This window comes from Phodopus roborovskii, unplaced genomic scaffold, assembly GCF_943737965.1.
Source record: "Phodopus roborovskii unplaced genomic scaffold, PHOROB, whole genome shotgun sequence".
In the NCBI taxonomy this organism is placed as follows: Eukaryota; Metazoa; Chordata; class Mammalia; order Rodentia; family Cricetidae; genus Phodopus; species Phodopus roborovskii.
The window spans coordinates 1,491,116-1,563,204 of record NW_026126549.1 but is presented as its reverse complement, the minus strand read 5'-3'; the positions used below and the strand labels follow the sequence as shown (position 1 = coordinate 1,563,204).

The 72,089-nt window shown below is 45.1% G+C and overlaps 1 long non-coding RNA gene across 1 annotated transcript; it reads right to left on the bottom strand.

Moving 5' to 3' along the window:
- Positions 1-11,531: 11,531 nt before the first annotated feature.
- LOC127234134 (uncharacterized) lies at positions 11,532-50,313 on the bottom strand. Its single transcript, XR_007835553.1, has 3 exons — positions 50,239-50,313; positions 15,663-15,820; positions 11,532-11,620 (listed from the first exon to the last, which is right to left on the bottom strand). It is a non-coding gene; the product is annotated as an uncharacterized LOC127234134 (long non-coding RNA).
- Positions 50,314-72,089: the final 21,776 nt, after the last annotated feature.

Below are 72,089 nucleotides of genomic sequence, written 5' to 3'. Positions count from 1 at the left end.
GCAGTGCTTTGGGGTATACTTTCCAACTTCAGCTCTTCCCTTTTAAGAAGTGGGGGTAAGCCATAGAGAAAAATGAGTCAATAAGACAAGAGAGATGAAAGGACCACAGTTAAGAAGGAAGTCAAACTCCTATTGCACACAGCGTGCTCATATACTTAAAAGAATCTGGAAGATGCCACCAAAAATCCACCCAACCCAGTAAGTGCTTTCAGCAAAGGAGCAGGATACAAAGTCAACACACAAAATCCCTATACCAATAAGGACATTGACAAGAACAAATTAAAGAAGGGATCCCTTTCACAAAAGCTTCATAAAGAGAAAATACCTGGGAATATAATTAACCAAGCAGCTTAAAAACCTCTGCTGTAAGACCTTTAAGACACTGATGAAAAAAATTAAAGGTGACACTGGAAGACAGAAAGATCCCCAGTGCCCATGAAGTGCCAAAATTAATGCTGTGAAAGAATGGCCATATTGCCACAAATGCATTTCCCATCCAAAGTCAAATGACGTTCTTCAGAAAAGTAAAAAATAAAAGTAAAAAACCAAACTAGAATTCATATGGAGGCACAACAGGCCCCAAGTAGCCAAAGTAACGTGACATAGAAAAATCTGCTAGAGGCATCACAGTGCCTGACCTCCGACACTACAGGGTCACAGCACGAGACTGGCACAGAAAGGCCTGCAGAGCAATGGGACAAACTGGAGGGGTGTGTGTGTGTGTGTGTGTGTGTGTAAGCCTGCAAGAGGTTTTGTGAATTACATGTATGCAAGAGTCTTCGAAGCCAGTGGAGAGTGTTGGATCCCCTGGGACTAGCATTACAGAGGTTGTGAACCAAAACGTGTGTTTTGAGGACCAAATCCTGGTCCTCTGCAGGAGCAGCAAGTGGTCTTTACTGCTGAGCCATCTCTCCAGCACCGGGTCAAAGATCTTCACATAAGACCTGAAGTTCTGAGGATGCAAGGGGATGTTTTAAGAAAAAACATAAAACAGACTTTCTAAAAACGATGACAAGAGCACAGGAAATAATGCCAAGAACTGACCAACGGGGTTCCATGAGATTAAAAAACTTCTGCACAGCAAAGGAAGCATTGAGCAGAGTGAAAAAACTGCCTGCAGTGCCAGGGAAAGCTTCACCATGAGATGCGTGAACACAAACACGGCTCTCACCTCAAAGGGAAGAAGGGATGGAGCATTTGAGAACCACATATGAGCAGCCATGGCCCAGGAACCCTGATTCAGGCTACACCAAATCCATGTTCCAATCTGGGCTCACCAAGTTTTATAGGAGCAGCACAAAGAAAATTATAAATCCAGGCACTTTCCAAATACACTGATGTATTGGTATCATCGTAAGGAGACGATGATAAAATAGAGACGCATCTGTTACAGACCTCAGCTGCTGTCTGATGCGCAGGGTGTATTTGCACATCCCAAAAGGATTTACCTCACGGTCACAAGGATGTTGAGTCACACACAGAAGTGTTCAGTAAATGGCAATTTAGGGAGCTAAAGATAGTCCAAGGTAATTTGGCTTCCAACATATAACATCCAACTCTCCACAATCACGGGTTTTAATCTATTGATAGCCTTAAAGAATTTGGCCCCAGTTTTTCTCCCCCCCCCCCCTTGGGAACTTTAGCTCACAACAGGTAATTAACATCTAGAATATATCAAGATCTGGAAAAATTAAATAACAACAACAAAAAAAAACTTTCAAATAACCCAATCCAAAGTGGCCTGGTGCATGCGCTAAGTAGTTCTCAAAAGAAGAAATGCAAATGGCCAATAAATACTTGAAAAATGTTTTTCACCAGCTTCAGCCATCAGGGTCATACCATAAGAAACTACTTTGAGATTCCCTCTTAGCCCTGCTGCAGTGGCTATTATCAGGAACAGAAAGGACAGCTGCTGGGTATGGTCAATCAGGGCCTTATTTATTCTCTGGAGGCAGAGGCAGAAGGATCACTAAAGAGCCAGTCTGAGCTACACAGAGAATTTCAGGCCAGCCAGGACTATGTAGTGGGAACCTATCTTAAACAAAATACAACAACCAAATAACAAATGCTGATGAGGAAAGAGAAACTCTTACACACAAATGGACTGGTCAGAATGTGAATTGCCATGGTCTGTACAGAAGTCAGTATGGAAGTTTCATTAAAAAAAAAAACCCACAAAACCAAACAAACCCCCAAATTATTTGATCCAGCTATACCACTCCTAAAAGACCACAAGTAAACACATCACTAGCATATCTATGTTACATCATTCACAATAGCTGAGAAATGGAACCGGCCTAGATACCCACCAACAGATGAATGGATAAAGAAAATGTGGTTCACAGGAACAGCAGAATTTTATTCTGTAAAAAATGAAGTCATGACATTTGATAAGAGGAGTAGAGCTACAGGGAAATGTAAACCAAGGTAGCTGCCATCCGTAGACAGAGACTGGACTGGGTGATGTCTGTTCTAGCAGATGCCACCTGACAGATGCCCCCTGGGGACTCAATATAATCACACTAGATAGCTACTGCCTAGGGTTGAAATGTGAGCTGAACCAGGGACAGGCTAGTTTACAGATAACTCCTGACTTAAAGACATATGTGGTGGTTTGAATAGGAATGGCCCCCATAGGCTCAAATGTTTGAAAATGCTTGATGGTTAAAGATTGGTGCTACCTGACTGGGATTGGGAGGTGTGGCCTTGTTGGAGGGAGTATGTCACTGGGGGTGAGTTTTGAGGTTTCAAGGGCCCAAGTGTCTCCATCTCTTCCTGCCATCTACTCATCACTAGAACTCTTAGCTTCTCTCCAGCACCATGTCTACCTGCATCACCATGGTGATGATGAACCAAATCTCTGAAACTGCAAGCCAACCCAATGAAAGGTTTTCCTTTATAAGAATTGCCATGGTCATGGTGTCTCAGCGCAGCAAAAGAACACTAAGACAGTACATTAACCTAATTTTCTTTTCAACTTTACAATTGTACAAAAGCAACACACATTCAATATTTAAATTAGAACCTCTTCCAAAGTCCTCTTCCCAATACTCTCGTGATACCTGGCAGTGGCTGTATGGCACAAGGGTACTTGTCCACTACAAGACTGACCAAACTCTACCATGTTCTATATCGCTATAGGCCGTTACGGCCAGTATTAGGTACACGGTGGCACTGGGAGTGCAGTTGAAACAGGGTCTCTCTTTGTAGCCTTACCAGCCCTGGAACTTGTTATATAGGCCAGGCTGATCCTGAGCTAACAGAGCTCTGTTTGTCTCTGCCTCTCAAGGGCTGGGATTAAAGCTGTGTGCCATCACACTTGGCTCACAAAGGCATTTTGATTTATGACACTTTTAACACTTTTCTAAAAGATAGATTTTTTTTCTTTATTGTGCATTGAGGTTTTGCTTGCACGTATGTCTGTATGAGGGTGTCAGATGCCCTGGAACTGGAGTTACAGACAGTTGTGAACTGCCATGTGGGTGCTGGGAATTGAACCAGAGTTCTATGGAAGAGCAGCCAGTGCTCTTAACCATTGAGCCATTTCTCCAGCCCCAATTTATGATATTTTTGATTTATGATGGGCTTATCAGGACATGAACCCACTGTAAATAGAAGGACTCAAACAGAAATGGTATTAAGGAAAATTAAATTGAGCTAGGCCCATTGGGATACATTCAGAGTAACATTCAGGCACTGGGGAGGCTGAGGCAAGAGGATTGCTTGAGCCTGGGAGTTTGAAAAGAGAGAGGAAAAAGGAGAGAGGAGAGAGAGGGGCTTTTAAAAATTGTATTTGTGATACTGAGAGTGGAGTGACCTTTCCTATCCACGGACAGAGAGCCAATAGCACAGGGAGCCATAGGAGGCTTTGGGGGGCAAGGGCGGCTAAGAGGTAAGCAGGGATCTCTAACTGGGCAAAGTTCTGAGCAGTAAAGACAGGAACTAGTAAGACCAGAGGCAAAGTGAACAAGCAGAACCAGGGAAGCTTTGTGTAAATCAACAGCGTGTGGCTGGCAGTGTGGCTCAGTGGCAGCATCCTACCAAATATGTGCTTCATCTCCAGTACCACAGCCTTAAAGGACATCAACTAATGGTGGCTCACCTGGTTTGCCCATCCATCAGGAGCTGTGCAGGTGAGGACACTAGATCATGCAAAAGGACTGAAGGCAGGTGGAGGAATCTAGCTACCACATGGTTAGGTAACAGGGTCACTAAAGATAACTCAGTGTCATGAGAAGCATGTACTGTGCCTTCAGAGCTGTCAAGGCTAAGGTGGGGGAAAGAGAATGAATGAGAGGCCAGCAACCCAGACACAGGAGAGACTGAAAACGTAGCAAGAGTCACAGGGATGCTACAAACAGATGGTAGGGGGGTTGGGCATGAACACACAGCAACAGCTGATGTGGGGGAGGCAAGGAAGGCATCAGGACAGATGCCAGAGAGGCTCCCAGGCCCCAACAGGCCCAAGCTGGGGTGGACTGTGTAGTCTAGGAATACAGAGTTAGACCTTGGGAAGAGAGAAAGAAATACCCACTTAGCATTTGTCGTAAGAGCTAGAAGGTGTTTGAATGAGCCCCCAAACATTAGGTTTGCCTCTCAACCCTTGAGAGAACATAGGTGAACTGCAGGTAGTAGCATACTCCTATAGTCCTAGCACTCAAGAGGCTGAGGCCGGAGGATGGCAAATTTGAGGCCAACCTGTGCAACACAGAGAGATGTTATTTCAAACTCCTCTGCAAAAACACACAAAAAAGTGAATGTTACCTCAATAAAAACAATAAATGCCCTCTAAAAAGTATATTACTCAACAGAAATTCTTTTGTAAATGAAGATTCTGAGCTAGAGAGATGGCTCAGCCATTGAGAGCTTGCTGCTTGTACAGAGGATCAGATCCCAGCACCCATGTCAGAGTTCCCAGAAGTCTATAGGTATCTTTTTCTGATCTCCATGGGCATCTGCATACCATAAGCACACACCCACACGAAGACATACACATACACATAAGAATAAAATAAAAACATTTTGAAACTGCAGATTTTGATCCAGGTGGTCTCACTGGGGCATGAGATTCCAACAAAGCCCTCAGGGATGATGATGATGGTGGTGGTGGTCAGGCAATCACAATTGGAGCAGCAAATGACTAGGCCAGGAATGATGTGTCTGTGTCTAATAGAACATACAAGGATTTTGTGTAACTTGTAATCATGTCATTTTTAAGACTTACATGATTTTCGCTTGTAGTTAAGATGATCCAGCAGTTAAGAGCACTGGCTGCTCTTCCAGAGGACCTAGGTTCAATTCTAAGCACCCACATGGCAGCTCACAACCATCTGTAACTCCAGTTCCAGGGTAGCCAGCATCCTCTTCTGGTCTCCATGGAAAGCATGCACATGTTACACATACATGCATGCAGGCAAACACCCATACCAGAAAATAAAATGAAAATTGAGGCAATTTTTTCTTTTCTGTTTACTTTAATTATTTCTGAGATAAAGTCTCACTATGGCCTCAAATCCATGATCCTCCTGCCTCAGCAACCCAGGCTCCAGGATTACAGATATTTATCATGAGTGGCTGTGAAGTTTTGTTTTGTTTTTATTTTTTAATGCACTGAAGTATTAAAAAGTAATCTGAAGGAATAATAATAAATAACAATAGAGGAGGCTGGCAGAAACTGGACAGATGGCCTGGAATTACTAAAGAATATATGCCTGTGGGAAGTGGCTTGAGCTACTACTTAGGAAAAATTCCAGGTTAGAATAGGTATTATGGTTGTAAGGGGAGAAATGTTGCATGATGGGTACAGCACCTCCCTCACCTTGATGAGGTCATTTACTCCCCAGACAACTTGACAGGAAGGTATAAATGTTCTCCTCTGTGACTCAGAGAGGTTGCCTAGGGCCACACAGTTTAGGCTTGTATAAGTAATACCAGAGCCCCAGTGAACTCGGGTCTTCATGGCCAGCGAGCAGCTCATCTGGGCTCTGTCCTCTCAAGGCTGCCTCTGCCACCATTTTTTTCTTTGTTTTTCCTCACGGAGCTTGTAGGGCCCTGCATGGACCCCAGAAGCACCTTGAGCAAGCCTAAAGCTGTTGGCCAGAACTCCTTGCCCCAGAGCTGTTATTGGTACTCTTCCTGTTTCTATAACACACACCTCGTGGGGAGGAGCTAAGTCTGAAAACCCTGTTATTTTCCACCGTGCTGTGAGTCAGCATTTAAATCCATTCCAACCCCTCAATAAATGGCATTCGGCATTCCAACATTGCCATTGAATGAATGACCTGCCGTCTTGTCTCTTTATTTCAATCTCTAGGCCTTCGCCCAATTCGTGGAACAGATCATAGCGCGGGCACTATAGGAGCTCAGTGCCATATCCTTGCCAGTAGTATGTGAATTCCAATTCACTCAATTCTGTTTTATAAATCTGTTGGGTGCATACCCATTTCCAAGAGGGCAAACTGAGGTTTACCAGAACTACATAGTCTGGATTCAGTGTTCACATTTCCCTCACTCCAGATTCAAGCCTGTCTGCCCCTGCTTCTCACTGAGGACTCCTGCTAATACTCAGACTTTGCTCCAAGGCTGAGTAACAGCTCACCATTTGCCAAATGCATGCCCCTCCCAACCCCCCACTCTGCTCTCAGTCTGGTGGACACATGCTACAGTTTAAACCAATTCAGAGTTTAACCTGTAATCTTGGTGTCAGTTGGTGGCTAATAGCTGCCGTGTAATTGTGGGAGGTGCACCAGACCTCTGGCAGGTGCAGACAAGCCACCGAGAACCACGTTCTACGTCCTGGTCTACGTCCCTAGACCATATACCAAACTGCAGAATGCTGCAGAGCCTTCTCAAGACCAACCTTTGTTTCAGATGCCATAGCAAGAAAGATACCATAAATAACTCACAGCAGCTAATCAATTGTGTTGTTTTGTTCTACAGCATTACAACCAATGCCTAAAATACTGTTATTTTGCAAGGAGAGCATTTCAGAAACAAGGAATTATGTGTCAAACAAATAGCACTCCAGATTCCAGCCTCCATCCCCTTTAATTTATGCTAAACACAGTATTTTAAATCATCACTACTTTTATGCTTCACCAGACACCAGATTCTCTGACCTCTCTATCTTGTCAATTCCCACTCTCTCCTCCTCCTCTTCCTGGTTTCCTGGGTAATTTTTATGCATTCTTTTGCCTGTGTCCCTCTTTTCTCTGCTTAGTACAACATAACAGGAGATCGAGATGCTCCTATCGCCTTCAACGGGGACTCTGGATCTGTTCCCTTAACAAAACCTGCCCATCTCACACAGGCATTCATTCCAAAGAAGAGTTACAAGGCATTGACAAGGGACTGCCAGAATACAGAAAAAACCTCAAGCTCGTCTATACTTCCACCACCCCCTTCAGGAACCCCAAGGGAAGGGAAGAGGACACACAGAAAGAGCCACATTTTATGTGTAGGTGGGTTTAGCTCTCAGTTTTGAGCAGAACTCCAACACCAGTGTTGGGCTTGGATTTCCCCATTGGTGGAGGCAGGGGATTGCTGGGGGCTCAATGAACCAGTAGTGCCCAAGTGGCTGTCCCTGAAAGTCCATTCCCAGGTCCAATTAGTGCCTCCAGCAAGGGCCAGGCACCATCAGGACACACCAGTGGAGAATAAGCCAGAGAAATGAGGAACACCAGGATACCTCCCAAACTATCTCTAAGCAAGAATGGAAAGGGGGCCACTTGAAGGAGTGAGTGAATGAATGAATGGCTCCCAAATAAATGGCACTCAGTAAGTGTGTCCAGCTCTCAGCTCAAATGACTCCCTCACCGATGACACAGCAAGAATGACCATGTCTCTTAACCCCCAAGAGCAAAAAGTTTGGAGAGAAAGGTAGAGAGAAGGTCCCCTAAGGCAATAGGTTCTGGCCCCATAAACAGATTAAGAGAGGTCCATCCAAGGCTGTGAGGACTTTATAGTGGCTTGAAATCTGCACTCGCATCCCCTCATGATTCCACACACATCATATGAGGTGAGGGTCCTGAGGAGAAGCCACACTCCTTTCTCCCATACCTAGAAGGATCCTGGGGGAGACGAAAGAGCAGAGCCATCCCAACTCAGGACAACACAAGCCTCTGAGTCTGTAAACTTTAAACCCTTGGGTTGATTCTTTTATAGCTTTGTGGGGTCTTCGTCGAAAAACTGTAACTATATATTTACAGAGTCCTCCAAGGTGATGTTTTGATGTATGTACAGGCATTGCGAAATGAGAACCACCAATGAGTCAACGAACACAGTCATCACCCTACATGCTTTGCTCTCAGGGTCCATTCACGCAGCCACCTTCATCATAAGGACCTTCAACAACAACCCCCCATCTCTCACCCCTACTCTGTACTCCCAACAACCACATTCCACTGTTTCTGGGTTCTCCCTGCCCCCACCTTTGGTGAGGTCTCATTTAGCCCAGGCTGGCCTCAAACGATATGCAGCCCAGGATTATCTTGAACTCCTGATCCTCTGGTCTCTACCTCCTTAGTACTGACACTGCAGGCTTATACCAGCACGCCTGGTTTATGTGCCATGTGCCGCTGAGAATGGAACTTAGTTACGTCCACGACACTTTGAATTTTCTCTAAGTTTTAAGTTTTGATTCCAGCTTTGCCCAAAGGGCTGATGCCCAAAGAACTTAAAGAAAACTCAGGCCTCCTCTGCCTTCCTTCTTCCAGGATATTTCAGTCAAGCAAAACCTGCCTTAGATGCTGAGATTGGTGAAGTTCCTCTCTCTGCCCCTCACCCCAAGGCTGTCAGCCCTGGTCTATCAAAATAAATTCCAAATCCTTGTCACATCCAAACAGACTCTCGGAATAGCACATGTGGGGTGAGGCTGAAGGACAGGCAGCAGGGGCAGAGCCACCTCAAAGGCAACAGACTGCTGAGGCACCCGTGGTTGTTTTCATGGAAGGACATGACCCCAGAGTCCCTGACATGCCACTCAACCCAAAACTCCAAGTCACCTCCCTCCTTCCCTGCCTACCCCACTGTGATAGTTTTCCCCAAGGGAGACACTGCCTCTGCTAAGCCACTTTCTAGTTTACGTCCTCACATTCCTACCTCCAAAGAACACTCTGGTAGTTGCCACTCTGTCTGATGAAATGCTGCATACAGGAATTTTTGAAAATAGTCACCAAATAGAAATGTATACCTTGAACAAATCATTCCAACAGATGCAACTTACGGCATTTATTATCCTCCTCTGGTCTGGGACTTTTCAAGTACTATGCTTCCAGGCTGGGAACTGTTTGATGGTACCTCTCTGACCAATTACATGCTAATTAAAAGACCTTGGTGCGCTGGAGGTAGCAGCTTTGCATATGGATTTTAATTACTGGGATGTAGTTTTGCCAAGAAAACACAAAAGGCTTTTCTGGCTGGATGCTGAGGTGTAGAGGGAACACAAGACTTCCATGGGAGGGGAGGGGAGGGGTGTAATCCAGAGCAGGAAGCCCAGCAGACACCCCCCCACCCTCAACCCCCCCCCCACCTCTGTAATCTCTTTCCAGCCCTGTGTACCTACCCTATCCCTCAATCCTTCATTCAATGTCTCTGGAACAAAGGACATTCTCAACAGTCATCCTGGATTGCACATATCTGAATTGGCCATTTTTTCACCCCTGTGGCCTCCCCTTGATTTGGGACCAAAATCTTTTGTCTCTTCCCCTACTCATAGGTCTCATAGAGCCTGGGGTGGGGGGTAGGAGCCCAGAATTAATTTTTGGCTACCCAGAACCCATTCCTCCGTCTCTCTCCTAGTTACGCCATCCTTGCCATTGTGCAAGGACTGTACCTGCAAAGCAGGAAGATGTGACCCAGGCATGGTCAAATTTAACCCCTCCTGGCCTGGTGTTAGTTTCAAGGCTGGGTACTTCATCCACTGCACACTTAGGAAGACATGTTATTTATCCAAGTCAGAGTGAAAAGCACTGTTCACAGTTGTTGTGGAGAAGAAGAGATCTGAAAAGAGGTGTCCCAGGGAAGGCAGAGCTGAGAAAAGGAAGAAGGAAGCTACACCCCTGGGCAGTTGTTCTGGTGAATAAAGCCATTCTGGAATGAATCCACTCGGAACTTTTTAAGGGACTATAAGTTAATAAGTTATTTTTGTGTTTGCACTGGCTGGCTCCAGTTGGGCTTTCTATCAAGTTACAAATAAAATCATCCTGTCTGGCAAAAATAAGATTGAAAGCAAGACCTTAAAACTGCACAGCCCTACAAAGAACACACTTGAGGGGCCCTAGAGACCTTGGCCATGGCTAAAGAACTCAGAGCTGGAAGAGCTGCTGGAGACAACGTGTCAGCTTCAATGGCCTTTGCCAACTGTTCCCACACAGGTGTGCAGGCAAAGGCTGCTAAAGGAAAGAGGTCCCCCAGCAGCCAAGTGGCAAATTCTTTCCTTTTGCTGTCTCAGAGTCCCACGTGTAGCTGGAGTTCCATAAAGTCTTAACTGAACACTGAACACCTCTAAAATATTCAGCTAATGAAAGCATCTTCCCCCTCTTTTTATATGGCGGACACCTTTTCCAATCCCTTCCCACACGGATGACCTCCACCTCCTTCAACAGTCTCCTTCAGTGCCTTTGTTTGATTGACACTAGCCGCATCCCAGTTCCTCCTGCTCACGAATCTGCCCTTCCAGCTGCTCACAATCTTTTCTTCTTGAGTCTGTGCTGCCTACAGACACTGAAAAACTCTACACCCCTGCATCCTTTCATTTGGTGCCATCAGTTACCTGCCCAACCTTCTCCATTCTTTTCCTATTTTCACAATTACCCAAAATACATTAAAAACACCTGTAGTTTTTTTTTTTTTAACACTCTGCCTACAAGTAATCTCTCCCTCTCTTCCCTCCTCCCCCCTTCTCTAAAATCAATTTCTCATAATTTAGTAATCTTTATCTGGTTAAACAGATGTTTCTTCCTATGGTTAGATCTCAGCTACCTGAAATATTTTTATGTGTTTTTCAGAGATGGGGTTCTCAGGCCGACCTCCAACTCCTAGGTATAAGCAATCATGCTTCAGCCTCCCAAATGGCTGGAATGCACCACCAAACCTGAGGTACCTGACACATTTCCAAACAGCTCAGGGTAGTGTAGAAAGTACATCTAATTGTCTATTTCCTGCCGACTCCTTAGGTTACACGATCAGTTATTTTCACTTCCTGTGACTAAATTCCCCTATTTCTATGACAGATTAATGCCATTTGCCAGCATTTAATGTTAGCCAAGATTGGCAATGCACAGATGGAAAGCTTCATGCAAACGTGAAACAAGGGTACAGCTCTCTGGAGCCCAGCATGCAATTGGAAGCCCTCAAGAATGGCAATAATTATTTTTATATTCCTGTCAGAGTGCCTTGTGAATTTACAGGTTGTCGGAAAAAGAGCTGCAGGAATCTGGATGGGATTCACAAACTCATTTGTTTTCTGGTCCAGGTGAGACCATTTATTAGAATGTTGAGCTGGGAAAGGGGCAGGGGGGGGGGCAGATACTTTCATCGTCTGAAGACCCCCTTTGCAGAAATCTACAGTTTCTCATAAGTATCATTTGATTGGCAGTGTCTTCTATTACCAGAAGTTATTCTGGGGTGAGAAGCAGGAATTTAAAAAAAAAGGTATTTATGATGGTTCAGATTCTAGGCTTCTTCTCTTAATACCATGATTAACTAGATTATTTTTTTCTACAACTCTCTCTTCCAAATATTCAGTTTCAGAATGACAATCCATTATGGACAGAACAATGTACCTTTCCCAGCCTGGCTTCTTTCCTCCACAGGGGACCAATTGCATACACACACACACACACACACACACACACACACACACACACACACCTCCACTACTCCCTTCTTTTTCTCTCTGGCCAGCATTGCATCTGCACACTGAAATTCTACCAGAGATAAGATCCATTGAGCCTTGGAGGAGACAGAACCAGGCTGTGCTGGAATGATCTCCCTCATTCATTCCATTTAATTCTCACTTCTCACACTAAGGCTACAACCACATCAACACAACATGGCCAGTGAATCCCACAAGAGCAGTGTGGGCTGCCTGTCTCCATGCAAACCCTGCTTAATGACAGTAAGAAGGCTGCTGACACACAGGCTGACAGAGACGTCAGACTCACTCCCTTCTTTTTTTCTTTTCCAGCCATCCCACGACCTTGCTGCTCAGGTTAATCCCCTTACTTGATTAACACCTGCACTACCATTTAAGAGCTTCCTGCTCTCTGTTCTGGTTGACTCTCACCAAAATCCACTTGATTACACTGTTGTTATTTGGTTTCTCTTTTGTGTCTTTTTTTTTTTTTTTTTTTTTTTTTTTCTGACTAAAAAAGTGGGAAATGTCCTCCTCACTGATCATAAGAGCTGAGACCTGACAGTTAGAACTGAACTTACAAGCACTTCCCGTGAACTACAAAATCTCTATCCAGGTATGTCTTCATTCAGTCCTCTTCTTCTTTCTCGTTAATGTTATTAACTTAATCTCATGCATACGAGTAATTAGCCTGTACCTATATCTGTGTATCACAGCTATGCCATATATCTGTGGAGTTCAGAAAAAGGTCCCAGACAGTTGTGAGCTGCCATGGATATGCTGGGAATTGAACTTGGGTCCTCTGAAAGAGCAGCTAGTACTCTTAACCTCAGAATCATCTCTTCAGCCCCTCAACTAGTCCCCTTGAAGGGAAATAGTCCCACAACCACACAGGTATGGTGCTCACATCCCTGATGTAAAATGATGTGGTATTTGTGAATAACCCGTATCCTTTTGTGCTCTAAATTTCTGATAATGCCCGACTTGAGGGAAATGCTATTAAATTATTATGCTGTCTTGTTTAAGGAGTTTTCAGTCTAGATTTAATTTTTTTTTCTGAATATTCTCCACCCACAGTCGGCTGAATCTTTGATCATGGGAGCCATGGATACTGAGGGCTGACTGTACTATTTTTATTACCTACAGAAAAGTGCTGAAGGCTAATCACAGGTCTAGAATCAAAACCTCTGGTATCCCATCTCTCTGCTGCTGATGGTGATTGTTCCCACTGTGGCTATCTGGTACCACACAAGCAACTGTCCCTAACTCCAATCTCACAGCTGATCTAAGTCAGCCCACAAGGAAAGTAGGAGTGTGGTCAGTCTCACCACCCTAGGCTCCCCTTCCCTCAACTAACCCTCTGCTTTTTGCAGGCTTAGCTCAGCAGGCCCCTTGCCACATGGTTCCCTGTATCTAGCCAACACTTCATTTCAGAATAATGCATGCCGCCTTCATGTCTAGTTTTCTTACGAGCATCCTTGCCACATCAAGCCAGGAGCTCATTTTCCCCAACATCGCCTCCACAAACGTCATCCATGTCATCTACCCTAAAGCCTGCTTCACACTCTTTTCATCCTGGCGTCTGACATGTGTCTGAGAACATCCCAGGAGACTCACAGTCCCCACCACAGAATCTCCATGTGGGCCTTTCACAGTTGTTCCTTTGAAGCCCTCAGATCGCCCAGTGAACACTTGTCTCTCCTTAGTAACTCTGCGTGAACGCTATTTCCTTCCATCTTTGACATGTGCTTTTCAAGCCAACCGAGATCTGGGTCAAGGGACAAGGTTCACTAATTGGCTTCAGCATGGCTCTTGTTTCATCATGACAGGTGTCAAACTCCCCATTTTATCAGGCTAGAGCCATTCCATCATGGTAGTATCCCCATCCTAGATCCTTTGGTGCTGGTAACTTGCCCCCACCCCAAGCTTAGCTGAACTTTTAAAGTTAAGTTGGCTTTTCCAGCTGTCTCACTCTCCAGGCCTGCACATCTGGAACCATTCACAACGTGGTGGTTGAAATTTCCACTCATTCAAATGGAATGCTGGGGATGGAGGCCCTCGGCATCCCTCAAGTCCAGGCAAGTCACTCTACTGTAAGAAATGCATGTGTCAACAAACATCCTAGAGAGGGCTCAGCAGAGTAGAGCCCTGAACTCAGGACAATGGAGAATGGAGAAGTTCAGCTCTGAGTGTGGTGGCCCTGACAGAAGGCTTGAGCTAAATGTTGTCCCTTCAAAATTTACCTCATAAGAACAGGAATTTGCAGCTGGAAAGGTGGCTCAGCCCTTCAGAGCACCCATTCTTCCAGAGGATCAAAATGTGGTCCCCATAACCTATGTCAAGCAGCTCACAAGTACCACTTCAAGAAGAAATATGAGTTAGTTCCTGTTTACCCCTGGATGGAATAAGCCTCTAGAGCCTCATAAGGTAGGAGTGATATTCTGGTACTGGGTAGTCATGAAATTAACAAATATCTGTAGTAATTGAACCAGAAGGATTGGAATAAGGACTAGTAACGATGGCTCCCACTTACAGTGTATGAGGCACAATTATAAATACTCTGCCTGTTCTACAGTATTTATATGACACCAAAAACATGACAAGGTTGTAGGAGAAAGCCAAGAGGAAAGGGCATGCTCCTAGGGTGCCAACAGCCTTAGTCTGACCATGACTGATGAGTTTCCCAGTCAACACGACTAACTCAGGAAATCTTTAGGAAACCAGAGTAGCTGGTTGGTCAGCTTAGGCTGGTCACATCAACTTGGGCCAAGAATTTCCCTGGTCCAACTAGGAAAAGTGATAATGTCTTTGAATTCTAGTTTCCCCATTAATAAAACAGGCTTTCCAGCAGCACCTCCCTCCTAAGAGTGTGATGGGAGATCAGAGGTAGAAATCCTTGACACATCCCAGGCCCATATCAGGAGATCAAAAAATGTCAGAAATCATTCACCCCAGGAAACTTGCATTCTCCAAAATCATAGAAAGCGGTACAATGGAGATTATGGTCCAGACCTGGACAATTCTAAAGCATATTTGAAGTCCCTAAGCATTCACTACATGTCTACCCAGATGGTGGCTGCAACTGTGGGAAGACAGAAGAGAAGCCACAAAGCAAAGAGTTCAATAACCTGGGCTAGTCACAGACGGATCAGGAGTTTGAGGCCAGCCTCAATTTTATGATGAGTTTAAGGAGGCTTGGGCCCCATGGCACTCTCTCAAACAACAACATAAGTTATGTCAGCTTTCAGCCATAAAAAGGCACCATAGAATTTATAAAACAATTTTTTTCAGACACTACGCAAGTTTTTAGAAAAAGCTCAGGACATGGGTTCCCTGAGACAGGAGATAAAAATAATAATAATAATAATATGAATCCAGGAGCACCCAGCACCCTGTCTAGAGAGGGGGTCCAGTGTCGCTGCAGGGAGGAATGAGTAGACAGGTCAATCTAGGTGCTTGCTCAGGGAAACAATGGCTCAGATACCACCCAGCCAGATTAGAATGATCTCCTAAGACAACACTGGGTACAGTCCCTCAGAGCAGATCTTTCCCTACTGAGCCCAAATTAGCTCTGCTGAAATATTGGCAAACTTCTCCTTTAATACTAAGTATTTCCGGCTGTGGGTCACAGGGTCACTGCTGCAATGCCCTAGAGCTCTGTTGCCAGAGCATTAAAGCAGTTACAGACAAGATGTCAACAGATAGCCATAGTGTGTCCCAATAAAACTTTATTTCCCAATACAAGCAGCTGGACTGTGGGGCATAGTGCAGCAACCTCTGGTTTAGATAAACACTATTCTAGACTTACCCTAACTGTGTTGAAAAGCAGGCTCACCGGGATCAAACTGGTTCCAAGGAACTCGCTACATCCCAGACCAACAAAGTTCAACCAGTAACTAGAGAGATGCAAAACCCCAGCATGCTCCAATAGAGGTCTCACGACATCCAAGTCCAGAGCTGTCAGATCTGCCAGGAAGCAGGAAAACACCACCCACAGTGAGAGACAAGGCAGTCAAAGGGAGCAGACCCAGAAGGGCCACAGGCAATAGAGTGGGCACACAGACGCCAAAGCAAGAGAATGATGCTATGCTCCACACAGAGAAAGGAGAGCATGATGGGGATAGGGTGGGAAGTGGGAAAGGTCACATATGCAAAGAAAACGAAAATCAACTGGGTAAGCTCAGAGTCAGCAGAGAAAAGGGGTTCGTGAATTTAAAATCACATCAGTGGAGCTAGCAAGATGGCTTAGGAGGTAAAGGCCTTGCTGCCAAGTCCAGTGGCCTGAGTTTGATCCCCCAGGACCCACACGATAAAAGTAAAGAACTGACTCTCCTGCAAGTTGTCTTCTGGATTATACACACACACACACACACACACACACACATTTTTTTTTTTTTTTTTTGCACTTACTGCTTTGACTATGAAGTAATTTACTTAGAGGCCTCGTTGGGTGAAATAGTGCGCGAGCCTACCTTCAAATTCCTGACCTGTTTTCCCTCAATGATGGACTGGAATAGCCTGGACTTAAAAGATGGAATAAACCCTTTCTTTCCCTAAATTGCTTTTGGTTATGATGTTTTATGAAAGTACTAGAAATTAAACTAGGACACCACAAAAATGAATTTTATAACATCAAGCTGTAATCCTTAGGGGAAAAAAAAATAAGCTTTTTGGGGTGGGTTTTGTTTTGTTTGTTTTAAGGCAGAGCCTGGTATGGTGGTGTTTGCCTTTAATCCCAGCACTCAGGAGGCAGAGGCAGGTGGATCTCTCTGAGTTCAAAGCCAGTCTGGTCTACAGAGAGTTCCAGGATATCCAAGGCTACACAGAGAAACCCTGTCTTGAGAAACTTTAAAAAAATAAAAAAAGTCTCATCAACAAGCAGCTACAGAAACAGCTCAGTGGTTCAGAGAACCAGAGTTCAAGTCCCAGCACCTAAGTCTAGCCTCCCATAACCACTTATAAGTCCAGCTCCCTGGGGATCTGACAGTCTCTTCTGGTCTCCATGAAAACCACACACACACACACACACACACACACACACACACACAAATAACACAATTTCTACAGATTATTTTTATTTTACATATATGGGTGGTTTTCATGCATATATGTCTGTACACCATGGCATCCCCAGTACCCACAGAATTCATAAAATGGTGTTGGATCTTCTGTAGCTGGAATTACAGACAGTTGTGAGCTGCCATTTGGGTACTGGGAAACAAACCTGGTCCTCTGCAACAAGTGCTCTTAATTCTTGAACCATCTCTCCAACCACAGTAATAAATCATTTCTAAAGGAGGAGCAGCAACTGAGCACGGTGACTATGTCTGAAATCCCACTTCTTGGGACACTGAGGCAGGAGGATCACCATCAATGTGACGTCAGGTCAGCCAAGTCTACAAGTTCAGGCCAGATATGAGCTATGTAATAAAAATCCTCCCTCAAAAACTAACACGGGCTGGTAAGATGTCTCAGTGTGTACAAGCACTTGCTGTATCAGCCCACAAAATGAAATGGCGTTCAAGATATCTGGAATTCACATATGTGCATCTACAAACCCAGCACTCCTACAATGAGATGAAAACAGGAGAATTAGCTGGAAACTCAAGAGGGGCACGGAGCCCAGAAAAGCTGACTTCTGACCTTTACAGGTACTCTAGTGACATACACATGAGTATATGTGCATGTACACACACATGTGTGTGCACGCACGCACGTGCACACACACACACACACACACACAGTGTTACTTCAGAGTTCTACAACTGAGATACACTCAAATCTGAGGTGTGACTTCTCCCCCTTGAATAGTTAAACAAACAAACAAACAAAATAACCTCTAATAAGTCTAAGTTTTGACAAGGATATGGAGTGAGTGGAACATTGCTGATAAGGATACACATAGTGGCAGAGACTAGCAAAACAGATTAGCAGCTTGTCTGCTTATTTGTTGTTTAGTTTTTCTTGAGACATTCTCACATAGTCCAGGCTAGCCTTAAACTCCATATCCTGCCCCCACTTCCCAAATGCTGAGATTCTATGCATACAACATCACACTGATTTACTGACAACTTACCATATGACCCAGAATTCCCAGGAAATAAATAATAAGAAATAAAGCATCTCTCTAGATAGCCTCATGTGTCAATGCTCATGGCCACTTCAGTCACAAAAGCCTATCATTGAAAACCATTTATATGTCTCTCAGTGGGTAAATACATATTATGGTACATTCACACAATGGATTCACAAAACAAATAAAGAATTGCAACAAATGAACTACACATACAGCAACATGGATGAATACTAAGAAGTATCTAGGGGAAAAAAATCAAGCCCAAAAGCTTGATGGGGAGAAATAACAATTAAGATCAGGGCAAAATTTAATAAAACAGAAACAAATAGGCTGGGCAATGGTGGTGCACACCTTTTTTTTTTAATAATTTATTTACCTTTATTTTATGTGCAATGGTGTGGAAGTGTCAGATCCCTTAGAACCAGAGACACAGACAGTTGTGAACTGCCATATGGATGCTGGGAATGGAACCTGGGTCCTCTGGAAGAGCAGTCAGTACTCTCAACCACTGAGCCATCCCTCCAGCCCCTAGTGGTGCACACCTTTAATCCTGGTATTCAGGAGGCAGAGGCTGATGGATCTCTGTGAGTTTGAGGCCAGTCTGGTCTACAAAGCATTTGCACGCATGTGATATACGTGTATATGCTTAGATGTATTTATATGGGTGTGTAGGTGCACTTGTGTGCTTGTGAATGCAGAGGCCTGAAGTTGATATTCTTCAAATCAATCTCCACCTCTGTGGGTATCCACTCACACATACATACATCCATAACATACATATAATTTTAAAAAACAAAATAAAATAGACTGAAATCAGCAATAAGATCAAAGAAGAAAGCAGGAGACTCCCCTAGGGAAAAATATTCCAACTTCTATATTTAACCCATCTCTTAAAGTATTTATTTTGGTTTACATTTTCTAGTATGCATAATATGCTCATACATTAACATATGTATATAATTTATAAGTGAGTATTCAGACACTGAGATCTGTACTTTTTCCCCCTGCTGATAGAGACCCATTTAAAGTCCTTGGAGACTTTCAGACTCCCCAAGGGAAGCCTTTGGTGTGGTAGAAGCAGAAGCCGGATGGTAACAGTTACTGAGGTGTGACTAACAGGCCCATTCCTTCAAGATAGAGAGGAGAGGCGGAGCTTCAGGCTAGGAAAAGGCAAAGGAAGGTGATTGGTTTTAAGGTGGGTCATTTTAGTAAATGTTGAAAGAGTCAGAAACAAGAGTTGAGAGAGAAGAAATAATGTTTTTGCAGCAAGAGATGGTCTGAGAGTCCCTAAGACTCTGTGTGTGTGTGTGTTTATAAATGTATGTGTAGGTGCATTTGTGTGCTGTACATGTATAGGTGCATTTATGTGCTTGTACATGTGGAGGCTCAAAGTTGGCACCAAGTGTCTTCCTCTACATCTGACTCACATGCCTATACACATATACATGTAATTAAAAAAAATAAATTATATCAAAATCAACAATGCCTCTGCCTCCTTTGCATTGAAGTTACAAGTGGGCCACATATCTGCAAAGTGCAGCTTTCTTAGGTTCTGACCACTGGCTCCCCGTCCTGGCAACTGCTTCCAAATTACCACACAGACTTAGTATTATTTATAAATGCATGGCCAATAGCTCAGGCTTGTTACTAGTTAACTCTTACACTTACATTAATCCATAATTCTTATCTATGTTCAGCCACGTGGCTTGGTAGCATTTGTCAGTAGGACATTCTCACCTTGCTTCTCTGCCTTTGCTGGTGACTGATTCCACCCTTCCTCTTCTCAGAATTCTCCTACTCTGGTTTTTGTGCTCAATCTCTTTCTGCCCAGCTATCGGCCAGTCAGCTTTTCATTGGCCAATGAGAGTAACACATATTCACAGTGTACAAAAAGATTATTCCACAGCACACACCTACTCAGCCTTCTCATGGGCTCTAATCTCAATCATTGGCCCTCGAATGTAAGCAGCAAATGGTTTAACCACTGAGCCATATCCCTTGCCCCAAGACCAGGTTTTGCTTTGTAGCCCAAGTTGATCTAAAATTCGCAATCCTCTTGCCTGAACTTTCAGAGTGTTGGGATGACAGGTATGTGCCATCACACCTGAGTGATGGTCTCATTTTTCAATGCCAACATCATGAAAGTGTGGAAGGTGAGAAAGTGTTGGATCACCTGGGACACTGCTTCAGGGGGTCTTGCTTGATCAAACCATGTTAGTTTGAAAGGAATCCACAGCTTTTATTTTCTGTGGAAACAAAAACAGAAATCCTTTCCCCCAGTAACCTGTCCTTGAACTTAAATTTCGGAGTCAAAGCATTTTTAAAATATATAAATTGGATTAATTCAGCAGCATTTATTTTAACAGTTGTTGCTATTTCCTCAGAAGTCAAACAATACAAAGATAACAGAACAGCATATAGTATCCATATAGTATCCAGACTCTTTTGTGCTTTCCATCTTTACGTGGCTTTTTTATTACACTATTTCTTCTACTTCTGTTTTTCCATTTTTTGAGACAGGGTTTCTCTGGGTAACTTTTATCTGTCCTGGAATTAACACTGTATACCAGGTTCACTTTGAAATCACAGAGATCTGCTTGCCTCTGCCTCCCAAGTGCCACCACACTCAGCTACTCTTTTTCTTTTTATTATTCTTTTTAAAATAATTTTATCCTGTTTCTCTTTCAAGCCTACGTATATCTTAGAACACACTGTAAACCTTTAGAGGTTTTTCTTAATCTGAATCTTTCTTTACTGTAAATCTTTATCTTTTATCTGCTAAGCAAGATTGGTCAAATGAACATCATAGCTGTATTAGCCACCGTTTATCAAGGATGGCGGCGGATACTTTCACCACCAGAACTGAGAACTGTGCTCACTGCCTTGGTCTACGCTGCCATCCAGCAACATGTTGCCGGCTTGGAGATGCTGCGGTCACTGCCATTGCCAGCTCTCATACACACCATTCAGTTGTTAGCACCTCTCTTTAAGAGCCTTGCTCTTTTTTGCCACTTATGCTGAAACAGGAAACCTCTCTTAAAGGAGCCACGCAAGTCTTTGCTTGTCTCTAGCAAAGCAGAGTCCTACCCAGAAAAATGCTGTTACCAAGAAGCCTTGCTTGTCTCTGTCCTTTTGTTTCTAAAACCCCTTTTCAAGCTTTGGTTAAATTTTAAGTGGAAGTTCTTATTAGCCACGTTGCGGCGCCATTTTGTTATGAACATGTTTTCCTGCTTGCCTGGTGCCAGTGCCTCGTCAGCCCCAAATAACACAGAGACGCTGTATTAGATATAAAGCTGTTGGTCTGTTACTAGCATTTCTTATTGGCTAGCTCTGTCTTAAATATTAACCCATTTCTGTAAGGAGTAGGTTTTTCCACCCACCACTGGTCTTACCCCACCGCCGTGCCAGCCCCCAACTAACACAGAGACTCTGTATTTGATATAATGCTGTTGGCCAATTGCTTGTTTCTTATTGGCTAGCTCTATCTTAACTATTAACCCATTTCTATGTATTTCCATGTGTTCTTACCCGAGAGTGGGGACTGGTGGTTCTATTCTCTCCCTTCTCTCCAGGCTGACCCCTCCTTGCTACTTCCTCTTTCCTCCTCCTCTTCTAGTCCTGCCTATCTAGCGTTCCTATTGGCCAACAGTGCTTTATTCATTAACCAGTATGAGAAACATATTTACAGAATGAGATCTCCCATCATCTCCTCTTTTCTGTCTAAAAATAAAAAGAAGTGTTTTAACCTTAACAAAGCAAAATATATCACACAACATTTATCAAATAAGAATCACAGTTAACAATATTTAGTCCATTAGCATTTAGCAAGATTTGAAGAAAATATTCCATCATCTATTCTATCTTTGTGAGTCTAAAGTCCTATATGTAACTTGTCTTTAAGCTTAACTAAGGAAAACTATAACCATAACTATCTGTCTTCAACTTCTTCAAAGACCACAGAAGGATAGTATATAAACTCTAGAAATGACAGAGACATCTTGCCTTGTCAGCCACCTGAAGTTTTTCTGTAATCTTCCATCTTCAGCCCATAGGCCATAGTGTGTCTGGCAGACTCTTCAGCAAAGCAGGAAACTTTAAACTGTCTTCTTGTATTGGCAGTTTGTCAGTCACTTTTCTCTGTGTATTGCACACTGTCTGACAGACTCTTCCATGAAGCAGGAACTCTGTAGCAATGTCCATCTTGAATCAGCAGTCACTTTTCTGTGGGTCCTGCATGTCCAGTTTATACAGCATAAAGTCAAACAGTCCAGACAAGAGCAGTATCTTGTCCAAATGGCTAGTCTTGCCATATTGGAAGTAAACTCCATAATGAGTTTCTTCAATGTCCATCTACTTTTCTAACACAGGTGGTGTTGCCAGGAGCAATTATGTCTCACTGTCAAGAAAAACCCTAAACCATTTTAAATGCCATATTCTGTAGGTCTTTGAAAGATTTGAAGAATTCCTATGTATCTCAAATACATCTCTGTGTATCTTGAAAAACCTAACTAACTTAACTCTAAGCTTTGACTATCATAGGTAATTATCTATAATCTGTACTACATTATACATTACATTTCTAACTGAGCTATATAAACACAATACCTAAACAAGAGGAGAAATATACATACCACAAAATTGACCTTAAATAGTATCAATAAATGAAAATCCATTCCAAAACAAAGTATTCGTATCTATACCATAATCCCCTTTTTAACCTTTAAAAAGAGATTTGTTGTGGTCATTAACCATTTATAACTAACCCCATTCAAATGAAAACAACCATTTATAAACAATATTTGGGAATTTGGGCGTCATTCTTTCCAAACTGCTTCCTGCTGGTAGGGGGCGCTGTCACTGGGGATCCTAAGAAGACTCAGATATCTTGGCTGTAGTCTGCAAGGCTGCTTTGTTCAGCTGTTTTGAATGTAGGATCACCTGGTACTCTGTTTTAGGGAGTCTGGCTTGCTCAAACCACATTAGTCTGGGAGAAATCCACAGCTTTTCATTTTCTGTGGAAACAAAAATAGAAATCCTTTTCCCCAGTAACTTGTCCTTAGACTTAAATTTTGGAGTCAAAGCATTTTTAAAATATATAAATTGAATTAATCCAGCAGCATTTGTTTTAACAGTTGTTGTTTCCTCAGCAGTCAAACAATACAAAGACAATATAATACCGTACAGTGTCCAGGTTCTTTCCATTTGTGGCTTTTTTATTGTTTTGTTTCTTTTCTATTTTTTGAGACAGGGTTTGTCTGTGTAACTCTTATCTGTCTTGGAATTTACTCTGCATACCAGGTTAACTTTGAAATCACAGAGATCTGCTTTCCTGTCTCCCAAGTGCTGGGATTAAAGGCATGTGCCACCATACCCAGTTCCTCGATGTATTTTTAAAACCATTTTATTCCTTTTCTCTCCCAAACCTACATATATTTTAGAACATACTGTAAACCTTTAGAGGGTTTCTTAATGTGAATCTGTCTTTACTGTAAATCTTTATCTTTTTCTGGCGACAAATCTTTACTGGTAAACAACAACATTGCTAAAATGAAAGCCATACTTTATCAAAGATGGCAGCGGGTATACTGCCAGCAGTGAGAGCTGTGCTCACCGCCTTGGTCTATGCTGCATCCAACAGCATGCTGCCGGCTTGGAGATGTGGTCACTGACATTGCCAGCTCTCATACACACCAATAAATTGTTAGCAGTGCTTCTTAAAAGCTGGGCAGTTTTTTGCCGCTTATGCTGAGTCAGGAAACTTCCCTTAAAGGAGCCGTGCAATTATCTGCTTGTCTCTCGCAATGCAGAGTCCAACTGAGAAAAATGCTGCTACCAAGAAACCTTGCTTGTCTCTGTTCTTTTGTTTCTAAAAACCTTATTTTTTAAGCTTTTGTTAAATTTTAAGCAGAAGTTCTTGTTAGCTACATGGGCGCCATATGTAAGGAGTAAGGTTTTTCCAACCACCACTGGTCTTGCCCTGCCACTGCGCCAGCCCCAAATAAGCACAGAGTATGTATTAGATATAAAGCTGTTGGCCAGTTACTTGTTTCTTATTGGCTAGCTCTGTCTTAAGTATTAACCCATTTCTATGTATTTCCACGTGGTCTTACCGGAGAGCGGGCTCCAGCTGTTCTGTCCTCTCCCTTTTCTCTCCAGGCTGACCCCTCCTTACTACTTCCTCTTTCCTCCTCCTCTCCTAGTCCCGCCTATCTAGCTTTCCTATTGGCCAACAGTGTTTTATTCATTAACCAGTATGAGAAACATATTTACAGTATGACATCTCCCATCACATTTCTATTAATCTAAGTATTTCCACATGGTCATATCTTACCAAAGAGAGGGTCCATCATTCTACTCTCTCCATCCTCCTGTTGAATCCCTCCCTACTACTTCCCGAATCCTCCTTGTCCCCTAGTCCTGCCTATCTTGCTTTCCTATTTGCCAACAGTGCTTTATTCATTAACCAATAAGAGAAACATATTTACAGAATGACATCTCCCATCAAGAAAGTATGATAGGATACACACAGTCTTTGGAACCTGTCTGGCAAATAGCATTTTGAATGATTTGACTCTTCCACATTAAGGAGAAGTAGCTAAGCCTCTATCATTTATTTGTTGTCTTTGTGGCATCAAGACTTAACCTCACAGTGGCATCCCTGACCTGATTCTCAGATGCTCAGCAACAGTTATCACTGAAGAAAATGGTCCCTAATGCAGCCTCCAACATCAAAAACCAAGCAAGACGAAGGTGGTGAGAATGAAGCAGAAACTCAAAAAATAGTATCAGGCTCCTTGGTAATTCAACATAGACTAAGACTTCCATATCGTCTCTGAAGCTAATTTTGGCTCCAGTGGTCAGCACTAACCTGGGTGTGGTGGCTGTGTGGGTGGGACCACCAGGGAGTAAGGAAGTAAGACTGGTGAATCAGGTTGAGGCCTGACTCACCCAGGACCTTGAGAACAGGGACTCTGGGGCTGGTGGCCTCATCTCTGAGCAGCACCCAGGCCTTCAGGGACATCATTAGTGGTTGTGAATGCTTGCCCAGCACTCTTCACAGGATGGCTGCCAGGCCTGCCCACGCTGGTTGGGTAATTATGTCCAACACCCTCCTGCAGATTCAGGGAGCTAACAGTGGACTTCCGGACTTAATCTCTCTGAACAAGGCAACAGCAGGGCCTTCGAGATGGACTTCCTCCACAACAATTCGCCCCTTTCCCTCTTTGCTACTTTGTGCAGGAGAAGTCGGCAGGGTTGAGAGGAGGGTCAGCTGTAGACCACCTTCTCACTCAGTCCCTACTGTAAACCTGCCTTCTTCCAGGGAAATTCAGACAGTCTCTCTGCTTCCCCCCTAACTGGCAGCAACTCTACCTGTGGTTCAGAGGCTTTCAACTCCACCCAGCCCCTCAGAGGGCACAGGAACCATTTGGCTCACGCTGCAACATCTCCGCCAAACGGCTGCTTCAACAATGGAATGCCACCCAAAGAGTGCGGACCCAGCTTTGAGAGCTCTGTGAAAGCAGAGAAAGACACATGTCCATCTCTGCTCATGTCACTGAGAGCACAGAATACAGGCCAGAAGCTCCTAGAATATTTTTCCAGTAGAGATGAAATTAAATGACCCATATGCTAAGAACTGCCTTGAGTTCTGAGGAATACCATTGCATCTAATTTCCCCATCAACCTCATAAGTTAGCTATAAGTACTCTTATGTGAAATGATGAGATATTTCAAGGTTGACTACACTAACCATGCTTTAGGCCTTCTATGCCTCTAGTTTCTTCACCTATTCAATGAAGCTAAAAGAAGGCTTGAAGTTGTACATTATCTAGCAGCTTAATGAGTCAAATATGGAAAGAACTAGGAAGAACATAAATTTTAACTATGTCAATCATTATCATCATTTCCAGTTAAAGACAAAAAAAAAAAAAAAAAAAAAAACAGGCTGGGGATTAGGCTAAATGGACAAGCATGTACTTAACATTCTGTAAAACCCTGGGTTCAATTCCCAATACAACAAAATTAATTAACCAATTAAGATAAGGAAATCAAGGCTAGCCTTGTCTGTGGTGGCACCACTGATAAGCAATGTCACAGAACTTAGACCCACAACTATTTCTAGCTCCAAAGGCTTGTTCTTGACCCTCAAATGCATCTTCTTCAACACCCCAGGGAATATTTTATTTGAAAAGAAGAAAGCTGAAAAACATAGCCAAGCTGGAGGAAAATAGGACTGTCCTAAGGCATTGTGTGCACCTCTCCCACCCCGAAATCAGCCAAGCAAACATCAGATCTACAGTTGGTTTTCAATATTTAATCAACAAAACCCCTTCCATGTTGATCCCGTTTCAGCCATGGTCTCTCGTGATTCAAATCCTCTGCAGACTTGGCCAGTGTAGCAATTCAACCCTCATCCCCCAAACTGCCCTTAGCTCCTGGGCCTGCATGAAATAAAGCTGTCTTCAGGTCACTTGTCCACTTCCCTCAAGCGCCTCCTACATGCCAGACACTGTGTTACCATACTCTGGGTGGTCCGGCACAAACCACGTGAGAATATCAGCAGTGCTGCCCCTGGCATACCAGTCAGGGCCCCTGCAGCCCGGAGCAGAAGCCTGGTCCTCCAGTTCATCAGAACAGAAAGAAGTCTCTGGCACTGTGTGATCTGGGCCAGGTTTCCCCAACTCTGCATATTCATCACGCAGCTGGGCTCTAGCTTGTCTTCAAATGGAAGAGGTAATGGGGAATCTCTGCACAGATTAAATTATTCATGTCCATCGAACCACATAAACGGCATTCAATCTCTATCCCTGCACAGTCTCTGCTCAGATCAAAATATTCGATCGAGCTCCAAACAGGAAATGCAGACATAAAATGGGTGACTTAATATATCGAGGCGAAGCCCTGGGCCAGCAAGGTGGCTTGTTCCCTTTTCCGCATCTAATCTACTCACAGAGAGCCCCCCCCTCTGTGTCTCTGTCTCTCTCTCTCTGTCTCTGTGTGTGTGTGTGTGTGTGTGTTTTGTTTTTGGTTTTGTTTTCTTTTTACATCACAAGTATCACCAAAAATATACAGTGAAAACCCCAATGATTCCTCGGAGAATTCACCGCCCTCCCGCATCTTCTTTGATTGCCCGCCTCCTCTCCACATCCTTTGAACTTCTAAAAAGACACTTTGAAGGCATGACAGAGAGCAGTTTTTCATTCATGCTCCTCTTTGATGATCTTGCTATTCATCGGAACTGTGGAGTCCACAGGATGTCTGTGGGGAGAGCTGCAAGTCAATCTTGACAAGGAAAGGCCAAGAGAGAGACAGAGTCTCTTGGGTCAATGGAATGGAAAGGCTAAAGGGGAATGGAGAAAGACCTGAGGGATGCAGGTAGAATTTCTGGTCGTTCCTGCATGTCTCATCTTCATAGTGGCAATTCACAAGACAGGCTGAGGCGGCAGAGCCCTGGGTTGGGGGGGGGCAGTGCACAGCTTGCAGAGGCTTTGATCTCTCTCTCTCTCTCTCTCTCTCTCTCTCTCTCTCACACACACACACACACACACACACACTGACCTCCAACCCCAGAGCTCTTTGTCCATCCTCAGGTTTCTGCCATAACCCACCTCCTACTTGGGGAAAAGCATTAGGGGTTTGGATGTTTCCACCTTTCTCTAAGTTCCTCAGTGAATGATTCATTCAGTTCTGTGCTGACACAATCCTTAGGAGGGGCAGGGAACTGAGTGTGCGGAGGGAGGGAGAGAAGGGAAAGAGGCAGGCACTGAATAAATTATTGGAAACAAAGGCTTTTAAAGATGACTCTCAGGAAGCCAAGGCCCTCAAAGCAGTACCATTGGTTCCCTGGCCTAGGGTCCCCCTAGCCTAGGATTCGGGGTGCGGTGGGAGCCAACTGAGCACTGCAAATCCAGAGGGAAAATGTATCACTTTGTCTGAGATGCTGTGGGTCTGGTGGTGCTGAAACAAGGCTATGATCATTGGAGATGGAGAGAAGCACCTTCATCCAATCACAAATATTAACCACAGCAGACTCTACTACACTAGACATTCGTTTTATTTTTTTATGTCAGCAGAGAGGTAAAAGAACTCATCTGCTCACAAACATTTGTCCTAAGCCCTGGGAGGGCTATAGTGAGTAAAAGAGATGTTTGGCAAGCATTGAGGTCAAATGTAAACAGTCCTGCTTGCTATGTGTAACTATAAGCTTTGATGTGTAACTATAAGCTTGAAGGATATTATGAAAACATATAATGCAATCACAACAAGCATTTGCATATGGACAGCAAGTTACATACAGATAAAAGGGGGGGACATTCAAGCTCAGATCTGAAGTGGGGAAGAAGCTAAAAGGGACAGTAGGAATAGCATGATCTGTATTGAGGGAGATGGGAGAGACTGTATTGTATGCCAAAGAAACAGCACAGAAATCAGTACAGTTCAAGGTGATACAGGGTGGTGGGGGTCAGTGTAAGCAGAGAGCCTGTTAGACACAAAGACTCAACCAATGTGTACTGAGCCCCCCCCCCCTTCCCATAACCAGATACAATTCTGAGAACACAGCCGTGAACTTGGCACACAGAGCCCCTGGCCTCCTGGAGTTTATGCTCTAGATGTTAACCTACTTGGGAACCAGATATCGGCAGAGCCACCAATAGCTCAAACTACAAAGGTGCAGTGAAGGCATGGAAGGTCCACTGCATTGAAACATCCATAGCATACACCTCCAAACCCAAAGAGAAGAACACCTGCCACCCCTTATCTTCCCTGATGTATGCTACTTAGATAGCATCCATGGGAATGCAGCAGATGTTACCTGAGTCAGACTTCAGGGCCTGGAATCCTGCCTCACCAGGGCAACATCTGGAAGTGTCTGGTGGTTCCTCAATAAGCCAGTGGACGCTCTGAAGATCATCCTAGCTCTGAAGGTCAGTTTGGGGCATGGGGATTTTAAGTCAAACAATTTGTCTCTCTTCTCCCAGCCTTGCTACTCACCTGTTGGGCCAAGGACATAACCTTTCCACTCCCCAGCTCCTTTGGCCTATACAATATGGAGACTAGAACTTCATTCCAGAGAAGCTGTCAGGATGAAAAGGTGAGGCATATGGAATGCCTGGTGTGGTGAGGGCACCCAGGGAATGCTAAATTAGCATCCACTACTGTGGCTGATACAGTCTATCCTGACTGGAGGCGCCTGCTTTAATGTCATTTTCATAAATCACACAATTACAAGTCGGACAATTGAGAACCATTCGCAACCCTGTCCCCTTTATTCATCCATTCCAGGGAAGCCAAGGCATAGCTCAGCATCCACCCGGCATAACCCCAGCACTTCAAAGTCATGAATGCTCATTTCTGAGAAGAGTGTAGCAACCACAGGAAGCATGCTGCAGCAGGGAACAAGTGGCTGTATGAGTCCCACAGGACTCGCTCGGAAATATCTTCCATTCAGAAAGACTTTGTGATTTTTCCATTGCAAATATTTAATGTCCAATTGGGTTCTCTCTTCCGCCTCTGCCAGTGGAGTGCTCAAAATAATTTCAATATTAGCCTACTCCAGGGAAAATTAGGAAAATAAATCTGAAACTTTTCCTCCCCGCCCCCCCCCCCATCTCCTACTCTCTCCCTGCCCATATCATATACCAATGCCCAAATTCAATGGCATGAAATCAAGCATTTGGAAAAGTCACTTGTAAAAAGAGATGACATGGATCACAGGTTGGCCCCACTAGTTTCAGGTCAGGGTTCAAGGCTACTCCAAGAGTCTTTACGCTTCCATTTCTTGCTCCTTAAGATGAGAAGATGAAACTAGACAGTGGTGGCGCACACCTTAAATCCCAGCACTGGGGAGGCAGAGGCAGGTGGCTCTCCACGAGATCAAGAAGAGCCTAACATGAGCATCAGGAAATCAAGAAGAGACACACCCTCAGAGTTGGGATGCTCAGGCTTTGCATCTTCCTTGGAAGGCCAAGATGGAAGGAAAGATGTGTATAAATTGAATCCACCAAAGACCAAACCGAACTGCATTTAAATAACATGTTCTCCTTTTGAATCTGTTTGTTTGTTTAGGGGGGGCGGGCTGTGCAGGCCAGAGAACAACTTGCAGAAATTTGTTCTCTCCTACTTTGTCAGTTCCTGAGATCAAACTTGGGTCTTCTGACTGGGTGGCAAGCACCTGTTTAACCATCTCACCAGCCCTTTAACTGCTTCCCTTAGTTCTTGAGGATGCCAATCCCCAAGTCAGAGTTGACAAGAGATCACAAGCCTAGACTTTAGTAGTACATTCAAGAAACACTCTAAAATTTGTTCTCCTCCTCCCCCTGACCCCTTATGTCCGGAGCAATGGAAAGTCCCAGGACTCCTGGAGCTTTCAGTCTAGGAAGAAGATTAAACCACAATGTCACAAATAGTGATTCCGTGAAGGAAACAGAGTGGGTGGGTGGTAAGATAACAAATGGCTGGAGATATGCCTCAGAGGGGTGTGTGTGTGTGTGTGTGTGTGTGTGTGTACGTGCATCTGTATGTGTACTTGTGTGTCCCTTTCTTTCATGTACACAGGTTCTTTACCATAGAGTGAAAATCGGACCTAGGGAAGGCAGGATGACTAAGAGCCTTCCCACCTAAGCAGTCTCTACTCTCCCTAACCCCATGTGCAAGCTGGCATGATACAGACTCCGTGTACACTCCTAAAGATGCCCCCAAATGCATTACCAAAAGCCACCACAGACTAAAAACAATCATGGCAGCAATCATGTTTTATGAACACACACTTCATACCAGATCTGGGATGAGGGCCTCCTCCATGCCCTCTCCATAATCTCTGCAACCATGGTGGTGAGGATGCTGTTAGCACATGTACATTTTACTAACCGGGGAACTCAGAGCTCAGAGAGGGCTATCCCAGTTCTGCCTGGCCCATAGCAGGTGGGACAAACACTACACTGGTCAGGAGCATCTTCTCCCATCACACACAGCTTCCCTGCTGCTCTTGTGGGGACATGAAGCTTTCCCTCATTTACACTGGATGCTAGCTAGGTTTGTCATCTGAAGAAATGAGTACATTCAGATGACCCACCTGCACTGGCCCAATGACTGCTAAACTTAAGAAGACTTTTGTTTGACCTGAAACTATTTTTTTAATGATTTATTTATTTGTACTTTATGTGCATTGGCGTTTCTACAGACAGTTGTGAGCTGCCATATGGTTGCTGGGAACTGAACCTGGGTCCTTTGGAAGAACAGTCAATGTTCTTAAACACTGAGCCATCTCTTCATCACTGGCATAAGATGATCTTTACACAAGGATTTGTTGCTGGTATTTGAAAATTAGAAGAACTTACAAGAGGATATGGCCCCATGAAAGAGCACTTGCACAGCTTAAGCAAGACTCTGGGTTCAATCCTAGCAATAGACAGAGAGGGAGAGAGAGAATAATCACAATTTAACATATAATTCTAAACACCTGATTTCTCTTTTTAAAAGTATAACAGGAACCAGTGAGATGGCTTAGTGGGTAAAGATGCTTGCTGCCAAGTCTGATGGCCTGAATTCAATCCCATGGCCCCACATGGTGGAAGGAGAAAACTGAACCCACAAGCTGTTCTCTGACTTCCACTCATGCATGCCTCATGCCCCTGAAATAAATAAATATAACAAAAGTTAAACATCATAAATTACTGGGCTGAGAACATAGCTCAGTTGGTAGAATGCTTGCCTAGCATGCACAAAATTAAGAATAGTGGTAGACTCTTCTAATCCTTGCACTTACGACAGAAGTCCCAGTTCAAGTCATCCTCAGCTACATAGCTAGTTCAAGGCCAACATGTGCTATATGAACCACGTCTCACAAAAAAAAAAGGGGGGACAGAGATTATCACTAGCTGTGGTGATGACCTATGCCTATATTCCCTGCCACTCAAGGAAGCTAAGGAAGGCAAAACTCATGAGCCCAAGAGTTAAAAGTCAACCTGGACAACAAAGCAAGACCTGGTCTCAAAACATACATATAGGGCTGGGAGGTGGTGGCTCACACCTTTAATCCCAGCACTCGGGAGGCAGAGGCTATCAGATCTCTGTGAGTTTGAGGCCAACCTGGTCTACAGAGCTAGTTCCAGGACAAAGCAATACAGAGAAACCCTGTTTCAAAAAAACAAAATAAAACCATACATATATATGGGAGGGGTAAGAAGTCAGGAGAAGAGAATGGGGAGGGAAGGGGAGAAGAGGGAAGGAGGGAGGGAAGGGGAAGAGAGGGGAGGGAAGAAGAGAAGAGTGGAGGGGAGGAGAGGAGAGGGGAGGAGAGGAGAGAGAAGGAGAGGGGAGGAGAAGGGAGGGGATGGGAGGAGAGGAGAGGAGAGGAGAGGGGAGGAAGAGATTTGAGAGATGGATCAAGAGATGAAGGACTTGCCACCAAGCCTGAGAAGTTCAAGCTTCAGATCTACATGGTGGCAGGAATGTTGTGTGCACATGACTGTGATATGTGCACGTTTAATGTGCACACTAATGCACACATTGTCTTAGTTACTGTCCTATTGCAATGAAAAGACACCATGACCAAGGCAACTCTTATAAAAGAAGACATTTCATTGGGGGTTTGCTTACACATTCAGAGGGTTGGTCTTTGGTCATCATGGCAGGGAACAGACAGGCATAGTACTAGGGCAGTAGCTGAGAGCTTTATATCCTGACCCACACACAGCCAGCAGAGAGAAAGACTGGACTTTTGAAACCTCAAAGCCCAGCCCCAGTGATACGCCTCCTCCAACAAGTACACGCCTCCTACTCCTTCCCAAACAGTTCCACTAACTGTGGACCATCTGTGGAGGCCATTCTCTTTCAGCCACCATACACATACAATGAATAAATAAATGAAACTTAAAAAAAAAAAAGAAAAAAAACAGACATGCAGATCCTCTGGTGCCATTGGGCCCATAGCATCAGATAGCCACAGTGTTTTGATCTGAGACTCTGCCTCAGAAGAGAAGGACAACCCTTCTGACCTCCACATGCATATCATGGTGTGTACACATCATACACACATGAAAATAAATACTCCAAAAACTAAATCTCACCATATTGACTTTATTGCCTGCTTGTCTGTCCATCCCTGGGACACACCCTCTGTGAGGTCAGGAACTGGGAGTCCACCCTTAGCTTACAGAAGATGAAGCTAATCAACTACACTGGCTTTGAAGGTCATTGAAATAGCCAGCTTAACCGATCTATCTCACTTCCATCCGCCCTCGGTCCCAAGCCCCAGACCTTCGATAACTCCTGGGGGACAGGCAGCTCCAGTGACAAAAAAAAAAAAAGAGCGTTTCTAGTAAAACTTTTCTTCTGTCACTGGAAGAGGAAGTTTCCTGTGTCACTGTTTCCCCATCTTATGCTGGTATCAAAGGCTTGACCAGGGAGTTTCTGAGTGAAGACCAGGGACCCTGGGCCTAGCTATCCACCACCTGCTAAAACAGTAGTTGGCCTCACTGCCAAGAGAGACACAGCACACCCTTTATTAAACTGAAACAGAACCCTCACTGGGCACCCCACCCAGCCTGCAGCTCAGGGCCAGCTTTAGAGTCTCATTGGGGTGGGACAAGAACAGTGGGCCTCACAGGCAGCAGGAGGAGATATTTCAGGCTCAAGATTGTTTGGATTCTGGATTCGATTGTGGGGTTTGTTTTGTTTCCCCTCCATAACTAGAGGTTGAACCTACAGCTTCATGCATGCTAAGGAGATTTTTTCCAATGTCCCAGCCCTTCCTAAGAAACAGCATCTCCTATTGATATCTAGGATGAAAATGACAATTATACGGGCTGATAAATTAGAAAAAAAAATGTGACTTTCTAGTCAGAAAATGCAGTATGGGCCCCCAGCTCCTTTCCTCCACCAGGGCCCCCAGCTCCTTTCCTCCACCAGCCAGCTGAGGCATTTTAACTTCTGAGAGCCACCACACCCTCCTGCATGGAGGGTGTTGATAGACAAAGGATATTGCCCAAAACCCTCAGTGGATACCTGACACCACAGATAGCTCCAATCCCATATACATACTATGGCTTCCCCCAGCTCCACACCTGTGATACTGTTTTGTTTATAAACTGGGCAAAATAACAGAGAAACAATAATAGCAAAAGTAGGACTATAATAATCCCTACAAGTAACTAAAAGCATAATTTGCTTGTTTCTAGAATGTTCCACCTATTACTTTTCTTTATGTTGTTGTTGTTTGTTTTTCGAGACAGGGTTTCTCTGTATTGCTTTAGAGCCTGTCCTGGAACTCGCTCTGTAGACCAAACTGGTCTGGAACTCACAGAGATCCACCTGCCTCTGCCTCCCCAGTGCTGGGATTAAAAGTGTGCACCACCACCCAGCCCACCTATTACTTTTGAACTAAAACTCACAGTTTTAGTACTGGAGTACTGGAGAACAAACCCCTGTTTAGAGGGGACATAGTACTTTCTAACTCGAACCATTGAGCACACCATAAATGATACTCATTGCACAAAATCTGCTTCTAACTTTAGGCATGACGTGTGTGGCACTGTAATGGAAAGTGGGGAGAGCACTCCTACAGAATGAGGGAGGAGCAGGAACAGACTCTCCCAGGGACTGCAGACCCACTGAACAGCCAGCACACAGACACTCCCTGAGATATTAAGCACACTTAGTGGAAGGTTATCAAGCTTGGTGGGGCAAGGTGTACCCAGAGGAGGGTCAGATACATCTTTTGCTCATCTATCACATCAGGGTCCCAGATTTTCCAAAGTCAAATTATTTATATGGTGATGGTGTTTCCCCCTGGGTCCAGCCAACATAATCATATTTGTTCATTTTTGTGTCTGCAACCCAGAACTCAACACCAGACTCCCATCATTTTTTTTTCCTAGATTAATTCATTTTACATTATTTTGTGTATGAGTGTTTTGGTCACATGTATGTCAGTGAACCATGTATATGTCTGGTACCTGTGGAGGTCAGAAGAGAATGTTGGATTCCCTAGAATTGAAATTAGATGGTTATGAGCCACTATATAGGTGCTAGGAATTGAACCTAGGTCGTTTTCAGGAATATATATGCTCTTAACCACTGAGCCATCTCTTCATCCCCCAAATCCCATCTTTGTTTTGTTTCATTTTGTTCTGTTTTAGAATGGCCACAAACACCCTATATATAGCCTAGGCTGGCCTGGAACTCATGGCAGTCCTCCTGCCTCAGTCTCTTGAGGGCTGGGAATATAGTCACTAACTACCACCTGATGTCTTAATTAGGTTTCTACTGCTGTGATGAAACATCAAAAACATAAATCAAGTTGGGGAGGAAAGGGCTTATTTGACTTATTCATATCACTGTTCATCATCAAAGGAAGTCAGGACAGGAACTCAAGCAGAACAGGAACCTGGAGGCAGGAGCTGATGCAGAGGAGAGGTGCTTCTTACTGGCTTGCTCCCTATGGCTTACTCAGTCTGCTTTCTTATAGATCCCAGGACCACCAGCCCAGGGATGGCACCACCCACAATGGGTTGGGCCCTCACTCATCAATCACTAATTAAGAAAATGCCCTACAGCTGGATCCTGATCCTACGGCGACATTTTCTTAATTGAGGCTCCCTTCTCTCAGATGACTTCAGCTTATGTCAAGTTGACATAAACATATGCCACACACTGGCTTCCCCAATATTTCTGCTGAAGGAACCACTAGCCATATTCATTGTGCCAAAGAAAATGCATACTCCCTGACCCTGTACAGGAAACTCAGGGGATCAGCTTCTTCCAGTGTCCTGGATCCTTCTTATACTCTACAACCAGGCCCACAGCATGGGCCTTGTTTGTTGTGTGCACCTAGCAACAAAGTGCCCAACAAACGCTTATGACCTTGCAATACACTGGTGAATGAAAAAGGACATGCTGAAGCCAGAGAGCAGATCAGCCAACAGCCTCTCATCCCTCAAAGACACATGTCCATTAAGAGGGGAGTTTCTGGTGGGAAAATTTGAGACTAATCTTCACAATTATAAATTCAAGCTTTTAACCCATTTAGAAAAAGTGACATAGAGAATTGTAGCCAACTTATGTGTTCTTGTGACTTATACAAATTTGAACTTTGCCTTCCAGAGAGGCAGTCCTTGGAAGGGACTTTGGGCTGATCAGGCCTCTGAGGATGGCCCTATGTGGCCCCAGTCAAATGTCCCCAATGCTATTTGCAATCTTTCACCTAACTAACAAGGAAAGGGAGGCCTACACTTCCAAAGCCACTGCCCAGGAACAAGCTCACTGAGTTACTGTGCTCCAGGAAAGCTCTGAGCATACACCATCTAAACTCGGGGTTCCTATTCACTGTGCAAAACGGCAGGCACAGGACAGGAACCTGGATATGTGGCCTTTGTGGAGCAGGGAAATTGTGTGGTGATTATCTTATTTGTACATATAAAACATGTCTGAAGATCAGAGGGTGGAGCTGGCCACTAGCTAACCATTGAGGCCAGGCAATGGTAGTACAGGCCTTTAATCCTAGCACTAGGGAGGTGGAGACAGGAAGTGAAATGGCTGGGCGGAAAAGTAATATAGGTGGGTGGGGGGGGAACAGGAACTTGCTCTCTTTGCAGCCTGGAAATTGGTAAGAATAGGGGTGGCTGTGGCTTGCTCCTTCATCTCTGTGATCTCTCAGCTTTTGCTGACTCCCGGCTTTTATTAAGGCTTATTGGAACTGGTGTTACAAAATTGGGTCCTAAACACAGCTACACTTTGAGAGACTTAACAAAAGAATCATTATGGATAAGAGCCAGAGCCATAGGGTAGAAGCCTCTCTGCACTCACACCTGCAGGTTGTTAGTAAGGATGACATGGAAAACCACTTTATTTAACACCCAGATTGAAGAAGGCATGAGTGGAGAGACTCAGGAGACTTAGGGTGGGAGGAGACTCCATTAAGGAGCAAAGCTGGCTGTGTGGAGAGTCACCTCACTGTAGGGAGTTGTCATTCTGTTCTAGAAAACTCTTTTCTTATGCATGTTTTTGTTTGCCATTTGACAATTTGGTCTGTATCTTCTCAGCATCTTTCTCTGTCCCTGCTTTCCTGTGGTTCCACACAGGCCTCCCACACCTTCTGGCTTCCAAGAGCCCCAGAGAGTATCTGCCTGTAGGAAGCCAAACCTGGAGGGAATTGACACAATGACTAGATGACATAAGCCTTCTGACACGCTGCCAACTCCGCCTATTGAACATGCAACTGAAAAGCCAGCGTTTCATTCAAAGTAGGTCACCTCCAAGCCTGGTAGATGTCAGCTGGCAGGTCACCACAGACCTAGAATGCAGAGCCAAGTAGTTAGTGGTTTTCCTTGGGGACAGGCTGAGGTCACACACAAAGATGAAAACTAAGAGAGGGAGCTTGTAAGAATGCATAAAGTGGAATGGAGTAGGTAGGGGACACTCATGGGCAAGCTGTGAAGGTGTGCCTGTCGAGCCTGTGAGTGTGAATCCTGTGCCACTCATGTGACATCTGACACTCTAGTCACACACATTTGCTCCTGTTTGCTGGATAAGTAATAGAGTAACTGAGTGACAAATGCCCCTTCAAAGGGCAAGCAATCTATTTTGCTGGTGTCCTCATTTTTTTTACCAAGGACTGTGTCAAAGCTGACATGGAAAAAAAATGCCTGGAGACTGCACAGGTGTAGAAAAAAATAATCCCAACAGTGAATTTGTTGAGTAGGTGGCTCTGGGGTCAGTTACATTTGGCTAGACACTTTTGGTTCTACTTCCTGTTCATTGTGTCCCTAAAGGAACTTTTCTAAGTTCAGCATGCTGAAGTTCTTTAAGAATGGTGTAGCCCAGCCTCCGTTTCTTGTGAGGATAGCACAAGATGCAAAGCGTGACGGACCAGGTACCAAGTTCAACAATGGGGCTGTTATAATATCCCAATTCCTGCTACTACTGGGAGTACTCATAGGCTTCAGGTTCCCTGGGTACTTGAAAATATACCAGAGCTTTGTTTATAACATACCTGAAGAGAACCCACCCAGGGTACCCACGCTTCATGGACAGACTTAGAAGTCTTACCCTTCCGAATGGGTAACTGGCAAGACACATTTTTTTCACCAAGGTGTTTTACAATGTCTCTCATTTCCCCTTCTGATTAACAGAGGAATATGAACCACAGAATAATATCACTAAGTAGGTTACAAAGAGTTGGAACATCCACACAAGCTCATCTGAAATTCTGCTTTTTGGAAGACTAATCTACACATTGTATTTACCATTACCAAGCAGTATGTGGTGGTGGAGGAGAAAAGACCCTTATGGTCCAATGTGTACAGAAAACTACCTGTGATATCACCTTTTCTCGACTTTTAGTATGCACTGATAATCTATGAGTCTTGAAGAAAGGGTTGTGGTAGGGAACATTCTCTCTGCATATCTTGTCTTGGCTCTACTTTTAAGGAGTGCCCTGCAGGATGCTACCACAGCACAAACTTTGAGAAAAGCTTATCCACGTTCAAAGGAATTGCAGTATCAGTATCTAGAGGCATGCTGTTGGTTCTGCCCTTGACCCCATATGTTCAACATCATTAATTTGTTGTCATGCTGATCAGACATGGAAATGATGCTAAGCTGCATGGGGAACCCAAGAGGAGAGACAGTGCCATCAGAACTGTAGTCTAATTACAGGAATAGTCCATGAGAACAAAGCAGGTCCTGTATATGAGATCTGAAAAGCAACACAAAGCACATGGGATGGAAGAACATGAGGAAAAGGCAGCCCCTGGGGAAATAATGTTCAGGTCTGTAATCTCAGATAAGCAGGAGGCCAAGACAGGAGTAGCAAAAAGTTCAAGACCTGCCTGGGCTACAAAGTGAATGTTAGACAAGTGTAGACAACTTAGTGAGAACCTGACTCAAAATAAAACATGTATTTGAAGAACTAACAGCATAGCTTACTTGTGGTGCAGGCATGAGGTCCTGGGTTCAGTCCCAGGCATCACAACAATAACTTTAAAAAAGAAAGAGAAAGAAGGAAGCTGGAGAGATGGCCCCGAGGTTAAGAGCACTGACTGCTCTTCCAGCAACCACATGGCAGCCAACAACTGTCTGTAAGTCCTGTTGCAGGGCTCCAACACACTCACACAGTTATACACGCAGGTAAAGTACCAATGCACACTAAATAAATAAATAATTTGAAAAAAGAAGAAAAGAAAGAGGAAATAAAAGCCAATGCCATGCACTGCAGCTTGTGCCTGTGACCCTAGCATTTGCACTCTGAGCCCCAGGACAATCTGAGCTATAAAGTGATAGCCTATCTAAAAAAGACAAAACCAACCTTGACCTGGAACCTAAGTCAAGACAAGCAAGCATACTGACACATTCCTGTAGTCCCTGCACTTGAGGAGCTGAGGCAGAAGGTTCACAAATTGGAAGCCACTCTGGCTGTGCACAATGAATTTAAGCCTAATCTAAGGTACATAGTTAGATTCTGTCTCAAAGGAGGTGGAGGGTACAAAGGTCCAATTTATACTTTTTCTTTGTAAATCAACATTTCAAGTATTTTGTTACAGTGGCAGTAAGTTAATATGGAACACAACAAATTTTGTGTGTTCCTTAAAAAAAAAAAAAAAAAAAAAAAAAAAACCCAAACACAAAAAACTCACTTTTCTTTATTCGGCCTTGTTGGTGTTCATACCTGTAATCCCAGCACTTGGATCCCAGCTGAAGGCGAGCTTGGGTACACAGTGAGAACCTGTCTTACGAGAAAAATGTAGTGAGGAAGGGGAAGGCACTCAGTGGGTGAGGGTGCTTGCTGCCAAACCTGATGACCTGAGTTCAACGCCTAGGAACCACATGATGGGAAAGGAGCACCAGCTTCCACAGGCTGCTTCCTTCCTGTGGGTGCATGCTATGCTGCACCCACACCCACCCTACCCAATACGCTGAATAAACGAATACAATAAAAACATTAACATCACTAATATTCCAAACTGGTAGTACTATCAAGTAGACTAAGGTTTCCAAAGATGTGGCACTTTTAAGAAGAGCAAATAAATAAATAAATAAATAAATAAAAAGGAAAGGAAAAACAAAAGCCTCAAGAAAAGATCTGTCACCTTTCCAACTGTGAGACAACTCCTGGAAAGGAACTTACAAAGTTCTGGGGTGCCAAGCTTAGAGGTACACATGTAACTAAGGAAAACTGTTAAGATGACAAAGGTGCCCCAAACATTGTGGAGTATTTATTGCTTTACACTCTGTGAAGATGTGTCACTATGGCTGGTTTAACAGAAAGCTAAATGGCCAATAGCTAGGCAGGAGGTATAGGCGGGACTGTGGACAGAGAAAGTTCTGGGAAGAAGAAAAGCAGAGTCTCCAGCCAGATGGAAAGGAAGCAGGATGGGGAGGAACAGAGTAAAGGCAACCAAGAAACAGAGAAGAATGTAAATTTAAAACGTGGGTTAGTTTAAGTCATAAGAACTAGGTAGGAACAAGCTGAGCTTTCATAATAAAAAGTCTCCGTGTAACTTTTTGTGAGCTGGCAGCCCAAAGAAAAATCCATCTACACCACAGAGATTATAGAAAAGAATTAAGTAGATGAGATGTACAGAAACCTGGGAGAGTCCAGCCTTCTATTGGCACAACACCTTCCCTGGGGAAGATGTAAACAACCTCCACCTCTCTTCCTAAGGTGCCAATGATAAAACAGGGTACCATTCCACCGATGTTCATTCTGGAAAACCAATGAGTTTATGAGGCTTACTTACAGAGCAAAGAAATGAGAGTACAGGCAGGAACATGGGTGGTTTGAAAGCAGCCACACTGGAAGGTCTGCATGCAACAGAGATAACATCTCCCCAGTGGAAATGTTATAGTCCCCCAGCAGTATAAGCTAGCCCTTCCCCAAACCCCAATGCCTTCTGCAATGAGGGCAGAACTGCATACTATTGGTTGAGAGGCGTTGGGAGTGGCTGGATACTCCAATGTGGGTCCCATGACTCTCCCGCAACCCTTCTTCTACGATGTTAGCTCAATAGTCAACAGCCCAACTGTGATGATCCTTTGCAGGTAGGCACAGCTGTTCTAATGAAGATGGTGGCAGTTTGGCTAGGATGATATTTATATATAACCTCCAAACAGACACGTGAGGGAATACAGCATGCCATGGAGATCCAAGCAGAAACCACTGGTCTTCCCAGCCTCACACTGTCGTGCCCAACCTTCTGACACAGCAACACAGTACAATTCACATGGAGAACTGCACAACTGAGTCATCAAAAGGAAATCTTAAAGTTTTTCGTAAGCATGTGATTTCTGTGTCAGGCCACATTCAGGGCTATCCTGGATTCATGTGGATGTCTTGGAGAAAACAGACTCCCCAGGAAAAGTGCTAAAAGCTATGGGAACTCCCCAGACAAGGAAATGGGCAGAGGAAATTCTGAAAATGTTCTCAGAAATTGCTGACACTTCACGGCCACTGTAGAACCCCAGCCATGGATAACTCCCACAAAAAACCAAAAGCAATGATGTAAATGCCCAGCATATGCCAAAGTTATCAAATAGAGTCATTGGAAAGATGCTGCAGGAAAGAAAGCATCAGTTCAATGTAACGAGTACTGTTTTTCCGCCCGCCGCCTGGTATTGTTCTGCCGCCACGCTGCCAGCCCCAAATAATGCACAGAGACTCTGTATTAGATATAATCCTGTTGGCCAGTTACTAGTTGCTTATCGGCTAGCTCTATCTTAATTATTAATCCATTTCTATGTATTTCCACGTGGTCTTACCGAGAGCGGAGGAATGGCAGTTCTGTTCTCTCCAGGCTCTCCTTGCCGACTCCTCCTATCTACTTCCTCTTTCCTCCTTGTCTCTTAGTCCCGCCTATCTTCCTTTCCTATTGGCCAACAGTGCTTTATTATTAACCAGTATGAGAAACATATATACATAATGGCATCTCCCATCAGTTCAACAAAAGGACACCACACCCTTCAATATCAAATATTGTGCTCCCTCTGCTGCAAGTCTCCCATTTCAACTTCAGAGAAGTGCCTTTTGAAGGTATATGAGCCTGGATTTCAACGCCATGGTTGTTCTAAAACTTCACCCACCTCTACCCAGTGGCCTGAGTTCATTCTGTATCCTTTCTGAGGTTACTGGTGGAGAACAAGGTAAAAGAAGCCATGCCCGAATGCACAGAGGGAAAAGTTAAGCCATAGTTGTCATTATATAGTAATAGAGGCAATTGACAGGAATCCAGAATCACCTGCAAGGCCAACTTCTGGGAGTTTCTGGGCATGTCTGTGAGGGAATATCCAGACTGTATTAATTGAAAGTGGGGAAGGACTGGCTGGAGAGATGGCTTGGGGGCTGGAGAGATGGCTCAGTGGTTAAGAGCATTGGCTGCTCTTCCAGAAGACCCAGGTTCACTGCCTAGCACCCACATGGCAGCTCACATCTGTCTATAACTTAAGTTCCGGTGGATCTGACTCCCATAGAAGGACATGCAGGTCAAACACCAATGCACATGAGAATTTTAAAAAGTGGGAAGAGCCATGGGCAGCATCACTTCACAGCCCAGAATCCCAGACTGAACAAAAAGGAAAACACAGGTTTTAACACCAGCGTTCATCTGTTTCCTCACTGTATCGGTCACCTTATATCTGTCTACCGTGTCTTCCCTGCCACAGTGAACACATCTCAAACTGTGAGCACAAATAAGCCCTTCCTTAAGTTGCTTTTGTCAGCAGTTTTGTCGTAGCAACAAAACAAGTGGCCAATATAGTGAGCACCTTCCCTTCTTTCCTACATTTTATTACATTTGTCTATTTGTGTCTGTGTGTGCAAGGGTGCAGGCGAGTGTGTACACACATATATGTATGTGTGCAATGTGCTGTGGCGCCCATGTAGTCAGAGGACAGCTTTCTGGGTTCAGTTCTCTTCTACTATGTGGGTCCCAGAGATTGAACTCAGGTTGTGAGGCTTGGCAGCAAGCACCTTTACCCACTCAGTCATCTCAGCCGCTCTTCTCTCCCCCAACTCCCCTTTGGTGCTAGTGAACAAACCCCTACCCCACGATCATATTCCGTAATAACAGATATATTTATCAAGTACTTGAGGGTAGTGCCATATACACTGTAAAGTGCTTTTCAAATCCCTTGTCTTACCCAATCCTCATAATAACCCTGTAGGATAAGTGCTATCATTTCCTTCTCCCACTTTACAGATAAACCTGAGACTCAGTGTAAATGAGCTCAGGTTCGCACAGTAAACGGGGCACTAGGTCTCTCAGCCAAGCTCAAGTTCTTGACCGCTAAGCCCCATGCCTATCTCCCACAGAAGGAATCACTTGCTTCCTACTCTGTTCAGTACACAGACAAAGCAGTCTGAAAGCCTTCAGGTTTCCACCAGGCTCACCGAGTATCGAGGAATACAGCCAGGATGCTGGCTGGCTCACTCAGACACAGGTGCACCCGGGGCTCAGATCTCAGCCCTCCATTATGCTGTGTTCATTACACAGGAAGACTCCGAGGTCACGCTTTCAAATCCTAGCCCTTTCCTCATTATCTGCCCCCAGCATCAGCGTTCTTCCAAGTCCTGTATTGACTCGCTTTGCTCCTGGCTGCCGGCCCATCTCCATTAGATCCCAGGCATTTGAGCAAAGTACACAGCTATCCAGTTCTGACTGAACGGAATTGACTCGCCATCCCTCCTCTATAATTTTGGGCAGAGTCTGAGAGGATTTAGAAGGTGTCATTGACTTGGAATTACAGTTCATTGTTACAGAATGAATTTCCGGACTCTGCTGAAGAGAGCTGGAACCCCCCACATTTACACAAGCAGCTTTGTTCCCATCAAAGTGTCCCTCTAATTGCACTGTGCACATTCGCTCAGGACTGTGCCGATTCTCAAGGCTTTCTTCAGTGCATCACGTCTGTGCCTTCACGTGGATGTCAATCTCGGCCTGTGTATTCTTGCTCCTGATACCGTCACTAACTTTTGTATTGCCTACACTATCAAACTCTTTGCATGCTTTAGTCTGCTACCGGTTATTTTGCATAGCAGCATGCTAGGCTCTCTAGCCTGCCAGGGTGGTAAAAAATAACCACGTATCGGGTTGGTAACTGACTGACTGTATTTTCCATATTGCACATCTGTCACTTGCCCAGAGTGATTCTCTCTTCCAGATATGGACACTTATTATTGGAAGAAGGGACTTGGGACAAAGCTGTAAGCCGGTGGAGATCTTGAAGTGGATGGTGCTGAGTTAAAAAGTACAAAAACAAAAACATAGCGTTATGGCTTTAGCCTCAGAAGAGGTTAACAATGAAACTCACTCCCATGAGGTCAGCCTAAGCTGCTAATCCCCTGGCACAGCTTGAAACACAAAAGCATCTGAGAGCTCAGGAGCCCCAACTCACCTGGTGGGACAATAGGCAGGACAAAGGCCCTTCCTCAGAGGCACTGTTACCTCTCACTGCATCTCCCAAACCACTTAAGGAGAATGGTAGGGGCGCTCACACCAACTTGCCTGAGAAATTGGATAAAACTGTACAATTTTCTTATAATGACCATAACAACAGAGACAGACAGACAGACACACACACACACACACACACACACCCTTGGTGATCACAGCTAGAAAAAGCAAGGCATTTTTTAATAAAAGTTGTTAAAAGTCTTTAATTTTTAAATTTTACATTTATTCTGTGTGTGTGTGTGTGTGTGTGTGTGTATGTGTGTGTGTGTTGTGAGTATGTGAGCATACAGCACATACATGCAGAGCCCATGCAGAAGACTACCAGAAAGAGATGGTCCTCTCCCTCCACCCTGTGTGTGGGTCTCAGGGATCAAACTCAGGCTGAAGCATCTCACAAATTCATAAGACATCTTTAACTTCTAGGTGCTAAAAGAGTGTTTAAGGTTTTATCAGAACTTAGAAGGTGGAAGTGGGTAGATTTCTCTGAGTTCCAGGCCAGCCTGGTCTACATGGTGGTAAGTTCCAGGCTACTCAGAGACACAGTGAGACCCTGTCTCAAAATGATATTTTGTTTTCCACCAGAGTTGACTGTGATTGTGCCCCCTTGTAACCCTGGCCCACAGGAAACAGAAGCAACAAGATGGAGAGTTTGAGGCCAGCCTGGGCGACATAATAAGAAAAAAAAAAAAAAAACCTGGCTGGCAATCTGTCTGGCCAGAGTCTTCATCAAAAGCCTGCCATAGTTGGTTTGGCTATTTAGCACTCATTCCTGATGTCTTCTGCATGTCTGGCTAATGTGAGCACCAGTGTCTAAGTGGGTTTGGGGAGAGTCTCCCCAAACCACACAATGGGAAAGGAAGCAATATCGAAAGCATTTGGCAAAGTTCAGAAGGAACCCCAGCCTGGTCCAGGTTCCCTCCCTTCACACCAAAAGTGAGGCTGAAGTCACAGTGAGAGACGAGCAAGACACTGTGGTGTGCCACGGCTCAGCAGGGGTACAGTAATGCACTGCACATCTTTTAAAAATCTAGAGGAGGGGCTGGGCAGGGGTGGCTCGTGCTTTTATTCCCAGCCCTTGGAGACAGAGGCAGGTGGATCCCTGTGAGTTTGAGGGTGTTGTTCTTTTGTTTCAATGTTAGGATGAAGCTGGAGGGGGGGGGGTCCCATGTGGCAGGTTCCATAGCAGGCAAGGGTGACCGAGGTGGGGGTGGGGGACACAAACATGCCAGGCAGACAAGCTTGAGTGACTTTTATTAGACAGGGGAGGGAGGGGGAGGGAAAGAGAAAAGAGGGAAAGAGACACAGAGACAGAGAGAGGACAGAAGAGAGGAGGGGTCGGGAGCAGAAAGAGCAGTAAGAGCTGAAAGAGAGCAGAGAAGAGCAGTAGGAGAGCAAGTGGGCGGGGTCTGCCTTTTAAAGGGGTCCTTTGCACCTGCCTGCAGAACATGCAATCGTGGAGCCCTGGGCTGACCAGAGTACTCACTGCCTGAGTGCATTCTGCCTGGTGACAGGGGCAGGCCAGCATAGTGCCCGAATCCTTACAGAGGGCAGTCTTGTCTACAGAGTGAGTTCCAGGGCAGTCAGGACTACAAAAAAGAAGAAAAGGAAGAGAAGGAGAGAAAAAGAGGGAGGGAGAGAGGTAGGGGGTAGGGAGGGAGGGGGAGGGAGGGAAGAAGGAAGGAAGGAAGGAAGGAAGGAAGGAAGGAAGGAAGGAAGACAGGCCACAATCACACAACTTGGGCCCGGGGACTACAGATTGAGAGCGGAGTTGTCGGCTGGTGGTACCTTAGGCTCTAAGATCAGTCCCCAGAAACAAAATGAGCAAACACTGGATACAAGTGGGTTACTAGGTAAAGTGAGCAGGACTTGATCAGGAATGAGGGGACTAGTGGAGAAAGGTACGGTGTTGTCCTCAGGAGCTGGCCTGACAGGGCACCAGGCAAATGTGAGCTGGGAATGTACCCCTATCCTTGGCTGAAATGTCAAGGGAAGCCAGCTCCCTCAATGCTGCCATATCTCCCTCTTTTAAATGTAGGCTCACAAGTTTGAGGGGCAATAATCTGATGGGACAATGAGCAGTGCAGACCCTCAAGTCCAGACAGTTCTTTAAGCTCGGGCTTTTGTTGTTTTTACAAGTGACTTTGAACATCTTATTAACCTTTTTATGTCTCATTTTTCTCCTCTGGAGAAAAAAAAAAAGCAAGATATTTCATTTCCAAGACTACTGTAAAAAATTTTAAATGCATAAATAAGTGTCGTTGAAAGACCCTCGGAGGGTGTGAACACTCATGCCCCGACACAGGAAAAGCGCCCCCCCCCCAAATCACTCACGAGAAGCGGTCTTGATGCAAAAGCATAAGGTCTTTTATATTCCAGTGCACTGGGGTCCACAGCCATACTCCACATGGGGTAGAGGACTGGGAACCCTGGGTACAGGGTTTAGACAGCTTTTATAGGGTTACAACAAAGCCTGTGCATCACAAACCAATCATCTCATAGCATCCAGTGCAGACCAATCAATTTGAACTATCCAAGCCCGTGTTTAGCCCAGGAAGTCTGCTTTCGCTAGGGCTTCTGGGTAGTGTGACAAGGCTCATTTCCTGTGTTCATTCACTCACAGGTGCTGTCATAAACAGCCCTGTAAACAGTCAAGAATGTGACCTTTTGCCTACTCACTGCTAGGGGGCAGAGTCTAGGGAAAGTTAGGCTACATTTTTCCATCCTTACATTGTGTGTGTGTGTGTGTGTGTGTGTGTGTGTGTGTGTGTGTAACAGTGCCTAGCACATGGAAACACTGTGTAAGTTTTTTAACTAGTACCATCTGTGGTGATTTGAATAAGAATAGATCCCAAAGGCTCATATAGTTGAATGCTTGGTCATTAGTAAGTAGCACCACTTGCCAGGGATTAGGAGGTTTGGCCTTATCGGGGTAGGTATGACCTTATTGGAGGAAGTATGTCACTGTGGGTGAGTTTTGAAGTTCCAAAAGCCCAAGCCAAGCCCAGTGTCTGCTGCCTTCAGATCCGGATGTCAAATTCCCAACTTCTTAGAACCATGTCTGCCTACATGCAATCATGCTCCCCGCCATAACCTCTGCTACTGTTTCCTGTAGAAGAGTTCTTGTGATCATGGTGTCTCTTCACAACATGAGAACACTGACTGAGACATCATCATTACTTTTTAAGCACAGTGTAGAACAGTGGTTCTCAACCTGTGGGCAGCAACCCCTTTGGTACCCAATGATCCTTCCACAGGGGTCACATATCAGATATCCTGGGTATCAGATACTTACCATTCATAACAGTAGCAAAATTACAGTTATGAAGTAGCAACAAAATAATTTTCTATTTGGGGTCACCACAACTGCATTAAAGAACCAAAGCATTAGGAAGGTTGAGAATGAATGACTGGTGTAAAACAAAAGATGCTTCTTCTCAAAGGGTCTCATCTAAGACAACCCTGAAACTACATCACCCTGGGAGGCAGTCATAGGACCTTACCTCTCAATCCCCATGGCTGTGAAGATTGAGTAAGAAATCTGTGTCCGGCTTCCAGCAGCCAGACCCATACCCATTGCCACTCTCATCCCCCCTCTCTCTCCATCTGCTCTCTCTCTCTCTCTCTCTCTCTGACTCATACATGCACAAGCACCCTAGGTATTTTCTGCCAGGCAGGTGGAAAGGGTCATGATGCCGTCTTAGTAAGCACGTTTGATCAGAGAGAGACATTCTGGGCACAAAGAGCTCAGGAGAAAAGTCTGACTTAGCTAGGAAATAAATGCAAAGAGTTTTTGGCCTTAGGGACATTGTGATAGCCCTATCCACACCAGGCTGGGGGGAGGGGGGTCTTTGGGTTAGAGATGGCTGGGTATTTTCACGATTAGTAAGGCTGCCAGAGCTGAAGGGTTATCTGAGAGGCCCTGGCTTCCTGAGTTGATGCAGTTCTGCAGAGAACAACCTAGTCCCTTGTTCTGTGACTGTTTCTCACCAGTCCATGCAAGCCCCCAATCCTTCCACATACTGCAAAGCATTGCCTCAGGCCCTTCCTCCAGTTCCTACTGAGCTACCACTTATGCATCTGCTAGCACTTAACAACAGGAGGCTTAATTAAAAAGAAAAAAAGAGAGAGAGAGAGAGAAGGCGGAGGGAGACAGTGACTAGGAAATGGAATTGTATCTCCAATCCATATTAAACTCTTCCTTTCCTCGTTTGACTCCTTTAATCTACCCTAATTTCTTCCAGCTGTTGGGCTGTCCTTCCCTATGGAAGCAACAACAACAGAAAATGAACAGTTATGAAGCACTGTCTTTGGGGCCCTTCACATCCATAACTCTCAACACCCGATAATTCAGACGTGACTAAACCACTTCTGATGATGTCAAGGAACCCACGTCAAAAGGAGCAGTTAAGAGTCTTTCCAAGCCAGCCAGTCCATGGTGGTACACACCTTTAATCTCAGTGCTCAGAGGCAGAGGCAGGTGGATCTCTTGCATTCAAGGCCAGCCTGGTCTATACAATGAGTTCTAACAAACAAAAATCTATGCCTCCAAACAAACAAAAAGGAATCTATGACTCCAACACTCGTGGTCTAAACCACCTGAAGGAATCAGCCACCTTTCCCATATGTCTGAAATTGGGCTTTTCTAGTATGTACCCTGGGCTAGAAACCATGGAATGAAACACCAGTCTATGGTCTTAGTGGACACTGCATCTTGCATGCCTCCCTGGACTTAGGTTTCTGTATACTCCACCTCTAAAAAGATATTTGAAGGCAAAAGCAAGACAAGAAAGGTAAAAGTGACACATTTTAGGAAGATGTAACAAAAATCCACAATGGTAAAATCAGCCTAAGAATCGATTTTTCAAGATATCTGAAGTGCGTTCATACAACAATCTTTCCAGTCAGGTGTGTTTTCTTAATCTCTATGGTGCTTTTTAAATTACAGAAGCAAAGCAAGCTCATAACAAACAGCAAAGTCCACAAAATAAGAATGAAAGGAAAGTTTTCTCTAGCGTGTTATATGTCCTGAATCTTTCTGGGTCTAACGGCTTTTTGTTGTTTTTCTTTTCTCTTTTATTCTCTCCTTAAGGTCCAAGGTCTCATGAGTGTAGAACAAGTACCCTACCTCTGATCTACACTCATAGCTCTAGGTTCTCCTAAGAATATATCAACACTCGTGTGTGTGTGTGTGTGTGTGTGTGTGCACGCGCGTGTGCGCGCATACACGCAGGCACATTTGCTTGCTCATTCCACAGCTGTGCACTCCTTTATAATCCAGGCACATAAAAGGCTGAGGCAAGATTTGTAGCAGTTCTAAGCCAGCCTGGGCTTCATAGCAAGGCTTCCTCAAATACAAAACAAACAATAACTCACAGAGTATCTTTCCATATCTATAAATTTTTGTTTCTTGAAGTCAGAATCTTATTCTGCAGAAATTTTGGATTGGTTTTGTCATTTTCTAACATTGCAGATAAAATCCAGAGCTTCACTCATTCTAGGTAAATACCCTACCACATTGTCATATTCCAGAGTTTTAAAACTTCTCATTTTGGACTGGAGAGATAGTTTACAGCTAAGAGCACAGGCTGCTCTTCCAGAGGACCCAGGTCCAATTCCTAACACCCATAAGGCAGCTCACAACTGTCTATAACTCCAGTTCCAGGGGATCTGACACCCTCACACAGACATACATGCAGGCAAAACACCAATGCACATAAATCTTCAAAACAAAAACAAAGCAAAAAACCTCATTTTGTTCATCACTGCATTTATTTATGTATCTCCACATTGATCTGCCCAGAACCATCTGTCTTTTAAACTAACACAAGTAACTGCATTATATGCATGGATTGAGATCTACTTACCCAGTTTCCTGTCAAAGAACATTTGGCTCATGACTCTTTGATGTTGTAATGGCCATGGACTATGTTAAGAATCGCAGCCTATGAGGAAGAAGAGAAAATATTTGCCACTTGTGTATCTGGTCAGGGGTTAATTTCCAAAACATGTAAGGAACTTGTACAATTCAATAACAACAACAAAAAGTAATAACCCAATTTAAAAGTACACATTTCTTTAATAGATGCACACCAATAGCTACATGGAAAAATGCTTGGTTAGGTGGGCATACACCTTCAACCTAGCACTTGGGAGATGAAGGCAGGAGGGTCCCAAATTTGAGACCAGTTTGGGCTACACATAGAGACTCTATTAGGACGAGGGGAGGAGAGGAAAGAAAGGGGGAGAAGGAGGAGGAAGAGAAGAAGGAGGAAGAGGACGAAGCGGCAGCAGCAACAGCAGAGGAAGCCACTGTCTTACCAGAGTCGATGAGCATAACTATTACAAAGCAATAGAAAACAGAAAGTTGGCAATTATTAGTGAGCAATTAGGGAGACGGGAAATTGTGCATTGCTGGTGAGAGTAGGCACCATGGCAAATGGCACAGGAATGCAAAAACATTAAAGCTCGAACTACCCATTTACCTAACAACCCCACCACTGGGTATAAATCCAAAAGCATTGGAAGTTGCATCTTGGCCTGGCATGATGGCTCAACAGGAAAAGACATTTGCTTTTGCAAGCCTGACCTGAGTTTGATCCTTGGGACCCATGTAAATAAAGATGGAAGGAAAGAACCAACTCCACAGATTTGTGCTCTGACTTCCACACATGCACTGTTGCATACACACATACACACACACATACATACATACATACATACATACATACACACACATACATACACACACACACCACCACCACCACTACCACACCACATACAGACACAATAAATAGATGACCGATAGATAGATGATAAATGATCTCAAAGAAGAATTAGCACTACATCATATTTTCAATAATGTAGAGAACCACACACCTGTACCTACAATCCCAGCACTCAAGAGGAAGTTAGAGGCAGGAGGATCAGGAGTTTAAGGTCAGCCTGAGCTACATGAGACCTGTCACACAAAACCAAAATAAAAGAGATCTAGGGACAACTTAAATATCTATTTAGGAATGAATGGATTCTTCTGGATATACCATACAGGTAAAACAGAACTGTACCCAACCTCACACTTTTAATCCCAGCACTCAGGAGTCAGAGATAGGCAGAGCTCTGTGAGTTTGAGGCCATCCTGATATCAAGTTCCAGCTAGGGAAGGAAAGAAGGAGAACATGAAAGAAAAAAGGAAGGCATGAAGGGAGAGAGGGAAGGAGGGAGGAAGGAAAGCAGGCAAGCAAGAAAGCAGAAAGAAAGGTAGGCATCGCAGTATACACCTGTAATCCCAGCACTAGGGAGAGAGCAACCAGAGGCTTCTGAGTTTGAGGCTAGCCTGGGCTACACAGTAAAACCCAGTCTCAAGAACAAGGAAATTAAAAAAAAAAAATCTCTAACTCACAGTACATGTGATTATTGTTGAGTCAACTTGACAGAACTAGAGTCACCTAGGAGACCTGGCTCTGAGGACACTTGGGGGCTATCTTCACTTCAGTACCCGAGGTGAAACAATCCACTCACTACGGATGGTGCCATTTCCTGGCTGGGACCCTGTGTTGTGTGGAGAAGGAAAGCAGAGCAGAAATATCCATTCTTCTCTCTTGCCTGACTATGGATGCAATGGGCGCTGTAATTTTTAAAATGTGGCGCAAAGAGAGAAAGACGGCATGCGACAGAGTTCAAGCTGAGGGGTCTTTTTAGTTAGGAAAAGGGATCATAAAAAAGGGAAAGGGGAGTGGGGAGAAGAAGGCTGACAAGAAGACTGAAGGAGAGGCCCTGAGAAGAAGCACACGCACCCAGGCTGGGAAGCAATGGGCCAGGAGGAGAAGTAGGAAGGGGCAACCCTGGCACACTAAAAAAAAATCTCATGAAGTCTCATTTCACAGATGCATCCAGGAGGCTCCAGGAATGCAGAGAGCTCAAGACCAAGAGAAAGGATGTGAGATGGCTCAGCCAATTAAGTCAGTCGCTACCAAACCTGATGCCCTGAATTCAATCTCTGGGACTCTTGTGGGGACAGACCCAACTACCCAACTTTTGCAAGTTATCCTCTGACCTCCACAAGCATGCAGGGCATGTATGTACACACACATACACACACACACACACACACACACACACACACACATACACACGAGGGGGGACAAAGAGACAGAGAGAGAAACAAAGACAGAAAGAGAGAGACAGACACAGTGAGAAAGACAGAGACAGAGAGACAGAGAGAGACAAAGAGGCAGAGACACCCAGACAAAGAGAGAGAGAGACTATCCAACGGGGATGTATCCGGAAAGAGTGATGGGAAAAGGCTGGAATGTGTCTCCCAAACATCCTGCCTTGAAGATGAAGTGCAGAGACTAAGACTGCAAGTTCTCGTAGAAGTGTCTTGGCTGCCCCTGCTTGTTCATGCAGCCATCTATAAATGGTCACTCGTATTCCCTCTGGGTCTCTGGTTTAGAAACACTGCTGCTGTGTATGAGCAGTCACACAACCCGCTTCCGCACTTTCTTTCCTTTTAGGTATATATTTAGGAGTGGAGTGGCTACAGAATATAAGAGGTGGATGCTAAGTTCTTATAGAACCACTGCTTCCCTGTGGTTACACCAACAGGAGGTGGCAGGAAAGAAATGAGAATGGAGAAAACCATGAGAAAGTGCCTGATACACATGCGTGAAGACGTCAAAATAGAGCTCTCTTTTTCTATTTACGAAAAAATTGAAAAGCAAAAAGATGGTTGAGTCATTTTACATTCTTGCCAGTAATGCATCAAACCTTCTCCGTCGTCAACACCGGTAAAGTCAGTCTTTTTAATTTTCTTTTGTTGTTGTTGTTTAGATATTTTTATTTTATGTTTGCTGGTGTTTTGCCATGGGTGTCACATCCCCTGGAAATGGAGTTACAGACATTGTGAGTTGTCATGGGGGTGCTGGGAATTAAACCAGGGTCCTTCGGAAGAGCAGTCAGTACTCTTAACCACTGAGCCATCTCTTCAGCCCCTAATTTTTATGTTAGGTATGTCTTGATAACTCATTGTGCTTTAATTACATTTCACTAATAACTAGCCAGTTAAATATCCTTTCCTGTGCTTACTAGTCCTAGATTTTCTTAGATGAAGTGTCTTTTTCAATCATTTCCCCACTTACATTCCTCAATCTCTAACAAAAAAAAAAAAAAAAAAAAAAAAGCAGCTGGCTCACAGTTTGAGAGAACACTGCATTACCTGCAGGGAGGGTGTGGCAGTGAAAGTGGCCCTAGCTATTGCAGCAGAAGTGTGAGGCTGCCAGCCACATGGCACACAGTGCCAGAAGCAGACAAATGAATGTGTTCTGCTCTCTTCTTTACAGTCCAGGTTCAGTGTTACAGTATGGTGACACCTACATTCAGGGTGGAGTTCCTCAGCTCTCTCTGGAAAGGTCCCCACAGACATGCCCAGAGATGTATCTCCTAGGCGACTATAAATAATCCTTCTGTACACTGTGAAAATGTGTTGCTTTCGTTGTTAATAAAAGCTGATTGGTGGATAGCCAGGCAGGGTTTTTTGACCAGAGAATATGCTAGGAAGAAGATGGGTGGAATCAGAAGAGTCACCAGGAGATGCAGGGGGAGCAAAGCATGCTAGAGAACAGGTAAAGCCACAAGTCACAAGGCAGAATGTAGATTAATAGAAATAGGTTAATTTAAATCCTAAGAGCTACTTAGTAATAAGCCTAAGCTATCAGCTGGGCAGGTCTCTGAGTTTGAAGCCAGTGTGATCTACAAAGCAAGTTTCAGGATAGCCAGGGCTACACAGAAAAACAAAAGCCATGGAAGAAAGAAAGAAAGAAAGAAAGAAAGAAAGAAAGAAAGAAAGAAAGAAAGAAAGAAAGAAAGGAGGGAGGGACGGAGGAAGGAGAAGGGAGAGAGAGGGAGGGAGAGGGAGAGAGAGGGAGGGGGCGGGGGGTTGGAAGGAGAGAGGGAGGAGCTATTATATGGGTGCTAGTGCTGACTTAAACTCAGGTACTTAGGGTTGCATTGCCTTTAAAGCAAGTGTGCACACATAGTATATACTCTGAAGCACACAAGCTACTATTGAGAAAAATTAATGAAGATCTGTCTAAGTGGACAGGCATACCTGATCATGGATCTAAAGGAAGGAGAGAGGGAGAGAGAGACAGAGACAGAGAGTATGTGTGTATGTGTGTGTGTGTGTGTGTGTGTGTGTTATTGTACAACTGTACAGTTCAGGCTAGTCTTACATAGCTAAACTGGCCTTGAACTCCTCATCCTCCAATCTCTTATTTCTCCAGTGCTGACATTACACTACCAGGTCTGGCTTAGAGTTTTGTTGTTTTATGGTTTGGTTTTATTGTTGTTGTTGGTCATCATCTCCTCCTTCTCCTCATCTTCTTCTTACTTCTTCAGTGCTGGAGGTTGAACCCATGGAGACAGGTACACCATTACCAAGCCAGATTCTTATTCCTCCATACTTTTTAGTTGCTTGTTTTTGACACAGGGTTTCCATGTGTAGCCCTGCCTGACCTGGAAATCATAGGCCGGGCTTAAACTCACAGAGATACACCTGCCTCTGCCTTCTGAGTGCTAGGATTAAAAGGTGTACCTTACCATACCCAGGAAAGAATCACTCATTACTTTTAGGTTTAATATAGCAAGAACTCTCTTGGGGCTCAGAGGGTAAGAGCACTAGCTGCTCTTCCAGATGTCTTGAGTTCAATTCCCAGCAGCCACATTGTGGCTCACAGCCATCTATAATGGGGCCTGATGCCCTCTTCTGGCCTGCAAGAATATATGCAGATAGAGCGCTACATAAAATAAATAAACCTTAGGAAAAAAAAAACTCTGTGTGTGGTGTGTGTGTGTGTGTGTGTGTTGTGTGTGTTGTGTGTGTGTGTGGTGTATGTGGTGTGTGGTGTGTGGTGTGTGTGGTGTGTGGTGTGTGTGTGGTATGTATGTGTGTGTGATGTGTGTGTGTGGTATGTATGTGTGTGTGTGTGGTCTGTGTGTGTGTGTGTGTGTGTGATATGTGTGGTGTGTGTGTGTGTGTGTGTGTGTGTGTGTGTGTGTGTGTGTGTGTTTAGGACCTCAGCATGTATGAGGTTCTGGCATTAATCTTCAGCACTTAAAAAACAAGTGGGTTATAGCATTTCCTTTTCAGAGTATAGGTGATTTACCTGCATGTATGTCTGTGTACCACATGCATACACTCTCAGAAACCAGAAAAGGGCATCAGAGCCCCTAGAACTGGATTTTTTTAAATTACATCTATTCATTTTATTTTATGTGTGTTTTGCCCACATGTACGTATGTCTGTGTACTACATGTGTGCTTGGTGCCATGGAGATCAGAAGAAGTCATTGGAACCTCTGGAAATGAAGTTACAATTGGTTGTGAACCACCATATAGACACTGGGAATCAAACCTAGGTCTTCTGCAAGAGCAACAAGTGCTTGTAACCACTGAGCCATCTCTCCAGTCCTGGGCACTATTATAAATAGCAGTAAGGAGGACAGAATTCCAGGTGTGGAGGTTAGTGGCACACACCTCTGTTTCAGCCTTGGGAAACAGAGGCCAGAGAACCAACATGTACTGGATAGAAGAAAGTCTGAGCCACTTAGGGAAATCCTGTCTCAAAGAAGAAAATGTTGGTAAGATGATGGCTCAGTAAGTAAGAACATTTATATTGAAAGCCTGAAGACTTGAGTTTGGATCTCCATCACTCATGGTAAGAGTTGAGCACAGCTGTTTGTGCTTGTAACTCCAGCATCTCTATGGGGCAGAGCACAGGATCCTGGGAGTTCCCCACAGGCAAGCTCCTGGTTCAGGGAGAAACCCAGTGTCAAGATAATAATGAGTCAGAAAACAAAGGAAGACACTATACATACATGTAACACACGCATACACACACACACACACACACACACGCGCGCGCGCACACACACACACACACACACACACACACACACACACACGGAAGAGGAGGAGGAAGATCAAGAATTCCTGCTCTCCCAGAGCTTACCTTTAACTGAGAAAGATAAGCAAGCCAAACACTTGTGTGTGGTGTGGTGATAAGTAGAAGGGAAGAAGAGAAAATGGAGGAAAGAGCATCAGATGGCCTGGGGAAAGGAAGTAAACTGGAGCTGGAGATACTTCAACAAGACTGATAAGGAAGTAGAAGAGATGCTTGCTGAGATGGGGCGGGGTCTAGGCAGAGGGGATAACAAATTCTTTGAGTTCTGACAGTGGGGTGTGTCCCCTGGAGAGGCCTTGAGAGCCCAAACAGCTCGAAGGAAGCAAATTCCTTAAAGTAGCAAGCCTGGAATGCTCTAGGAACAAGGAGGGCCGTAATCCCAGTGGATGGGGTTTAGTGCTTAAGTACTTTATGTGGCCCGGAACCCTGGGTTCTGAGGAGCCTGAGCACATTAAAAAAAAAAAAAAAAAAAAAAAAAAAGGAATGAGGGAGAACAAGAGAGCAAGAAAGAGAGACAAGATGAGGTCAAGGGGGACCTTGAAGTTACTGTGAAGACTGGCTTTGACTTTGAGTGACAGGTACAGACATTAGGAGAGGGAAGGAGAGACAGAAAGAGAGAATAGGCCAGCCATCAACCTCAGCTGTCTTCCTGGCTTGCTTTCCACCTTATTTTTTCTAACAAGGTCTCACTGGGTGGTGGTGGCGCACACCTTTAGTCCCAGCACTCAGGAGGCAGAAGCAGGTGGATCTCCGTGAGTTCAAGGCCAGCCTGGTCTACCGAGTGAGTTCCAGGACAGGTTCCAAAGCAATAATAAATAAATAAATACAAGGTCTTGGAATCTGAAGCTCACAAATATCTAGCCAGCAAGCCCCTCGCCCCATCGTCCTGTCTCCCCGTCTCGCTCCACAATTGCAGGCATGTCCTGCCATGCCTGGCTTTTTATGTGGGAGCAGTGGATCCAAACTCAGACCTTTATGCTCAGCAACAAGCACTGTAGCAGCTGAGCAGCCACCACTACTACAAGTCTCTGAGGAGAGGGGCATGACCTGATGACATTTCAGAAGGTGAAAGGGGCAGGGTCAGCCACAGGCACAGTCAGAACTGGTTGAGATCCTATAGGCACAAAATAACGGCGAGTGAGATCAACAATGGAGGGGTAAGATGTGCAAAGACTCCACACGAGCTTCCTGGTGGCGCTGACTGTGAGGAGACTGGGAGACAGGAAAGACTCCAAGGTCTGAGCCTCAAGCATCTGGTAGGATAGTTGCCTCCTGAGTCTGAGAAAGTACAAATCGGACCTCACTAAGTTTGACAAGACTAACTGAAGTGGAGAGGCTGTGAGGGTGGTTAGTGTGGAATCGTGGAAGCTGGAGATGTGGGGCTGGGAGGTGGCATTGAAAGCTGTAAGATTGAGATCATCGTGGGAATGAGAGCAGAGACAAGAGCAGCATGGAAGATTCAGAAGGAAGACAAAAAGGAGAGCTGGGAATGTTAACAGGAGAGGAGAGTGCAGAGAGGGGACAGAAGAGAGTGAGCCTTGGGAGCCGAGTGAAGAAGTGAATGGTCGCTTGTGCCAAATGCTGCTGACAGGTCAAATAAAGTGAGCCTGAGAAGTGGCTGTTGGATTTGGCAAGGACAGGCTGAAGGGCTGGCAGCAGCTGGGCCCTTCATTTAGGGAGGTGTGAGGACGGACGAGTACAGGGACATCTTGCTTCTCCCACAGGGCTCTGGCCCTTCTGCGCAAGGCTTGCTCTTTTCATGTGTGGGTTCCTCTGCCTAGAAGACACCTCCCACCCACCCACCCCGTCTTTACCAATTGTCACAACTCTGAATCCTAAACCGAGAAAACCTTCCCATTCGGGCCACCTCCTCACATTTCCAGGGACCTGCTCCTTCCCAGAAAAGGCCCAGTGACACTTCCCTTGGGTCTGTATGGCACAGACAACATCTTTGTGTATCTGTATACTTGCACTTGGGGTAGTGGTAGTGGGGCAGAAACCGTGTTCTTTTAGTTGTGAGTGCATGATGCCGGGTGTGGAACAGACACTCAGCAAACAAGAAAGAGGTTGGGGAAAGGAGAGCTTGGGCACTGGTGTGATGGGACCTGAGTCTGAGGGCCAGGGATGAGATCCCAAGAGGAGACAGGAGACAATGAGGAGTAGAAACAAGTTCTCACGGAGGGGAGGGAAGACACTCAAACACACCTGAGGACAGGCCACAGTCCTGAAATCCTGATGTTTAGACTGGAGCTCCCAGCACAGCCCTGGTGAACTTTGTGTTCAGAGACTGGGAAAGCCACAGGGCTCAGGGTTGCAGAATGGCAAATGCCTGGCTCTCGTGCTTGTTTCGGGGAGACCAGGGATGTCATCTAAAGCTCATTTGAAAAAGCGATAGGGTCATAGATAAAATGGTGACCGTCAAAGGGTGACTGAGAAGCTGTAGTAGCTGCCCTCTGGAGCTAGCTCATTCCCATCCCAGACTCCCTTATCTCGGCCCCTCCCTCCCATCCTTGTTTATTCCCTTCAAAGTACTGGTCATCAAAGTTGGCTGCTTGTAAATTTCTTTTCTGCTTATCACCCACTCGCCCCATAGTAATCTGAGTCCCCCGAGGACAGGAACTGTGTCCTTATGTCACACCCCTCACTGGCAGAGGGCCCAAATGCTTATCAAGAAAGTGTCCAGACACCTGCCATTCCATGGAACTCAGGCCTCAACCTTAGCTTGTTCTGCCATAGTGTTTAAACCTGAAAGCACTCTAAGTTTTTAGTTCAGTTTTTCCAATGCTGGGATTCAAACCCATGGGCTCCTATATACTCAGGAAGCACTGGACCACTGAGTCCAAGCCTGGAATGAAGACTGGAACACAGTGTTTGAACTGCAAGTGTGAGTCTATGTGTGTGCGGGACACACACACACACACACACACACACACACACACACACCATACATAGAGCTTGGAAACATTCTGTTCCAAGTCTTTCTCTTCTAGTATTTGCTGAAAACCCTATTCCTGAACATACCCTGGCTCAAAGCTCCAACCTCAGCCTCCATCACATAATACTCACATGCCTGGTCATCTCATATTCATATAAGGACACCTGCCATGTTGACTGACAATCAGCCTACTCTTGTATGACCATACACACAATTAAGGGCATATCCTGAGGCAGTGAAGTCAAGACTTTATATCCTCTACACACTCATACAAGGACATCTGTTCAACTATGTTCATAGCAGCATTATTTGTAATAGCCAGAACCTGGAAGCAACCTAAATGCCCCTCAACTGAAGAATGGATGAAGAAAATGTGGTACATTTACACAATGGAGTATTACTCAGCAATAAAAAACAATGACAGTTTGAAATTTGCAGGCAAATGAATGGAACTAGAAGAAATTCTGAGTGAGGTAACCCAGACAGAAAGACAAACACAGAATGTACTCACTTCACTCATAAGTGGATATTAGGTATAAAGCAAAGGATAAACAACCTACAGTCTACAACCCCAGAGAAGCTAGGCAGCAAGGAGTACCCTAAGAGAGACACACATGGATCCACCTGGGGAGAGGAAATAGACAATATCTCCAGAGGGGAGTTGGGGGGGGGGAGAACACAAGGGAACAGAGTGGTCCAGTTGGGGGAAGGACAGAGAGGGAGAGCAAGGAAAGAGGGAGCCATCGTGGGGTTAGTGAGAAACCTGGTGGAAAGTTTCTACACTGAGATAAAGAGTCTCTGCCAAAAATCAGACCAAATCAAACTGAATTAGAAAAAAACCCACGTTTAATGGATACAATGCTTCCGGATGGCCTTCCAGCCCCCCCAGAGAGAGGGGAAAGAAAGACCAGAAAACCATGAGTCTGTTTTTCGGTGTTTTTTTTTTGTTGTTGTTGTTGTTTTTTTTTTTTTTTTTTTTTTTTCTTTTTCTGGAAGACAGTTTAAATACCTTGTGGGTGTCATCATGATCATCTCTGGGGTAGGGGTCATCATTTGTCATAATTTGGTGGGTTTTCTGAGGTGCAGCAGGGTTTGGAGAGAGAAGGGGGAGGGCGGCTTGGGTGGAACTTCCACCATTAACACCTGGCAACAGAATTCGCACGGAAGACCCCAGCTAAGACTCTAAGCAACAGTGGAGAGGAAGCCTGAACTGGCCTTCCCCTGTAATCAGATTGATGACTACCTTAATTGTCACCATAGAACCTTCACCCAGTAACTGTTGGAAGCAGAGAGCCACAGCAGAGCTCCTGGAGCCCAGTCGGAGAGAGGGAGGGGCAAAATTTTGGGTGAAGACCACGATGGGGAAACCCACAGAAACAGCTGACCAGAGCTAGAAAAGCTGACTCTGAACTGACAGCTGGGGAACCTGCATAGGACCGAACTAGGGCCTCTGAATGCGGGTGACAGTTATGTGGCTTGGGCAGGTTATGGGGCCACTGGCAGATTTATCCCTAGTGCATGAACTGTCTTTTTGGAGCCCACTCCCTATGGTGGGATACCTTGCTCAGCCTAGGTACAGAGGGGAGGGCCTTGGTCCTGCCTCAGACTTTTTTAACTCCCCATAGGAGGCCTCATCCTCTCTTAGGAATGGGGAGTGGGAAGGGGGCAGGGAGAAGGTGGGGGGCGGAGTGAGAGGAGGAGAGGGAGCGGGGACTGGGATTGGTATGTAAAATTAAAAATATTGTTTTTAAAAGGGGGGGCTTTATATCTTCAGCTGGAGAGATGGCTTAGAGGGTAAGAGGACTTGCTCATCTTCCAGATGACCCAATTCAAGTGCACTGTTAGCGGGAAAATTCTTTGACTAGTGATGTGGGTAAGGGACAAAAGAACAAGCAGGCCAGGGCAGACTAGCCCAGGCCTTCCCAACACCAGAGCATACAAAGCCCTGGCAGGGCCATGACAACACCAACTCTGGTTCTGTGAGTTGAGGCTGGACCTTGGATTCTGTATTTCTAACATGCTCCAGGGGCCTGAAGCTGTTGCTAGGCCTTGAACCACCCTTCAGGGTAAAAACAAAGTCACTGAGACCTTTGTATCAGAGTGTAAGATGCTCACAGGATAAATTGCAGAGACCTACTTTTTTTAAAAAACAAGACATCTGGTCAGGTGGTGGTGGCAAATGCCTTTAATCCCTGAAGCAGATGCAGGTGGATTTCTGAGTTTGAGGCCTGCCTGGTCTACAGGGTGAGTTCCAGGACAGCCAGGGAAGAAACCCTGTCTTGAAAAACCAAACAAACAAACAAAAACAGGATAGCTACTGGTATTTTCTTCCTTTGAAAAGCCCCTCTCTCAGGTTTGTCTGACCATCAAACATTGCCTAACAAGTTCCAATCTACCGCCCACCTGTTTGTTTAGGGAGGGGAACTGCTCACTCCCTGCATACCAGAGGTCCCAGCTGAGGCCTCGGCTTTGAGGAGTTAAAGAAAGACAGGCCTGAGGAGGAGGAAGAGATTAATCCCCTGCCCTCCCTCTCCTGCTGATGCTAGGGGCTTCCTGTAAGGAAATGCATTCTCTCTGCATGCCTCAGAGGGCAGCAGGGGACAAGGCTCTGCACGTAATGAGGTTGGAGGTAAGGATGCCATTTAGCAACTCTGGCTTCCAGTACTCCTTCTAATTAATCATCTCCAAGTCGTGACCATCCCAGGCACAGCCCCAGACCCTGAGGTCAGCTCTCCACAAAAAGCAAGCAAAAGACTGAGGAAGTGAATACTTGGCTCCAGCTGCTCTGAAGGCCCATGCAAGAAAAGTCCAAAGACGCTGTCACATACATAAGCGCATGTATGTCATCTAAGGATGACATGGTATTTCTTAAGTGGGTGTCAGGAGGGTAGAACATCACTGTCCTACATTTCCACTTTCTGCACATACAGACCGTGAAAACTGGTCACAGTCACTTTAGAGACAATGGTTTCTTAAAGAAACAGGAACACTGGACCGAGGGGATATGCTCAGTATAATAGGGTGACTGAGTAGCATGCTTGCAGCCCTGAGCTCAGTCTTCAATACCACACATTCCCACACATCTGCTTCGCTACAGCTGTTGTGTGGCAAGGGGAACCTACTGTGGGTTTTCTGTAAAAGGAGGCTGAGATGGTAGCTACAGCTATGAAGGGACGTGGGAGGGAAGGCAGCAAAGGGGGGGGGGGCTGGCCAGAAAGAGACAAAAAAACGGCTCAGTGGAAGAGACACACCTTCTCCACTGAGAACGTTGGAGACATTTTATCTTCCAGATCTTCCACACACACAGGGCTTTTGCTCTTGGCCATGGCAACCAGCCACTAGGCACAGGAGTAAGAGGATGAGACAAGCTCCAGAAGCTGGTGAGGATGAAGTCCAGGGGGCTCAGGCTTAACCTCACCACGGCTCCTGTGAGGGACACAGTGAATACAGAGCCCAGTGGCTGGAGGAGAGTTGGGAAAAGACATCTAAGATGAGGCAGAGGATTTATGGGAGAGCATGGCCCAGATCCACCCCCACCCACCGCGGGGGGTGGTGGTGGAGGGGATTGTGCAGGCTGGGCTAACAGAGGACACAGCAGATGGCCTCTGAGCTGACCTAATTCTCCTCTACTGAATGAAGAGTTGGGCTAAATGCCCAGCCCCTGAGGTCTAACTCCTGTGGGCTCCCGAGATGGAGTAAGGAAACGTCTATGCACAGTCTGGGCATGCCTTAATTCATACAAATAAACACATTTACATTCAGAGCCTCAGCCTAGAAGAGGAGTATGGGCTTCACAGAGGTGGTCTCGGAAACACAGGGCCAGTGAGTCCCAGCTGGGAAACTTACAATAGCTGTGTGCACTGAGCAAGTGAATGTTTCTTCTTTTTCCTGCTGGCCGGGGATAGAACACAAGGTCTTGCACATGTGAGGCAAAGTGGGCAAGTGTTTGGCTGCTCAGCTGAGCTACCCAGCTCGGAGAGAATGACCACACTCTTCCCCCACTGAACTGTGTTGAGGGGACCCAGTGAACCAGTTCCACTTACAACCAGCTACCCTCCCCAAAAAACCATTTATTAAGTGCGACATGTTTTAAGTATGTACTTAAAAAACATTTCTAACACGTGCCTTCAAGCCCAGTACTCGGGAGACAGACGCAAACACATCTCAGTGAGCTCCAGGCTGTCCTGGTCTTAATAGCAAGTTCCAGAATAGCCAGGACAATAAAGTGGGACCTTCTCTCAAAATCAAACAAAAACAAGGGCTGTGATGGTACTCTGTGGTAGCTAGTACCTGCCTATCATGAGCAAAGCCCTGTATTTGTGCTGGGCTTGTGTACAAGCACACAAAGGCACAGCTTCTAGACACTACCTGGAGAAAACAGAATCTATCATTGATACAATAAAACAGTGAATTCTACTCTCATCTAGGAGAGATGCTCTGAGCTCTGCTAATGTCTTAAAGCAACCGGCTGTGCCTCCATCCAATGCATAGCTCCCCAAAACATTGCAGAATGTACCCACAGGTCACTAATGTACCAGATGTATATATTCTTAATCATGCATTTAAGTCCATGTTCAAAAGTACCTCACATACAGATGAACACTTTACCAAATAGAAGAGAGTGTAAGTGCAGGTAAAAATCAAGTCATGGAAAGTATCCTGGCCAGGACAGCACAGGGCACAAAGACCTTTCTGTGGGCTGCCCACACTAAGGTTCCTATGCATGTTCGACAGCACGGACTGGTGCCTTCCTTCCCAGAGTGGCTGCCTTCCCACTGCTGCCTGCCACCTCCTTTCTTGGCACCGGCTGTTAAAACACCTTAGGTTTAAGCACATGACAAGCCAAACAAGCTTGGGGAGGAGGCCTGGAATCCTGCTCCTTACCTTCCTCTTGGCTTACCCAGCAGTCACCAGGGCCATGTTGGTATACATGGCTCACAGCAATCCCCTCACCCCATGGGCAGAGGGCCCTGGGCAGGCTGCTGCTGGAGAGCTGCCCCTGCTCCTTCAGGCCTTGTTACGTGGAAATGAAACACCAGCCTGTTCAGGGGCTGCCCGGCACATTACGAGGAGGAAACTATAAAAGCTGCCAACATGGGTTACTTTAAGCATTTTCCTTCTCAGACACACAGAGAGTGAGGTGCTGCCTTCTACCCACCCCCACCCCCACCCCAAAGGCTCTGTCCCAACTGCCTTTTGTTTATTGACATCCCAGACTCTTGGGAGTCTCCCTCCTCACCCTTCAAAGTAGCCCCTGATCCGACTAGCTGTCTATAACATACTCCCAGACCATATGACCCATTGTCTTCTCAAAGTCTGGCTGGGAAACCAAATAAAAAGCTTTTCATTAATGCTCAAGTTTATGTGGGATAGCTCAAAAGCCTTGTCTTCGTGTCTCATCCAGCTCCCATCTGAAGAAATTTGCTGTAAGTACCACGTTGGAAATGAATGCAGTATGGCCCCTCTGACTCCATGGGACACTACAGGGCAGGCAGAGATGCAAGGTGACCCTAAAAGATAGAAAGAGCCAAAGAATGCCCAGAGTCTTGGCAATAAGCCGTACTACTGAGCTGCCTTAGAGCAGCTGGAGGCCAGAGGGCCATATGTCTTTCTTAGTTCAAAGGTTGGAAGCAAGACTCCTAGCATCCTGGCTTCCAATTGGGCTCAGAAAGTTCCTGGTGCTGTGTTAGCCTTAAAGTACAAGACAGATTGAAAACCTGTTACTTCGTCCATAAAACCAGGGAAAGTTCTCAGACAGGTGGCTGCTGGAATGAGATGATGAGATGTTTCCCATCATGACTGACACATTGAAATTGCCATCCCAATGGATAACACTCTACCACTAAGATAAGCCACATACTAGCCCGTTCTGAGAATAAAGCAAAACAGCCTTTCTTTCAAGCCCAAAGAATTCTCACTGTGATAGTAAAATGGATATCTGACATAGGCTGAAGCCATTACAAGGGCTGTACACACACATGACACAGGTCAACACAGGAGAGTGAGAGGCTACTTACAGAGGCAGGTGGATCTCTGTGAATTGGAGGCCAGCCTGGTCTCTGAGATAGGGTCTCACCGCTTCACCCTCTCCCTCCCTCCTCTTCTAACTCCTCTCTCTCTCTCTCTCTCTCTCTCTCTCTCTCTCTCTCTCTCTCTCTCTCGTGTGTGTGTGTGTGTGTGTGTGTATGTGTGTGTGTGTATGTGTGTGTGTGTATGTGTGTGTTGGCACACTATCTGTGGGGCCATGCTGGTGCACCCTGGTATTCTGTTTTCTGGGAGCAGGTATCCTGTGAATCAGAGAGACAAAGGTTGGAACCCAGTGGTCAGTGGATGGAATACTGGGCTGGTCCAGAGATACCACTCCTGGGCTGTTTGGCATTTCAGGTGCCCAGCAAGCAGCGGTCTTGGTTCTCCTCCTGCCTCTGAGGTAGCAACCTTCATCCTGCTGTGCAAATGGAGTCATAGCTCCAAGAGTGTAAGCATCTGTCTAAGCATAGAACAGGCAGCAAGGCAAGGACTGGGCCCAGGCCTGTCTAGTCCCAGAGCCCATGCTTTCTGCTCTGCTCTCCCCTGGGTGAGCAAGGAAGCAGAGATAGAGACAAGTTTATATGGGCAGGGCCAGGGCACACAGGGTAAGTAATACATATAGGGGCTCATTTTCTTCTCATCTGAGTAGGCATGATCTCTCACGTCCATGGTCTTCCCTCTACCAAAGGGGGTCTTACCAAATATCAGTTGTCTTGGTTTCCAATCTTTCTCACACCCTCCTATCACGCGGTATTTCTGGGAAGTAACGGCACACTGTTGAAATGCTTATCAAACCCTTCCAGTAAGACCTGAGGACAAAGCAGGCTGGACACTTTGATATGAAGAGAAAGGGCTTAGCACCACAGCAGGCTTGAATCCCTATTGTCAGCCTCACATGGCTGGGTCTGCTACCTAAGTAACTTCGGAAAAGAAAAGATCTGTTTATCTAATAGTTTGGGGAACCCTTTCCCCAGAGTCCATGCCAGGAGCCTCTGAGGAAGCCGCGCCTCCAGGATCTTATCACTAGGCCAATCAGGCATCTTGAGGAACGGATGTAGCCACCCAATGGGACATTCTAAGAACCAGCCAAGATCAGAGTCAAAGGACAGCCTGTGGGAGTTCGATCTCTCCTTCCACCACATGGGTCCTGAGGAATGAACTAAAGTCTTCAGGCTTGGCAGCAGGTGGCTGTGCGTCCTCAAGCCATTCTGCCAACCCTCACTTTTCCTTCTTAAACGTGTCGAGTACACCTTAATCAAACATCTGTACATATCCCTGGTGCACTAGTGCCTGTCTCAGGCCATAAAACGTTCTCATCATTTCCCTAGATCCTTTCGCCATTTCAGTCACCAAGATGCCCCCTGCTTTATTCCCAAACAACAGTGGGAATGCACGGTGGTGGATGCAAACTCATCCCCGAACCAGGAAGCAGAGAGAGGGAGAGACTGTGTTAATCCTCTCCAAAGACAAATCCCAGGGACCTGAAATTGACTCCCAAGATTCTGTGTCCCAAAGGTCTTATTACCTTCTGACTGTGCCAAATTGTGAAAAAATACCTTTTCAACTTTATAGAAAAGTAAAATAGCTTTTCCTACACATCAGTTAGGAAGCTACTGATAATCCAGTAACTCCCAGCAGCACCACAGGAGAGCAAATCAGAACTACTTCTCAGTTGGGCTTGGTGGCACATTCCTGCAATCCCAGCACTCCAGACTCACAGTGAAGAAGATCACTGAAAGTTTAAGGCCACTTTGGTACACAGAGTACAAAGCCAGCCAGGGATACATAGCAAGACCTTATTCCAATCAATGAATCAATCAAATGAAGAGGACTATTCTGCTATGGCCAACGTTGCCATGTGAACACAAAACCTTTTATTTTTGATTGTTTATTTTTAGCTATTTATTTTGGTTTTTTGAGACAGGGTTTATCTGTGTAACAACTCTAGATGTCCTAGAACTTGTTTCGTAGACGAGTTTCTTTGTGTAACATCTCTGGCTGTCCTAGAACTCAATTTGTAGACCAAGCTGGTCTCGAACTCACACAGATCCACCTGCCTCTACCTCCCAAGTGCTGGAATTAAAGACATGAACCATCATCTCCTGGCTACAAAAACTTTTAAATGGCCCTCCCAGTGACAGGGATGTAGCTCAGTGGAAGTACCCTTGACAGCATGTACAACACCCTGCAGCCATCTCCAGCCCAAAGAAAATTTTAAAGCAAATAATAGACATCCAATCTGACCCAGTAATCCCTCATCTAAAGCTATTCAAGGATGTGAACAAAGGTATATCTTTTGTTTCTTTGGTTTTTCAAGATAGGATTGTTCTGTATAACAGCCCAGGCTGGCCTTGAACTCTCTTTGTAGATCAGGGCTGGCTCTGCCTCTGGAGTGCTAGGATTAAAAGCATGTTCCATCACCACCCAGCAAAGTATATCTTTAAAAATTTAATCACACCATTTTTTTTTAATTTTATATGTTTTATTTTTATTCAGAGTGGGAGATGTTACGACAGGGTTTCTCTGTGTAGCCCTAGCTGTCCTGGAACTAGCTCTTGTAGACCAGGCTGGCCTCTGCCACTCAAGTGCTGGGATGAAAGGCATGCACCAACACATGGCTCTTTACTATAGCTGTGATGCATGACAGGAACAGCAGACCATGGCCTACATCCCACAGGAATCCAGAGGTACTTTCTAGCCCCGTCTTCTACTATAGCCTTCGAGCAAATCAAAGAGATGAACCTCCCTCCCTACAGATGTAAGTCCTACAAGTTTTCATGGCTGGGTTCACAATGGGTGTGACACTTAGGTTTGATGAAAAGGAAAAGAAAAAAGAGGTTCAGGAAGTCACACATACACACAGGACTGGCTTGCAGTGATCAACTCTCTCCAGTCCAGATCCCTGTTGGCTCCAAACATTCCTTGGTTATCACCAGAGACCGCTTGCTGGAAGGGAACTGGGGCCTTGGTATTCCCTACCCTGTTAGGTAACAACCATGCCTGTCCACTCAGTCTTCAGTTTCCCAAATTCATCTGATGGGGAATGTTCTTCTCTATATATTTTTCTCTTATTGGTTGGTGAATAAAACACTATTTGGCCAAAAGCCAGTAGAGGCAGGAAGATAGTCAGGACTAGGAGACAATGAGAATTCTGGGAAATGTAGGCAAAGGGAGAAGCCATGTAGAGATCAGGGGGATAGGATGCACCAGGAGTTCTCTGGTAAGATAAGGCCATGCAGAAATACATAGATTAATAGTTATGTGTTAATATTCAAGAGAAAGCTAGCCAGTAAGAAGCCCTAGCCATCAGCCAACAGTTTTATAATTAATATAGCATCTCTCAGTGCTTATTTTGGGCATATCAAGGCAGCAGGACCTGGCGGTAAAGAAAAACCAGCAATACTCATCTCTATCACTACCCTCTGCATCTGCTCCAGTTCCCATAATTAAAAAGGTCCAGAGAAACCCTAGAGGCCTCCCTAGAGATTAACTGGTTCAGCTGTCTATTCTGCCACCCCTCATCTCTCAGGTCAAGAAGCTCTTGTATTTCAGTCAACATTGCCTAGGTCAACTGTACCACTGTAAATATATCTGTAAATGATAGAAGCACAAGAGGATCTGAATTATGTGAGGACATAACAGAAACCATTAGCTAATGTCCCTGGAGAGTTCCAGGTACACAGCCACAATCAGGCATGGCTGGCTCTCCGGGTTGACACATCTGAGCTACTCTGACTGTCACATGATGAGCAGGTTCTTCATCATCAGTCACATACTCTCATCCGACCAAGTAAAGCAGAAAACAGACCATCTCACCCGAGAGCTCTGGCTTAAAAAAAAAAAAAAAGTGCCATGGCTAGGTAGTAGTAAAACACTCCCAGCACTCGAGAGACAGAGGCAGGTGGATCTCTGTGAGTTTGAGGCCAGCCTGGTCTACAGAGCTAGTTCCAGTACAGTCTCCAAAACCTACAGAGAAACCCTGTCTCAAAAGAACAAAAACAAAACCAAAAAGTGTAAAGATTAAAGGTATGCACCATCACACCCAGCTGGATTTTTTTTAAATCTGTGTGACTGTGTGATGGGGATTATGCTTGTGTATATACATACATATTTGTATGTGGACATGTCTGCAGGTGTGCATGAGGAGGACAAAGGTTGATACTGGCTGACTTCCTCTAGCTCTCTACCCTATTTCTGAACATGATGTTTCACTGAAACTGGAGCTCACTAACTCGTCAAAATGAGCAGGCCACCAAGTCCCAGAGATCCTCCTGCCCCAGCCTCCCTAGTACTGGAATGACAGGCTCACACTGCCATGCCTGACTTTTTTTTTTTTTTTTAAATATGAGTACTCAGGATCCAAACTTAGGTCTTTATGCTTAAGTGGCAAGCACTTTCCTGGCTGAGCCACATAGGCCATCTACAAGATCTTTTTACTCCTTTTCCTTCTTTAATTTCCCTAAAGGGGGTGGGGAAGACATTTCTGGCCATAGGACAGGGGAAAATTGTGGTAAAACAAGCAAATCCAGTGAGGCTCCCCTGGTCCCCATCTGTTCCAAATCTTCCCCTCACAGGATGTCATGTCTAAAAAGCAAGAAAAATATTCCTTCCTCTTCCAACATTCGGCAGGAGCTTGCATGCAAGGAAGAATGTCTGGTTACTCTGTGGGTTTTCATCTGCTATTTAACTCACGTGTTGCCGAGCTATTGTACTAGCACCTCCAGCCACTTTCCACCCTCTCCTCAAAACTACAGCAGGCACATGGCTCACCAACAAACAGGGGCCATCTCTGCTCTGGCAAAGAGCTGGCCTCCCCTGTTTCAGCAGCCCCCTCACAAAGGATAAGTTCTCCTAAATCAGGCCAATGACTTTTACAGATTTCTCTGCTGAAGACCGGCCAGCAAGCTGCCTGGGCCCCCCACAGGAAGTGAAGGCAGCCCACCAGGGTTAAGGGAGTGGTCTCAGAATAGCCACCTTTGGGTACTCTGCCCACCCTGCTAGCTTCTAGGCACTTTCGTGCAGATGTGTGCACGCAGTCAACTCCTGAACACTGGACCAGGAAGGATGCTCCCCAATAGCTTCCAACAGCCCTGACTGCTGTGTTTCCAGGCCCAGGAGGCCAATATTTATAGGAAGGGCAACCAGCCAAGCAAGGCCAGCTCCAAGTTTATTTGAGCTAACTCTATCTTCCCGTCTTCTGTAGTTCTTCACGTTAAACGGGAAGACATTCTTCCCCTTATGGCTTGACTTTTCAGACAAGGAAGAAGGCTCTGCCTGAAAAGATGAAAAATTACCTGTGTGCCCCATCTTTGGCTCAAGCTCCTAGCCTTTGCTCATCTAGCTACCTCTACCAGTTTCCTCCTGACGCATGCTCCCTGGCACACACTTCTTAGCATCTCCTATAACACAGGGCAAAGATCTCTCTTACCCCAGTCCAAAATGTCCCTCCTCACTGTCAACTCACCTCCTTCTCATGGTACCCTACTAGGCCTTGTAAGATCTATACCCCCTCCCCACCACACACACATCACTCAGCTATCTCTCTCAGGCTGGCCTCTACAAACTACCTCCTGCTTACAGTTGTTCCAAGACATCCTCAGCAACCTTGCACAGGTACTTTGAACACCTACTTTCTGGGGTACCTGAAAGTCTAGATCTCTCACATCACATCACTGTGGTTCTGCCCTCCAAAAACCTTACTAACACTCACTATTTAAAAAAAAAAAGGAAAAAAAAATCTCTGTGACCCAGGCAGTGGTGGCACATGCCTTTAATCCCAGTGCTCGAGGAGGCAGAGGCAGGCCGATCTCTGTCAGTTCAAGGACAGACTCCATAGATACAGAGAAACCCTGTCTCAAAAAGAAAGGAAGGAAGGAAGGAAGGAAGGAAGGAAGGAAGGAAGGAAGGAAGGAAGGGGAACAGAAAGGAAAGGAAGGAAGGAAAGAAGGGAGGGAGGGAAGGAGGGAGGGAGAAAGAGAGAGAAAAAGAAAAAGCATCCCTGGCAGGGATATAATTCTCCTATGGGTTGTCCTCTGACCTCCATAAGCACACCATAACATAAGTGCACATGCGCGCGCGCGCGCGCACACACACACACACACACACACAAACACACACACAACACACACACACACAACACACACACACACAAAGCATGAACAAAATAAATGAATAGGATTTTTTGTTGTTGTTGTTGTTGTTTTTTAAGAAAAGCATCCTTAGGCCAAATGTAGTGTATCAGGCCTGTAACCCCAGTACTTAGGAAGCTAAAGCAGGATGGACACAATTTCTAGTCCAACCAGAGCTACTAAACTCATAGTTTCAGAGCCAGCCTAGGTTACAGAGTAAACCCTATCTTAAAGTCAAACAAAACAAGCACCCTGCTAGCCATGATATTATATACTCTTTTAATTCCAATACTTAGAATGCTGAAGGAGATCTCAAGTCCAAGGCCAGGCAGGACAACATAGTAAGATTCTGCGTGTGTGAAGTTTCGATTTCATTATGAAAATAAAGTTTGCTTTGAGTCAGAGGGTGACCAAAATTAACCATAGAGGTTTGGAGAACTATGGACAGAGAGAGACAGGAAGTAGAAAGGTGGGCTGAAAGAGGATCTCAGACTATTTGAAGGAAGTCACTGGTGGCAGCTCTCTCCTGCTTCTCTGATAAAGAAGGATTATTTAAGGCTTCACCTGGCGTCCAACTCCGGGCACAAATCCACCAGATAGCAGCTTGCCCCAGGCTTTGCAGCTGCTAGAGTTGCACGCATCAGAGCTGCACCCCCTAGAGCCACC